The 68,726-nt window shown below is 35.2% G+C and overlaps 4 protein-coding genes, 2 long non-coding RNA genes and 2 pseudogenes across 8 annotated transcripts; 4 read left to right on the top strand and 4 right to left on the bottom strand.

Annotated features, from left to right (window-relative positions):
- The first annotated feature begins 1,122 nt into the window (after positions 1-1,122).
- On the top strand, positions 1,123-1,796 carry LOC146929401 (uncharacterized). The gene is made up of 2 exons (XR_015008265.1): positions 1,123-1,345; positions 1,444-1,796. It is a non-coding gene; the product is annotated as an uncharacterized LOC146929401 (long non-coding RNA).
- Positions 1,797-9,195: 7,399 nt separating this feature from the next.
- Positions 9,196-10,232, top strand: LOC146929400 (uncharacterized). Its single transcript, XR_015008264.1, has 2 exons — positions 9,196-9,910; positions 10,009-10,232. It is a non-coding gene; the product is annotated as an uncharacterized LOC146929400 (long non-coding RNA).
- A 17,091-nt stretch (positions 10,233-27,323) lies between these two features.
- Positions 27,324-29,774, top strand: LOC146929399 (Major facilitator superfamily protein). The gene is made up of 2 exons (XM_085701355.1): positions 27,324-27,733; positions 27,963-29,774. Exons 1-2 carry the CDS (start codon positions 27,520-27,522, stop codon positions 29,339-29,341), a joined length of 1,593 nt encoding a protein of 530 aa, XP_085557481.1. The 5' UTR covers positions 27,324-27,519; the 3' UTR covers positions 29,342-29,774.
- A 5,038-nt stretch (positions 29,775-34,812) lies between these two features.
- Positions 34,813-35,835, bottom strand: LOC146929398 (uncharacterized). Its single transcript, XM_085701354.1, has 2 exons — positions 35,663-35,835; positions 34,813-35,574 (listed from the first exon to the last, which is right to left on the bottom strand). The coding sequence occupies exons 1-2, from the start codon at positions 35,772-35,774 to the stop codon at positions 34,955-34,957; spliced, it is 732 nt and encodes a 243-aa protein (XP_085557480.1). The 5' UTR covers positions 35,775-35,835; the 3' UTR covers positions 34,813-34,954.
- A 2,998-nt stretch (positions 35,836-38,833) lies between these two features.
- Positions 38,834-40,475, top strand: LOC146929397 (two-component response regulator ARR9-like; annotated as a pseudogene). Its single transcript, XR_015006032.1, has 5 exons — positions 38,834-39,069; positions 39,267-39,343; positions 39,440-39,517; positions 39,876-39,946; positions 40,088-40,475. The product of XR_015006032.1 is annotated as a two-component response regulator ARR9-like (transcript).
- LOC146929396 (lanC-like protein GCL2) lies at positions 40,349-44,223 on the bottom strand. Its single transcript, XM_085701352.1, has 6 exons — positions 43,929-44,223; positions 43,656-43,834; positions 43,028-43,139; positions 41,788-41,904; positions 41,355-41,672; positions 40,349-40,846 (listed from the first exon to the last, which is right to left on the bottom strand). Exons 1-6 carry the CDS (start codon positions 44,205-44,207, stop codon positions 40,508-40,510), a joined length of 1,344 nt encoding a protein of 447 aa, XP_085557478.1. The 5' UTR covers positions 44,208-44,223; the 3' UTR covers positions 40,349-40,507.
- A 2,958-nt stretch (positions 44,224-47,181) lies between these two features.
- Positions 47,182-48,866, bottom strand: LOC146929395 (expansin-A20-like). The gene is made up of 3 exons (XM_085701353.1): positions 48,593-48,866; positions 48,077-48,395; positions 47,182-47,674 (listed from the first exon to the last, which is right to left on the bottom strand). The coding sequence occupies exons 1-3, from the start codon at positions 48,723-48,725 to the stop codon at positions 47,371-47,373; spliced, it is 756 nt and encodes a 251-aa protein (XP_085557479.1). The 5' UTR covers positions 48,726-48,866; the 3' UTR covers positions 47,182-47,370.
- A 2,692-nt stretch (positions 48,867-51,558) lies between these two features.
- On the bottom strand, positions 51,559-56,631 carry LOC146929394 (uncharacterized; annotated as a pseudogene). Its single transcript, XR_015006031.1, has 7 exons — positions 56,495-56,631; positions 56,269-56,384; positions 55,131-55,212; positions 54,578-54,637; positions 54,387-54,494; positions 53,375-53,420; positions 51,559-51,938 (listed from the first exon to the last, which is right to left on the bottom strand). The product of XR_015006031.1 is annotated as an uncharacterized LOC146929394 (transcript).
- Positions 56,632-68,726: the final 12,095 nt, after the last annotated feature.

Here is a 68,726-nt window from a genome sequence, read left to right as displayed (position 1 = left end):
ACTTTCCTTGACATTTATTTTTGTCACGTGTGCCTTGCATACCTTGATCAATGTTCTTGAGATTATGGGCTTGTGTAAGAACAACCTTCTGATCTCTGCTTGAACATTCTCATCTCTGAACAACATTCTGATCTAACTTTCTGACCTCAGTATTAGATTATGAATTCAAATGTCCTTTGATTTCTTGATTCTTGGTATGATTTAAACCTTGTTCCTGTCTTAGTAAAACACTCAAGAGCACAAGTTAAATACCAAGGAATAAATCAAAGTCCATTAATTATTTAATCATAATGGTTTATTATCTTTAAAATTAATTAGGGATTTTGCCTCAACACATACAAGAGTATTTGTTTTAGCAACAACGAGGCCAATACTCAAATACCCAACAACACAAATTTATGGCAAGTATAACATACTACCACAACTTGCATAACTGTAATAAGTCGATAGAATAGAAAATTCATGAGGATCGTGGTAAATTAATAAACTAATAACCCTACAATTGTTTTTCTCATGGGTTAGAGGTTCTTTCCTCTCACATTTACCGAGAAGGTAGTGGTTGCGCGGATAAACTTGTTAGTCTCGGTCACACTCTCTCAGACACGGTTTGGTGGGATATTATGCCCCTTTTTTTTCGGGAGGATTTTTTTAGGGACCGTTTTGGGTTACCTAATTTTTTTTTCCGTAATTTCTTATTGTTGTTTTCTTTTGAAGGTCTGGTTTGGCCCCCCTCTTGTACATATTTTTTTCCGTTTTTCTATATATATAATATATGGGTGAGTGGCAGAGGATTGGAGTCCCCTGAGGGTGCCGACCTAGTCGGGATGTCCAACGGTTCCTTGATGTCTTCCTCACTCTTGATTCAGTAAAAAACATAAATGATATCTTGAGGAATTATTGATGAATATTAAACATAACATATACATTAGTGATAGCTTGGTGATAGTCTAGCGTTCACAAAACCCGATGCTATTATTCCTATTTTTTTTTTATTTCTTTTCTCTCATGAAAAATTATAAAATAATGGATTATTTGTAAAACAAAATGAATTATTTTGATTCAATAGGTTTTTTATGTGACCGGTTTACCAAGGGTGCTAAAGGGACAAAATTAACACTTTGTTGTACTTAAGAGATATTTAACAATGATTCTAATTTTAGGAAGGTTTTTTTTACCAATCGGTAGCGCTAAAAACTATATAATATATGTAAATTGTAACGTGAGTAAACCATATAATATTTCTTACATGCAATGCAAAGGGTTGAAAATATGGCTGAAGTTATTAAATTTGTTAATGTTATGATTATCTTTATTTCCCTATTTCCTTTTGCAATGACCGTTGACGGTAACCAATTTTTATCCTTTTCTATTTTCCATAGTTACTAACTATGTTTTATTTTATCTCATTCAAGTAAAGTCTTCTATTCTCTTTTTTCATTTCAGCGAATATTATTAACTGTACTCAAGATTTTGATTGTCAAACAAAGATATGCCCATTTCATCTTCAACCGAAGTGTATTGTGTTGGAAATTCTTCCCCATTCCTTATCAGGGGGTATATGTGGGTGTGATTGAGATGATCCCCTAAGATTATTTTAGAAAATTCAACGAGTTGTCATCTAGTTATAGTGTTTTTTTTTTTAAGAAAATTATGTTATTATATTTGCACCCGTAAGTTTAAATTTTTACTTTATCTATTTTCACAATCCTTGTAGTTGTGGATTTTGTAATCTAGTCTAAAATGATTGTAAAAAAATTATATAAGACAATAAATGATATTATTTAGATTTTCTTCTATCTTTATGGAGAGATAAGTCTAGGAATCGGTAAATAATGTACGAAAATATGAAGTGTTTGCATGCTTTATGGAGAGATAAGTCTAGGAATCTAAATTTGCAACTGCATCAAATTGTATCAAGTAATATAGTAGTAAGTTAATCGTCTCCACATGGATTATCGTTCAACTTGGTAATTAGCATAACTTATTTAGAAAAATCAAATAAAATAAAAGATCGAGTGGTTTTAGGGTTGATTCAGATGTTTAACGACGATTAGGGAATGCTAGAATCCCCCCTTCGTATTTGTTGGAAATTAAATTAAGAAATCATTCATTTATAAAATTCCTTATATTGAAATTAAGAAAGTAGAACATAACCCCGTTAAAGTTATGAACCCACTTGGGTTGGCCTGGTGGTATTGGTTTGGGTCTTGGGAGTGTGCTCCTCCGCAAGGTCTCATGTTTGATTCTCTCTGGTGCCAATTTGGGTGGGCTATTTAGCTTCTTCAAAAAAAAAAAACTCGTTAAAGTTATGTGGAAATAACTTTCCCCGCAATTCATCCTTGCAAATTACGAGGGTCCTGAAAGATGAGTTATAGCCCTAAATTCATACTTAGATTCAATTATATTAGAAACTAAGTGAGGGTTGTTAGCCCTAATATTTCTCCATCAAGGATTTTGATAAAAGCGGACATATAAGAATTAAATCAGACTTTAGATTATAAACTGAATAAAAACATTATTAATCGAATCTAAAAAATAAGAAGGGTTTCATCGTGAAACCCTAATCAAAGAAGTTTAGTTTCTCATTGAAACTGTTCTGGACCGATCAGACGACCAACAACACGTTGACACGTGGCATAAACTTACACCTCCTCAAGGCTCCGCAGCTGAAGGAACACGTCAGCCCAAGTGCACCACGCCACACAAAAGTGTGCCCCCGCTTGACGATCACCCTACATGTAACGCCCTATTTCTATTAAAGCGATAAAACACGCGAATATAACAAATATTCAATAAATAGACGCTACGTCTCAACAAAACAACATCTAGCATGCATATATAATTCTCAATAGTAGCAGCGGATACAACATAAATCTCCAGGTATAAATACATGCCATGGTCAAATAACATCATCAGGTAATAATCCTCCAAGTCCCGACAAATGGGAAAAATATCAACAACATAACAACAGAGTCCAACAAAACAGAAAGACGCTACAGCCTAATCAGAGCCTGTTCTACTCTAAGACACGACAGCGGAGAAAGCTCCCGCTATCCAAACATCCAACAAGCAACTCACCAAGCGACTAATCCTGCACAACGTTTACCCATCCATACAGACAGGTAGGCGGTCGAAACCATTGGAGGTTAGCATTACATTAATCATAATCAATGCAATCAACTAAACATTTATATATAACAGTTCAATTCTTCACTTAATAACATGAATAATTAACCTCCACATATTCATTCGCATAAGATTTTCGAATAATACAAACATATGTATTCATCACACATACATCAACTACACCTTCATCACATTCATCATTAATTGCAACATTCAAGACTCATGCTATAATGATATGCGCCTAACTCGACACATATATGCATGTGGTACCAAATCTCCTCAAGGTCGTCACCCATGATGCAACAAAAACATCATTATCAACGGCTATAGTCAACGGCTATATGGATATAACATCCGACACGACATATGATGCATGAACTTATGACTCAATCCACTATGACTATGTTCACAACAATTCAACAGCTATATTCAACGGCTATATTCAACGGCTATCATCAACATTCAACTTTTTCATAAAGTTCAACAACTCCATTCAATACAACATATGATAACAAACACCATATTCTTCACCTAACAATCATTCAAACATCTTCTTACAATCATAACAAACTATCCATAGAGGATTCATAAAGCATTCGACTCATAAAACCATTTTCATCAAATTTCGTCTCTAAATTCACCATTTTAAAATAATTGAAGCTTTTGAACTAACACCAAGTAAACAAGATTCAATGCCTCAACTAAGTATACCTCTAGACCACATATAAGTTCAGTAGGGCATACAATTGCATTTCACTAGTTAAACACGACGAAATCATGAAATTCCCAAAGCTCGTCTCTATTATTCATTTTTCCAAAAGAATGCCATTTTCAAAGCAAAACATGTTAAGACTTGATGAAACCAATCACAACCATTTTTAGAAATCTTATAAACATTATACAACTCTGATCCTACTTCAATTTTCGGAGAAAAACCAGTTTTCGAAAAAATCGACGTTTGAACCATTTTTCAAAGTTTAAGTTCAATTCACAAAACCAAGTCCAATTCGTTCCAAACGATGTTCCAGTAGGATTAGGTGTATAAACAGAGGTTAAACAAGTCCAAAGAAACATTTTAGAAAGCCCGGATTGGTCCCCAAGTGCACGAAGCGATGAAATAAAAATGGCTGAACTAGAAGCTGCACGCTTAAGCGTCCTCTGCACGCTTAAGCGTCCAAGTTCCAGTAGCTTCTGGAATTAGCACGCTCGGAGCATGCTTGGAGAACGCTTAAGCGTCATAACTCCAGAAGCTGCTTGCTTAGAGCACGCTGCAGCACGCTTAAGCGTGCTGTATCAGTTTCTGTCAAAAATTGTTACGGGTTCCAACCTCTTTCACCCCAAAATCCCCATTTTGATCTTTCCAATCCCCAAAACTTAATCCCAAAGATGTTTACATGTCATATACACTTCAAAACACTTAAACATATACAAGTTTTGAGATTAAAACATCAATTTGACAAAATTCACCATTTCACCAACATTTTCTCAACAACCACAATTTCATCACCAATTCACCAAATTCATGATACCCAATGCATCAATTCAACAACAACATATCTAACAACAACAACAACAACATTTGAACATGAAATCATTCACAATTCAACAACCACAACATCATTCATCATAAATTTTCCACAAGAACATGGCATATGCATATCAACCCATTTCAACATACAAATTCAACAACAACAACACAATTAACATTCAATTCATGCGCATAATCATGTCATCACAATTAACCACGAATTTCTACATCTAAAATCAAATTAACCACTTAATGAAAGAATTAGGGTAGAATCTACAACTTATTAATTATGATTAAAGTCTAACCCCCTCACCTTAATTCTTCACAATCAACACTAAGGCTTCACTTTAGATCCAACCCTAGCTCCAATCCTTGAAGCTTGACCTACCTCTAGCCTTCTCTAGATCTCCTCTTCAAACCTTTGTCTTCTCTCTATCTCTATCTCTTCTTAATTGAAAATGTTGGTAAAAACCCTATTTTCTCTACTAACAAGAGTTTATATAGGTTCTATCTAATTGGGCTCAACTCACAATGCCTTAATGGGCCTAACCTATTTCTATTCTAACCCAAAATGTTACTACACACTTAACTTAACGGTAAAATGCAATACTAACGGTCACTTACCGGTAATAAAACAATTCACTACAACTCCCTAGCACTTAGTAAAATAACCACTCTCACTAAGCACTAAAAATAATCCTCATCAAAATTACAAAATTACCCCTACTCTTAAAATGACCAAAATACCCCTAAGTCCAAAATGACTAAAATACCCTTCTAACACCGAATTCTACAAGTCCCAACCAAAAATATTCACAGAGGCAAATAATCACGTAAGAGCACATACAAACACACATAAAAGCAATTAAATAAATAAAAAAATAAATATAGCGAAAAATCGGGCTGTTACAACTCTCCCCCACTAAAAGAATTTTCGCCCTCGAAAATTACCTGAAGGAAACAACTCTGGATACGAAACCCTCATCCTACTCTCCGATTCCCAAGTGGCACTCTCACCAGTTGGTCCAACCCAAATCACTTTAACCAAAACGATCTCCTTGCCACGCAAACGCTTCACTTCACGATTCTCAATCCTAACTGGCCAAGTCTCAACGGTCAAATTATCTCTTACTTCCAAATCATCCACTTGAATCACATGAGACGCATCATACACATACTTCTGCAACTGTGACACATGAAACACATCATGAAGATTCGACAAAGATGGTGGTAACGCAATCCGATACGCTACAACCCCAACCTTCTCAATAATCTCAAACGGTCCAACAAAACGAGGAGTCCGCTTCCGACACTTCAAAGCACGACCAACACCGGTTACAAGATTCACTCTCAAACACACATGATCACCCACCTGAAACTCAATGTCCTTCCTCCTCTTATCATGATAACTCTTCTGCCTACTCTGAGATGCTCTCATCTTCTCTTGAATCATCTTAACCTTTTCCGTAGTTTCTTGCACAACTCCCGGTCCTAACATAGCACTTTCACTTGACTCATACCAACACAACGGCGTCCTACACCTCCGACCATACAAAGCCTCAAACGGTGCCATCCCGATGCTAGAATGAAAACTGTTGTTGTAAGTAAACTCAATCAATGGTAAACATTCGGCCCAACTGACACCTTGCTCCAAAACACAAGCTTTCAACAAATCTTCCAAACTTTGAATAGTCCTCTCCGTCTGACCATCAGTCTGGGGATGATAAGCAGAACTCAACCTCAACTTAGTTCCCAAAGCAACTTGTAAACTCACCCAAAACTTAGAAGTAAACCTCGTATCCCGATCGGACACAATACTAGAAGGAATACCATGCAATCTAACAATCTGCTCAATGTAGATCTCAGCCAACTTTGCCACAGACATACCGGTCTTGATAGGAACAAAATGTGCCGACTTCGTCAACCGATCCACAATTACCCAAATCGAATCAAAACCCTTCACAGTCTTCGGCAAGGCTCCAACAAAATCCATAGAGATATTATCCCACTTCCATTCTAGCACAAACAACGGTTGCATTAAACCCGACGGTCTCTGATGTTCAATCTTAGACTTCTGACATACCAAACAAGCAGACACAAACTCTGCACTCTCCTTCTTCATTCCAGACCACCAAAACAACTTCTTCAAATCCTGATATATCTTAGTCGCTCATGGATGAATACTCAAACTACTTCTGTGTCCTTCTTCCAAAATCCGTCTCTTAAGCTCAGGAACACCTGGTACACAAACACGATCATGAAACATCAAAACACCGTTCTCACCCAATCTGAAGTCTCCACCCTTACCTTGGTTAACCAACACCGCACGATCAACAAGTTCCAAATCTTCCTTCTGACCATTCTTAATCTCGTCCAAAATATTACACGTTAGCTTCAACATTCCCAACCTCACACCCTCCGGTGTCAACTCACTAACCAAACTCAAATCTCGAAACTGCTCAATCAATTCCAACTCTATAACCATCAAAGCAGACATATGCAACGACTTCCTACTCAAAGCATCAGCAACAACATTCGCCTTCCCAGGGTGATAACTTAACTGAAAATTGAAATCCTTAAGATACTCCAACCATCTCCTCTGCCTCATATTCAACTCTTTCTGGTCAAACAAGTACTTCAAACTCTTGTGGTCACTGAACACTTCAAACTTAGAACCATACAAATAATGCCTCCAAATATTCAACACATACACCACTGCCGCCAATTCCAAATCATGAGTTGGATAATTCTTCTCATGCACTTTCAACTGCCTCGAAGTATAAGCCACAACCTGACGATTCTGCATAAGCACACCACCAAGACCCATCTTAGAAGCATCACAATACACAACAAACGATTCCTTCGGATTCTGCAAAATCAACACTGGGGCTGAAGTCAACCTCTTCTTCAACTCTTGGAAACTCTTCTCACACTTGGCATCCCAAACATAAGCTTGTCCTTTCCGAGTCAACTACGTCAATGGCAACGCCAACTTAGAGAATCCCTCAATGAATATCTGATAATAACCTGCCAAACCAAGAAAGCTTCTAACTTCAAAAACAGACTTAGGTGATTCCCACTGCAACACTGCATCAACCTTCGACGGATCCACGACAATACCACCTTTAGAAATCACATGACCAAGCAAAATCACTTCACGCAACCAAAACTCACACTTCGACAACTTAGCAAACAACTTCTTCTCCTTCAAGACTCCTAACACAATCCTCAAATGCTCGGCATGCTCTTCTTCTGACTTCGAATACACAAAAATATCATCGATAAACACCACCACAAAACGGTCCAGAAAAGGATGAAATATTCTATTCATATATTCCATGAAAACACCTGGCGCATTAGACACTCCAAATGGCATCACAGAATAGTCATAGTGTCCATACCTTGTTCGGAACGCAGTTTTGGATATATCTTCCGCCTTTACTCTAATCTGATGATATCCTGACCTCATATGCGTTTCATATGAATTTCTGGGCAATATCCAAGAGTAGTGGCTTTTCCACATACATCAGAAAGTTGCTTTCCAAGATTTGCCTAGGGACTGGTGCAGGAGAGATAAAGTGGATTATGCATCTTCATGCCCATGCTTTGAGGGATTTTGTGGTCTATGTACTGTACCAACTCCCACGCATGTCTGTCTCTGATTGAGCAGGACAGATTTGCTTTGCTTTTGCTTTTTGCTTTTTAACCTATTGTAATGTTCATAAAGTAAGCATGTGCAGAGCTGAACATTCTGATCATCAGAATGTTCCTTTTGTTTCACTTAGGATGATATTCCCTTTTCGAATATTCTTAGTACTTCATTGTTCATAGTCTTAAATGAACATTGAGTATCCTTTTTGACATAATCCTTGTATATGCCTTTATTGCTTGATTGATCCATGCAAATGTACTTTCCTTGACATTTATTTTTGTCACGTGTGCCTTGCATACCTTGATCAATGATCTTGAGATTATGGGCTTGTGTAAGAACAACCTTCTGATCTCTGCTTGAACATTCTCATCTCTGAGCAGCATTCTGATCTAACTTTCTGACCTCAGTATTAGATTATGAATTCAAATGTCCTTTGATTTCTTGATTCTTGGTATGATTTAAACCTTGTTCCTGTCTTAGTAAAACACTCAAGAGCACAAGTTAAATACCAAGGAATAAATCAAAGTCCATTAATTATTTAATCATAATGGTTTATTATCTTTAAAATTAAATAAGGATTTTGCCTCAACACATGCAAGAGTATTTGTTTTAGCAACAACGAGGCCAATACTCAAATACCCAACAACACAAATTTATGGCAAGTATAACATACTACCACAACTTGCATAACTGTAATAAGTTGATAGAATAGAAAATTCATGAGGATCGTGATAAATTAATAAACTAATAACCCTACAATTGTTTTTCTCATGGGTTAGAGGTTCTTTCCTCTCACATTTACCGAGAAGGTAGTGGTTGCGCGGATAAACTTGTTAGTCTCGGTCACACTCTCTCAGACACGGTTTGGTGGGATATTATGCCCGTTTTTTTCAGGAGGATTTTTTTAGGGACCGTTTTGGGTTACCTAATTTTTTTTTCCCGTAATTTCTTATTGTTGTTTTCTTTTGAAGGTCTGGTTTGGCCCCCCTCTTGTACATATTTTTTTTCCGTTTTTCTATATATATAATATATGGGTGAGTGGCAGAGGATTGGAGTCCCCTGAGGGTGCCGACCTAGTCGGGATGTCCAATGGTTCCTTGATGTCTTCCTCACTCTTGATTCAGTAAAAAACATAAATGATATCTTGAGGAATTATTGATGAATATTAAACATAACATATACATTAGTGATAGCTTGGTTATAGTCTAGGGTTCATAAAACCCGATGCTATTATTCCTATTTTTTTTGTTATTTCTTTTCTCTCATGAAAAATTATAAAATAATGGATTATTTGTAAAACAAAATGAATTATTTTGATTCAATAGGTTTTTTATGTGACCGGTTTACCAAGGGTGCTAAAGGGACAAAAATAACACTTTGTTGTACTTAAGAGATATTTAACAATGATTCTAATTTTAGGAAGGTTTTTTTTACCAATCGGTAGCGCTAAAAACTATATAATATATGTAAATTGTAACGTGAGTAAACCATATAATATTTCTTACATGCAATGCAAAGGGTTGAAAATATGGCTGAAGTTATTAAATTTGTTAATGTTATGATTATCTTTATTTCCCTGTTTCCTTTTGCAATGACCGTTGACGGTAACCAATTTTTATCCTTTTCTATTTTCCATAGTTACTAACTATGTTTTATTTTATCTCATTCAAGTAAAGTCTTCTATTCTCTTTTTTCATTTCAGCGAATATTATTAACTGTACTCAAGATTTTGATTGTCAAACAAAGATATGCCCATTTCATCTTCAACCGAAGTGTATTGTGTTGGAAATTCTTCCCCATTCCTTATCAGGGGGTATATGTGGGTGTGATTGAGATGATCCCCTAAGATTATTTTAGAAAATTCAACGAGTTGTCATCTAGTTATAGTGTTTTTTTTTTTAAGAAAATTATGTTATTATATTTGCACCCATAAGTTTAAATTTTTACTTTATCTATTTTCACAATCCTTGTGGTTGTGGATTTTGTAATCTAGTCTAAAATGATTGTAAAAAAATTAAATAAGACAATAAATGGTATTATTTAGATTTTCTTCTATCTTTTATTTTAATTTTTTAGATTGCTGAAATGTTAAGAATTAATGAGTAGAATAAAAATTAAGACAAAAATAATATTTTGATGAATGAATAAAAAATATGGCTTGAATGAGACTTACAAATTGTTGGAAATTGCAAAAATATATATTCTTACGATTGAAATTGCTTACTTAAGCTTTGAGACGATGAGATCGGTAAATAATGTACGAAAATATGAAGTGTTTGCATGCTTTATGGAGAGATAAGTCTAGGAATCTAAATTTGCAACTGCATCAAATTGTATCAAGTAATATAGTAGTAAGTTAATCGTCTCCACATGGATTATCGTTCAACTTGGTAATTAGCATAACTTATTTAGAAAAATCAAATAAAATAAAAGATCGAGTGGTTTTACGGTTTTAATTTTCCTACCCAATGTGAGATTATGTATGGTTGATTCAGATGTTTAACGACGATTAGGGAATGCTAGAATCCCCCCTTCGTATTTGTTGGAAATTAAATTAAGAAATCATTCATTTATAAAATTCCTTATATTGAAATTAAGAAAGTAGAACATAACCCCGTTAAAGTTATGAACCCACTTGGGTTGGCCTGGTGGTATTGGTTTGGGTCTTGGGAGTGTGCTCCTCGGCAAGGTCTCATGTTTGATTCTCTCTGGTGCCAATTTGGGTGGGCTATTTAGCTTTTTCAAAAAAAAAAAACCCCGTTAAAGTTATGTGGAATTAACTTTCCCCGCAATTCATCCTTGCAAATTACGAGGGTCCTGAAAGATGAGTTATAGCCCTAAATTCATACTTAGATTCAATTATATTAGAAACTAAGCGAGGGTTGTTAGTCCTAATATTTCTCCATCAAGGATTTTGATAAAAGCGGACATATAAGAATTAAATCAGACTTTAGATTATAAACTGAATAAAAACATTATTAATCGAATCTAAAAAATAAGAAGGGTTTCATCGTGAAACCCTAATCAAAGAAGTATAGTTTCTCATTGAAACTATTCTGGACCGATCAGACGACCAACAACACGTTGACACGTGGCATAAACTTACACCTCCTCAAGGCTCTGCAGCTGAAGGAACACGTCAGCCCAAGTGCACCACGCCACACAAAAGTGTGCCCCCGCCTGACGATCACCCTACATGTAACGCCTTATTTCTATTAAAGCGATAAAACACGCGAATATAACAAATATTCAATAAATAGACGCTACGTCTCAACAAAACAACGTCTAGCATGCATATATAATTCTCAACAGTAGCAGCGGATACAACATAAATCTCCAGGTATAAATACATGCCATGGTCAAATAACATCATCAGGTAATAATCCTCCAAGTCCCGACAAATGGGAAAAATATCAACAACATAACAACAGAGTCCAACAAAATAGAAAGACACTACAGCCTAATCAGAGCCTGTCCTACTCTAAGACACGATAGCGGAGAAAGCTCCCGTTATCCAAACATCCAACAAGCAACTCACCAAGCGACTAATCCTGCACAACGTCTACCCATCCATACAGACAGGTAGGCGGTCGAAACCACTGGAGGTTAGCATTACATTAATCATAATCAATGCAATCAACTAAACATTTATATATAACAGTTCAATTCTTCACTTAATAACATGAATAATTAACCTCCACATATTCATTCGCATAACATTTCCGAATAATACAAACATATGTATTCATCACACATACATCAACTACACCTTCATCACATTCATCATTAATTGCAACATTCAAGACTCATGCTATAATGATATGCGCCTAACTCGACACATATATGCATGTGGTACCAAATCTCCTCAAGGTCGCCACCCATGATGCAACAAAAACATCATTATCAACGGCTATAGTCAACGGCTATATGGATATAACATCCGACACGACATATGATGCATGAACTTATGACTCAATCCACTATGCATATGTTCACAACAATTCAACAGCTATATTCAACGGCTATATTCAACGGCTATCGTCAACATTCAACTTTTTCATAAAGTTCAACAACTCCATTCAATACAACACATGATAACAAATACCATATTCTTCACTTAACAATCATTAAAACATCTTCTTACAATCATAACAAACTATCCATAGAGGATTCATAAAGCATTCGACTCATAAAACCATTTTCATCAAATTTCGTCTCTAAATTCACCATTTTGAAATAATTGAAGCTTTTGAACTAACACCAAGTAAACAAGATTCAATGCCTCAACTAAGTATACCTCTAGACCACATATAAGTTCAGTAGCGCATACAATTGCATTTCACTGGTTAAACACGACGAAATCATGAAATTCCCAAAGTTCGTCTCTATTATTCATTTTTCCAAAAGAATGCCATTTTCAAAGCAAAACATGTTAAGACTTGATGAAACCAATCACAACCATTTTTAGAAATCTTATAAACATTATACAACTCTGATCCTACTTCAATTTTCGGAGAAAAACGAGTTTTCGGAAAAATCGACGTTTGAACCATTTTTCAAAGTTTAAGTTCAATTCACAAAACCAAGTCCAATTCGTTCCAAACGATGTTCCAGTAGGATTAGGTGTATAAACAGAGGTTAAACAAGTCCAAAGAAACATTTTAGAAAGCCCGGATTGGTCCCCAAGTGCACGAAGCGATGAAATAAAAATGGCTGAACTAGAAGTTGCACGCTTAAGCGTCCTCTGCACGCTTAAGCGTCCAAGTTCCAGTAGCTTCTGGAATTAGCACGCTCGGAGCATGCTTGGAGAACGCTTAAGCGTCATAACTCCAGAATCTGCTCGCTTAGAGCACGCTGCAGCACGCTTAAGCGTGCTGTATCAGTTTCTGTCAAAAATTGTTACGGGTTCCAACCCCTTTCACCCCAAAATCCCCATTTTGATCTTTCCAATCCCCAAAACTTAATCTCAAAGATGTTTACATGTCATATACACTTCAAAACACTTAAACATATACAAGTTTTGAGATTAAAACATCAATTTGACAAAATTCACCATTTCACCAACATTTTCTCAACAACCACAATTTCATCACCAATTCACCAAATTCATGATACCCAATGCATCAATTCAACAACAACATATCTAACAACAACAACAACAACAACATTTGAACATGAAATCATTCACAATTCAACAACCACAACATCATTCATCATAAATTTTCCACAAGAACATGTCATATGCATATCAACCCATTTCAACATACAAATTCAACAACAACAACACAATTAACATTTAATTCATGCGCATAATCATGTCATCACAACCACGAATTTCTACATCTAAAATCAAATTAACCACTTAATGAAAGAATTAGGGTAGAATCTACAACTTATTAATTATGATTAAATTCTAACCCCCTTACCTTATTTCTTCACAATCAACACTAAGGCTTCACTTTATCTCCAACCCTAGCTCCAATCCTTGAAGCTTGACCTCCCTCTAGCCTTCTCTAGATCTCCTCTTCAAACCTTTGTCTTCTCTCTATCTCTATCTCTTCTCAATTGAAAATGCTGGTAAAAACCCTATTTTCTCTACTAACAAGAGTTTATATAGGTTCTATCTAATAGGGCTCAACTCACAATGCCTTAATGGGCCTAACCTATTTCTATTCTAACCCAAAATGTTACTACACACTTAACTTAACGGTAAAATGCAATACTAACGGTCACTTACCGGTAATAAAACAATTCACTACAACTCCCTAGCACTTAGTAAAATAACCACTCTCACTAAGCACTAAAAATAATCCTCATCAAAATTACAAAATTACCCCTACTCTTAAAATGACCAAAATACCCCTAAGTCCAAAATGACTAAAATACCCTTCTAACACCGAATTCTACAAGTCCCAACCAAAAATATTCACAGAGGCAAATAATCACGTAAGAGCACATACAAACACACATAAAAGCAATTAAATAAATAAAAAAATAAATATAGCGAAAAATCGGGTTGTTACAACTCTCCCCCACTAAAAGAATTTTCGCCCTCGAAAATTACCTGAAGGAAACAACTCTGGATACGAAACCCTCATCCTACTCTCCGATTCCCAAGTGGCACTCTCACCAGTTGGTCCAACCCAAATCACTTTAACCAAAACGATCTCCTTGCCACGCAAACGCTTCACTTCACGATTCTCAATCCTAACTGGCCAAGTCTCAACGGTCAAATTATCTCTTACTTCCAAATCATCCACTTGAATCACATGAGACGCATCATACACATACTTCTGCAACTGAGACACATGAAACACATCATGAAGATTCGACAAAGATGGTGGTAACGCAATCCGATACGCTACAACCCCAACCTTCTCAATAATCTCAAACGGTCCAACAAAACGAGGAGTCAGCTTCCGACACTTCAAAGCACAACCAACACCAGTTACAGGATTCACTCTCAAACACACATGATCACCCACCTGAAACTCAATGTCCTTCCTCCTCTTATCATGATGACTCTTCTGCCTACTCTGAGATGCTCTCATCTTCTCTTGAATCATCTTAACCTTTTCCGTAGTTTCTTGCACAACTCATGGTCCTAACAAAACACTTTCACCTGACTCATACCAACACAACGGCGTCCTACACCTCTGACCATACAAAGCCTCAAACGGTGCCATCCCAATGCTAGAATAAAAACTGTTGTTGTAAGTAAACTCTATCAACGGTAAACATTCGACCCAACTGACACCTTGCTCCAAAACACAAGCTCTCAACAAATCTTCCAAACTCTGAATAGTCCTCTCCGTCTGACCATCAGTCTGGGGATGATAAGCAGAACTCAACCTCAACTTAGTTCCCAAAGCAACTTGTAAACTCACACAAAACTTAGAAATAAACCTCGGATCCCGATCCGACACAATACTAGAAGGAATACCATGCAATCTAACAATCTGCTCAATGTAGATCTCAGCCAACTTTGCCACAGACATACCGGTCTTAATAGGAACAAAATGTGCCGACTTCGTCAACCGATCCACAATTACCCAAATCGAATCAAAACCCTTCACAGTCTTCGGCAAGGCTCCAACAAAATCCATAGAGATACTATCCCACTTCCATTCTAGCACAAACAATGGTTGCATCAAACCCGACGGTCTCTGAAGTTCAATCTTAGACTTCTGACATACCAAACAAGCATACACAAACTCTGCACTCTCCTTCTTCATTCCAGGCCACCAAAACAACTTCTTCAAATCCTGATACATCTTATTCGCTCCTGGATGAATACTCAAACTACTTCTGTGTCCTTCTTCCAAAATCCGTCTCTTAAGCTCAGGAACACCTGGTACACAAACACGATCACGAAACATCAAAACACCATTCTCACCCAATCTGAAGTCTCCACCCTTACCTTGGTTAACCAACACTGCACGATCAACAAGTTCCAAATCTTCCTTCTGACCATTCTTAATCTCGTCCAAAATATTACTCGTTAGCTTCAACATTCCCAACCTCACACCCTCCGATGTCAACTCACTAACCAAACTCAAATCTCGAAACTGCTCAATCAATTCCAACTCTTTAACCATCAAAGTAGACATGTGCAACGACTTCCTACTCAAAGCATCAACAACAACATTCGCATTCCCAGGGTGATAACTTAACTGAAAATCGAAATCCTTAAGATACTCCAACCATCTCCTCTGCCCCATATTCAACTCTTTCTGGTCAAACAAGTACTTCAAACTCTTTGTGGTCACGGAACACTTCAAACTTAGAACCATACAAATAATGCCTCCAAATCTTCAACACATACACCACTGCCGCCGATTCCAAATCATGAGTTGGATAATTCTTCTCATGCACTTTCAACTGCCTCGAAGTATAAGCCACAACCTGACGATTCTGCATAAGCACACCACCAAGACCCATCTTAGAAGCATCACAATACACAACAAACGATTCCTTCGGATTCTGCAAAATCAACACTGGGGCTGAAGTCAACCTCTTCTTCAACTCTTGGAAACTCTTCTCACACTTGGCATCCCAAACATAAGCTTGTCCTTTCCGAGTCAACTACGTCAATGGCAACGCCAACTTAGAGAATCCCTCAATGAATCTCCGATAATAACCTGCCAAACCAAGAAAGCTTCTAACTTCAGAAACAGACTTAGGTGATTCCCACTGCAACACTACTTCAACCTTCGACGAATCCACGATAATACCACCTTTAGAAACCACATGACCAAGGAAACTCATTTCACGCAACCAAAACTCACACTTCGACAACTTAGCAAACAACTTCTTCTCCTTTAAGACTCCCAACACAATCCTCAAATGCTCTGCATGCTCTTCTTCTGACTTCGAATACACCAAAATATCATCGATAAACACCACCATAAAACGGTCCAGAAAAGGATGAAACATTCTATTCATATATTCCATGAAAACACCTGGCGTATTAGACACTCCAAATGGCATCACAGAACAGTCATAGTGTCCATACCTTGTTCGGAACGCAGTTTTGGATATATCTTCCGCCTTTACTCTAATCTGATGATATCCTGACCTCAAATCAATCTTGTTGAACACTTCCGCACCAACCAACTAATCCATCAAATCATCAATCCTCAGAAGCAGATACCGATTCTTAATCGTCACCTTATTCAACTGTCGATAATCCACACACAACCTCATGCTTCCATCTTTCTTCTTAACCAACAACACATAAGCACCCCACGAAGAAACACTCGGCCTGATAAACTACTTCTCGAGCAACTCTTCCAACTGATTCTTTAACTCACCCAACTCTGATGCAGACATCCGATACGGCGCAATCGAAATAGGACTTGTTCCTGATACCAAATCAATTGCAAACTCAACTTCTCTCTGGCGGTAACTCGGTAATGTCGTCCGGAAAAACTTCTAGAAACTCTTGCACTACCGGCAAATCACCAACTCCTTTCTCACTACTCTTCTTCAAGGAAGCAAACATCATGAACACACTGCTTCACCATCCAAGGACTTCTTCACTTGCTCCGCGGTCAAGAACTTCCCACCTTCCTCAGCTATCGGCTTAGAAAACGTTATACTCTTGGTCAAACAATTGATGTTAACACCAAAAGTCAACATCCAATCCATACCAAAAATCACGTCCATATGCTTCAACGGAGGACACACAAGATCCAACTCAAAATCAACGTTACCAAAACTAACAGGACACTTAGTACACGCTAAGGAAGTAGTCACCGAACCACTAGCTGGTGTGTCGATAACCATCCCTCGAGAGAACGGAGTCACAACCAAACCCAAACGCTTAACACAACTAGCTGCGATAAAAGAATGAGTAGCACCTGTAACATTCCAGACTGCTTTTTAGGATTGCCGACTAACCCCACAAACCAACACGAGTCTTTTCAGCGTGTTTTGTCCTCACTCGCACGCTTATCGGGAAACTTCCCGGTAGGTCACCCATCCTAGTACTACTCCAAGCCAAGCACGCTTAACTGTGGAGTTCTTATGGATTGGGCTACCGAAAAGAAGATGCATCTTGTTGATATGGGTAGTACCTAACAATTCTTATAAGCCTTCCTTCAACCATGTAGTCCCATACCTACACGGCCTCAGGATCCCTCTCATTCCGATGTGATTCGGTTCCTCTTATTATCGTGGGGTCATCCTTACGGATAGTGCCCGTTCCAACTGGCGGGAACCTTTCGTATCCAACTGGCGGGATATCGAAAGCCACGTTGTGGGTATTACATGCACCAGTATCAATAATTGCAATCAAAGGAGTACTATTGATAAAAACACATACCTCGGATGAGATTATCCGGATGCTCCACCTCTTCCGCATTCAGCGCAAACACCTTCCTCGCCGCCCTCTTCGGCTTGGTACACTTGGTACTAAGATGACCCTCTTCACCACAGTTGAAACAAGTAATATCCTTCTTGGTCTCAAACGCCTTATGACCCTTCTGTCCACACTTGTAGCAACTCTCTCCCTTCTTGCAATCATTAGAGTAATGACCCAAGATTCCACACTTGTAGCATCTCACCTTAGCAACATTCGGCTTAGAGCCTCCACCAGATTCCTTCTTCTTTCCTTTGTCCTTGTTGTACGGTTTCCCAAATCCGTGACTCTTTCCCTTCTTCTCATTCATGGCCTTATAATGGTTCACCTTGACCTTTCCAGCTTCATCAAACATACGACACTTATGCACCAAAGTATCAAAGTCTCGGATCTTCTGAATACACATATACTGATAGATGTCGGGCCTCAAACCGCTCTCAAACTTCACACACTTGGAAACCATCGCATCATCAGCATTGATGTACGGACAAAACCTTGAAAGCTCCTCAAACTTTGCAGCATACTCAGCCACTGAACGGTTCTCTTGCTTCAAGTTCAAGAATTCCACTTCTTTCTTAGTCCTGAAATCCTCAGGAAAGTACTTCCCCAAAAACTTAGTCTTGAACCTAGCCCAAGTCACAGCTCCACCACCGGCCTCAAGCCTTCCCTTATCATTGGTCCACCAATACTCAACCTCCTCATCAAGCATATGAGTAGCCAATCTGACCTTCTGATCTTCACTGGTCACCATAGCACGAAAGATCCTCTCCATGGCCTGCATCCATGTCTGAGCTCCATCCGGGTCATACCTACCCTTGAACGTCGGCGGACTGTTTCGCAAGAAACGATCAAGCCTCCGCTTCTCAGCCTCTCCAGGATCACGATGACCAACTGTCGCCTGCTCATTAGCATGAGCCAACACCTATGCCATTGCAGTCAAAGCCTCCGCAATCACTCCATCATCTCTACCACCAGCCATCTCAAGACTACACAAAACCAACCAACAAATAAGAACAACAGCACAACAAACAAGTATCGAAGGTAGCTCATTACCATTCGCATACTAACAGGAAAATTCAACGAATGTTAGTCCATACAAGACTAACCAGGCTCTGATACCAACTTGTAACGCCCTATTTCTATTAAAGCGATAAAACACGCGAATATAACAAATATTCAAGAAATAGATGCTACGTCTCAACAAAACAACGTCTAGCATGCATATATATTTCTCAACAGTAGCAGCGGATACAACATAAATCTCCAGGTATAAATACATGCCATGGTCAAATAACATCATCAGGTAATAATCCTCCAAGTCCCGACAAATGGGAAAAATGTAACGCCCCGTTTTTCAGCACCAAAAATTGTGTCTGTTTTTTTTTTTTAACGAAAGAAAATATATTAAATGTTCCTTTTTAAAATGAACGTCAGAGTTATATAGCGCTTTGTATGACGACTAAATAATTTACATAAACACGATTACATCCCTACGCAGAGGGTGGATTTCCTTTCAAAAGTACTATCCAAAATTAAAAGACTACTAAGCTGATCTCTAACTCTATAACAAAAAGTTGGGTATTGGATCCACCAATTCTATCAAGCCTAAGTCTTTCTACCTGTTGGTGTAAGCCCTAGAGGCCAATAATTTACGTTAAACATTATTTTATGTATCATGACTTTTATTATTGAATAATATATGGCACTCTTTATTATATTTGTGTAATGATAATAAAGTCCTTAGAATAGATGGTTCGTGTAATAATATATTAAGTGTGACTTAATCATGAGATTACATTATAATAAAGAACGCTATTCTTAAATGTATCCGTAGTCAAAGCTTTAATATGAATAAAGGATAATAATAAAGCGTCAAGACTATTATGTATGTAGACTGATGACTGCATCTCATTGGTCATAAATATGAGATATTAAGTCTATACATAGGTATAAATATTAGGAGTAATATTTATACTGGATTGACCCACCGTGAGAATACTACATAGTAAGTTATGCAATTGTCATAAGATATTCTCACAATGATAATAGTGTATATCGCTCTTAGACCTGAAACCACTATGATCCCTAGATGTGGACTCAAGTGCTTTGTTGCCATTCTAACGTTGTCTATAAAAGGATAACCATAACGTTGGTTGATGGGTGCTTGATGAAGCATGCTGAGGGACATGAGTGTCCTAGATGGGATTTGTCCCTCCTCATAAACGGGAGATATATCTTTAGGCCTCTTGATGAAATATAACTGTAAAACTGCATGGCCATGCCGAACTAAGTCAATATAAGATATTGGACTTGTTAGTTATTCAGTATATTTCGGAATCAAGAAATATAAATATTGATCTATACAAGGGTGACAATATCTATGCCTTGGGATCAATAAATATATCGAGACAAAGGAGTAATTGTACACATGAGTATTATCATGGAAAGGTTTCGTCAGATCACTTGACATTCTTGTCACTTGGGTAGCAATGATGTGTTGCTAGATACCGCTCATTGTTTATAATATTAAATATTAGATTTAATATTATTGCCAACGTGACTAGAACCTATAGGGTCACACACAAAGAAGAGTCAAAAGAGAAATATATAAGTATGACTTATATAAGGGGTGCGTTTAGTAAATAACGCTAATTAGTTAGCAAAATACTAAACTTGTTGTTGGGCTTACTGAATCCCAATAGTGACTTCTGACTTGCAGAGCACACTAAAAGTTCTATAAATAGAACTCTAGTGCTGAAGTTTTTGGTTACACGTTTTGGAGCAACCCTTCTTCTCTGAACTTCCGATTCATTGGCTAGCACCGAGTTTTGGAGGAGCACTGTTCATGTGGACTTGCTAGAGGCTTTGCTGCTTGCTGCTTGCTTGGCTGTGATCGAGATTCCAGTTTCCAGTTTCCAATGTTCAGATTCCAAACTTCGAGGTAACAATCGAATCACTGATTCATGTTTGAATTTCCTAATGATCCAAGGAAAGAAAATCGAAATTATTCCGCTGCTTCTACTCCTTTCTTCTATTCGATTTTCCTTCAGTGGTATCAAAGCCTGGTTACGAAACCTTGAATCGGATTGCTTTGTTACCTCTTTATGTTTTAATTTGATTAAACATATTGAACGAAATTAAATAATAAAGAGAATTCAAAGTGGCATCGTATTATATTATGTTTTATGTGCATGGCTTTTCGATTTGATTCGATGTTTTAGAAACCGTTTCTGGTGAAACATCAACTTTTCGATTATACATATCGACAGGAACATAATTGATCGATCATAAAACGCAGTTAATAATAATAACAATCACGTCTATGTGCATGGCTTTTCGATTTGCTTTGATGTTTCAGAAACCGTTCCTGGTGAAACATCAAACCTTTCGATTATACATATCGACAGAAGCATGATTGGTAAATTCTGTATAACAACAGTGTATGTGATATACTGGATTTGATCATAGTTTAAATAAGTCAGATGATATTTGTTTATATTAATTGATCTGATGTATGGAGCTTCGTAACCGATTCTATGTACTCTGGTGAAGCATCCTAGACTCGATCATGATATATGAATAAACAATCAGAGTACTTGTTTAATAAGATCAGATTGTTATGCGGGATTAGGGTAATCAGAACCACCGTCCGCTGACCGGGCAGCGGAACCCCCAGCTAATCTGCGTAGGGTGATCATATGTCGAATTTTAATTTAATTTATTTAATTATAAGGTATAATTAATAATAATAAAAGTGTGTTTGTTATTATTGTCATGTGAATGATTATGGCCTTAGTCCTTTTATTTTATTTCTTTTGGATATTGAAATACGGCCTGCGTGTCGTGCCTCTCTCTTATATCTCTATTGTACATTCTCTTCTCATCCACTCCCTCGCATGTAAAACGAGTTTCTTTCATATGTAATGTAAATAGAATACAAGGAGGTGATAGGGCTCAAGTTAGGATAGTCCTGGAAGTCAAGCTTGGAGAAGCAAGGTCGTTTCTAGGATTAGTTTAGATTCTCTCATTGGCTTGAGAGAGTCATAGCGTTAGGATGGCCATAATCATGTCACTTTATTATTGTATAATTGTTATGCATGTTATGATTGGAGTGCGAATATATGTGATATATAAGCCGTGGTGAGGTGAGATCAAACTTAATAAAAAATCCTTCAAATATGCTTTCCAAAAGTTTAACACCCTTCAAGACTAATATCGAATATGTGGGTTTTGCCTCCGTGAAGCGCATATTTTATACTAGTAAGTTGCGGTGCGGTAATCCAATTTACCATAGTGTTATTCTTTTGGGTCTAACTTAACTAAATTAATTTTAATTTGATTAGAATAAATTTAGAAGCTATAATTGGGTAACATCTATATGATAGATTTGAATAAGAGTTATTCACCTAATTGATTTGAAAGTTGTATAGGATACAATTGGAAATGTTCCTACCTAAATAGCTGAGTTTTAAGTACAGCCCCCGTTGACTTAAAGCAAGGTGAAATAAGGATTTCAATCCACTAGAAAATCTTCCAACGGGATTTTCCGAGTCAAATGTTTGAAGGTCATTTGATTTGAGTAAAATAGTGGGAGCGTATTTAATTAAAGGCCAAGTTAAATATGTTATTTTCATGATACTTATTTTGTATATTTTAAAATTGTAGATGGCCAATAACGCTTCAAACAACATTTTGCGATCACTCATTGAAAAGGAAAAGTTGACTGAATCACAATTAACAAAATCTCTAAAATACAGTATGTTGGGGTGTATTAACTAAATCACAATTAACAAAATCTCTAAAATACTTGCAATGAATCTCCAAAATTAACTCTTCATTTAATTAAAGGGTATACTAGTAATTTTGGGGTGTAATTTGGATTATTTGGGGTGTGGGTAGTATTTGTCAACAGATAATAGCTAAGAGCATGCAAGAATAAAATTTACGTCGAGCTTGTAAACTCGAGCCGAAACAGCTGTTAGTTTAATAAACTCAGCCAAGGTAGACCAAGCGCCCGTTTGGATTAGCTTCTTTTAGAGCTTATATAAAACAGCTTACGCAAATAAATAAGTTTTTATGTATTATTTTTAAGTTTTTAAGGTAGTTTATGAAAAAACTGTTTATCAAGATACAATTTTCGTTAGTGTGAGCTTATAAATTAAAATAAAAGCTTATTTATTTACATAAGCTATCTTTCATAAGCTCGAAATAAGGTCAAACCAAACGGGGTCCAAAGAGTGAACAAATGCCGAAAAGATATAGGGTATGATATTACTAGTTGCTCAACATAGGATGTATTTGGAATATTCCCTTGGTTTCTTCTGCATATGTGCGCATGCTGTCTTATGTGTCTATGTAGGTTGTTAGTTATCATTTATATCACCAAAATATATTATATATACACATAACTCTTATTTTAGAACTCACCTTCGTCTCATCTTTCTCGGTCTTCGTCTTGCTACTGTACATAAATATTGTCTAAAGTAGAATGTTACACAATTATTTCAAATAATCAACAACAACAATAGTAATAAATAATTCAGCAAGATTTATAGAGAGGCGGAGTAGTGATCATCTTTTAACTGTTCTCTTGTAACTCGTCTTATGATTCAATTGTGGTAATAATATTCAACAAAAACTAGTGTCTCTACTAAGTAATGTAAAAATGGGATGATAGAGTTTCAGAAAAGATACCAACCATGTTGTACCGCACATAGTTTTGATGTCTATAACCTTAGCCGCTAAAATAAAAAAGCAAAATTTGCACCAAGTCTAACCTTATTTGTTCTTTCATCTTTGGTGTGTTAAAGCACAAAATCAACGATGCATTGAAGCACATTAATGCTGCACAACTCAATATTAGTATTTCATATATCAGAAGAATTACCTCTGATTGAAGGGAGTCTGAAACCCTGTTGGGAAATTGCACTTGTAGAAGGAAAAAATAAATATACCAATTTATTGAGTAACGTTAGAGGATCATTACTAATAGTGAAAAAGTGTTTCCTTAACATCATAATATCTCAATAAATTGATAAAAACCTAACATGCACCAAAACATGTTATACCAAAAAACACCTCATCCTAATACTGATAAGATCAAACTCCAAAAGACCAAGCCAAAGCCAAAATTTCAAACCTGCATCTAGCATCACATACCAACACCAATCATTACTCATCTAAGTGTAGCAAAAGTCGCTCAACAGCAGTAACTAATCATCTAAGTAGAATTAAGGAAAAGGACAAAACTAAATTAACTCCTTTTCATTATTTATTTTTTTTAAGCAAAAAAGGAATTAAATTAAATAAAAAGAAAGAGGAACAAAGACTGGGGGCATGGACCTGACCCAGGAATAATCCAAACGGGAATACATCGTGAGAAAATCAGTCTAAGTTGATCAACTCGAGTCTATCCTAACAAGATTCACTAATCACAGACATAACCCAGCGAACCCGCGTACGGGCGCAAAACCAAGTTAAAAAAAAAAGTATGAAAAGTGAACCGTTGCAGAGAACAATTAGAGTTTAAATATGACGAATGGATTGACTGCCAACACGGTAACAAAATCCAAGTGCCAACAGCTCCCTGATCAACAGCAAGCATAAAAAGCTCTTTCGAGCAGTGCCAGAGTGAAGGTAGACATGACCCTTCGAAACCTGCAGATCTCAACAAATCTGGAATATCAATGAATCAAAAATATCACACTACCAAACACAACAGCAAACACGCGTAAGAACTCAGATCGAGGGATGAGTCCAATAGGTCAGTAACCAGACCCTTTCTCGTTAAAAGAACCAGACCCTTTTCGGGTTTTTGAGTCACACCGACCCTTTCGGGTTTCTGAAACCAACCACCATCGAAAAGGTCACAAATCTGTAGCCACACCCAATCTAATAAACAACAACATAACAACAAAAAAAACACAAAACACAAAACCAACAAACCCGCATGCACAAAACTGAGTTGGCCGAAGAGAAACCCACAAACGGGAGATTGCAACCAAGTTCGCTAAAGGCCGCGGGAAAACACCGCAGCTTTAACAAACCACAAAAAGGGACCTCCAAACAAAACAAAACCCACAACCTTGCACATGCAAACTCGCGAGCAACAACAACCAACAAAGCAGCAGCAAGATCGCAAGCAACAACAAACAAACAAAGCAGCAACATAAAAACGAAACCAGATCCGGATCAGATCAAACCATCGAACAATGACGGTCAACCAGAGAAGATTGTCGACGAAACAGCAACCAAAACAGCAACTGTCGACGACGGCGCGGTTCCCCACCAAGATCAAATCGATGGTGAGAGATCCGGAACAAACTCCCTAATGCAAATTGCCAACCAGCGCATATTTATTGTGTATTCACAATCCCATCATCATCTTCAAAGCACTTTTTTACTTGCTGACATGATAAAACCTGCAAAGCACAACATGAATGCTATTGTCGACCAATTCAAAATTCAGAACAACAATCAGAAAGCCTTAATTAAAATTATCGACATAAACTTCTAGGTTTTCGAACCTAACTTGGCATCGCAAGTTAACTTTGCAGAGTCTTCTTAATCCCTAAATACTTTGAAAAACTTACCTTACGCTTCAGTTCTATTTCATGAAGAAAATAAAAATAAATAAATAAATACAGACGTAAATAAATAATCAACGAACGCAGAACCTAATTGGAAAATTCGATCTGATTTCATCGTTGGCTTCGACGAAACCGTTGGTACTGAATCTTTCATTCGTCAGTTGCCTCGATGAAACTTAAGCAGTTTGTTGGTGATTGCCTCCTAGAAAAACTAAAACGGAAGCCGTATTGTTATTCGTCGGCCGCCATCTTTGAGATAGCCGGTAGGTTTTTAGGTTTATGAGTGTAGCGTAGGTTAGTTTTACCGAGGCCCCACGGTGGCACCAAATGTACTTGCAGTGGGTACTATTTATCAGAGGGTTAATATGTTTAGGTCATGTCATGAGAGTGCTCTCAAGGTTAGTATTTATAGTAATATTTTGTGTTTGTTTAACCTGTTAACTTAGGCGATAAGTTACTTGGGAAGGGGATAAGTATTGAGGTTTCTGGTTGCTTCTAGAAGGCTCTGAAGGCGGCGTCTTATAATAACCGCGTAAGGCTGTTTCAGCCCTTGTGATGGGCGTGCAGGCCTTTATGAAGGGCTTGGTGTCCCTCATCCGGTTTATCCTGGTCCACAAGCCCCCCAAGCACAAGCCTTGGGACAAGGCGAAGTGATTTATGATACAAAGTGTAGCTTGCTGGGTACCTTTCCTTTAGGAGCGTATTTTTGTCTGTATCGTCCTTTCAGAGTGCACTATGTCCCTTATCCGGGTTATCCCGGTCCACATGCCCCCAAAGCACGAGCCTTGGGACAAGGCGAAGTGATTTATGATACGAAGTGTAGCTTGCTGGGTACCTTTCCTTTAGAAGCATATTTTTGTCTGTACCGTCCTTTCAGAGGGCACAGTGTCTCTTATCCGGGTTATCCCGATCCATAACGGTAGTTATGTAATGCATAAAGATAGGTAGATACCATTAATGTATCCACTCATTTGTACCACTCTGAAAAATTTCAGTTAACCAAATATATGGTTTGTGTTACCACATTTTTTCAGTCGGGTGACCACTATTTTTCCAGCATTTAAGAGCTGAAAAATGTGGTCACGCAACTAAAATGCACGTGACCACATTTTTCAGCTTTTAAATGCTGGAAAAATAGTGGTCACGCAACTGAAAAAATGTGGTCACACATACCATATATTTGATTAACTTAAATTTTTCAAAGTGGTACAAAGGGGTGTACACATTAGGGGTGTCTATATATCATTGTTGTTATGTAATAATACGAATGCATTAGAAAATTACTTTTTTTTTTTTAGAACAACATTAGAAAATTACTTGCTTACTTTTTTTTTTTTTTTTAAGGAAAATTACTTGATTACTATGTTTCGTGGAAAGCGCCATTTAATCTAAATTAAAGTTTAGGGTCAAATCTTTAAAACCATGTGATGCATCCATTCTCCAATGACAAATCGAATATTAAAAAATCTAATTTCAAAAAAATAATAGTCAAGTTGGGTTGCTTCCTTCTGTAGTTCTAAACCATTGCTTGCGTGACAAAAAGAGGGTTGGCCCTCTATTGTTGCCAAGTCATGTTCTTTAATTTCAACGTATCATTCTTTCAATTTCAGATCTAAAACATCAATCCAACATTCCATGTTTTTGGTAGTCTAAGATATGTTATAGCTTAGTCCAACCAAACACAAAAATAAACAACCTTGTTCAGACACAAAGGTTTGCAACTTCATACAACAAAAAACAAGTCTTTCTTCAAATTAAAAAGATGATGTTCCAAGAAAATGGTAATGGGGAAATGGGTTTATCTGGAATTCCCTTAGGAACAAAGAACAAGTACAAGAGGATGAATTCACAGCTTGTTGATGATAATGATGATGTTTTGCACCAACAACAATTGGAAGATAAGAGGAACAGTACTAGGAAATATGTTATTGCTTGTGCTATATTTGCTTCTCTCAACAATGTTCTTCTTGGCTATGGTATGCTTTCTTTGAAAAGTCTTTGACTTTGTGGATTTTTTGCGTTGACTTTGATTCTATTTAGATTGTTCTTGATGATCTACAATGATTTTGATTCATTTTTGCATTTCTAGTAGCTAAGATAATGACAGATCTAAAATAATAATTCATCAATTCTGTATGTGTTATTAATTATGGGATTTTTATTGAGATGATTTTTACGGGATTTTTGTTTTGTGAATTTTTGCAGATGTGGGTGTGATGAGTGGTGCAGTTATATTTATCAAAGAAGATCTAAAGATAACTGAGGTTCAGGTAGAAATTTTGATTGGTATTTTGAGTATTGTATCTCTATTGGGTAGTTTGGGTGGTGGAAGAACATCAGATATTATTGGTAGAAAATGGACAATGGCATTGGCTGCAGTTGTATTCCAAATGGGTGGAATTACAATGACTCTTGCCCCTTCATATCAAGTACTAATGATTGGAAGATTGTTAGCTGGAATTGGAATAGGTTTTGGAGTTATGATTTCACCTATATATATTGCTGAGATATCACCAAATCTCACTAGAGGCTCACTTACTACTTTTCCAGAGATTTTTATAAATGTAGGAATTATGCTTGGTTATGTATCCAATTACGCGTTTTCCGGCCTTTCGGTACACATAAGTTGGAGAGTAATGCTTGCTGTTGGTATTTTGCCTTCAGTGTTCATTGGTTTTGCTCTTTTCATTATTCCTGAGTCGCCGAGATGGTTGGTAATGCAGAACCGAATTGACGAAGCAAGATCGGTGCTGTTGAAAACAAACGAAGACGAGAAAGAAGTGGAAGAGAGGCTAGCAGAAATACAACAGGCTGCTGGTTTTGCCAATTCTGGTAAATACGAGGACAAACCCGTGTGGCGTGAATTGCTCTCTCCGCCACCGGCACTTCGCCGGATGCTGATTACTGGTCTTGGAATTCAGTGTTTTCAACAAATCTCTGGAATTGATGCAACTGTGTATTACAGTCCAGAAATTTTAATGGCCGCTGGAATTGAAGATAAATCAAAACTTCTAGCTGCTACTGTTGCCGTAGGTATAACAAAGACCGTCTTTATTTTGGTGGCCATTGTCCTTATTGATAAAGTAGGTAGAAAACCCCTTCTCATTACTAGCACAATTGGGATGACTGCTTGTTTGTTCTGTATGGGGGTTACTCTTTCATTATTTGAAAAAGGGCCCTTAGTGATTGCATTAGGTATTCTTTTTGTCTGTGGAAATGTAGCATTTTTTTCGGTTGGACTCGGCCCTGTGTGCTGGGTTTTGACATCTGAAATCTTCCCTTTACGAGTGCGTGCTCAGGCATCTGCACTCGGAGCTGTAGCGAATAGGGTTTGCAGCGGCCTTGTAGCCATGTCTTTCCTGTCTGTATCCAACGCAATTTCTTTCGGCGGGACATTCTTTCTGTTTTCTGCTATTTCTGCTCTTGCCATTGTCTTTGTTTTCACACTAGTACCTGAAACAAAAGGGAAGTCATTGGAACAGATTGAGATGATGTTTGAGAATGAACATGGGAGTCAGGGAAAAGAGATGGAGCTAGGTGATGTTGAACAACTTGTGCAGAACAAAACTGGTTTAACAAATTAGTTAAATATACCACACCTTTAAACGACCCTAATGGATTTTGTCATTCCAGAGCTACATATATTTCAATTTCTCTTGTTTTGTCCGTGGCTTTAATCACTCACATGGATATGATCTTCGGCGACACGAGAATTTGATATCTGATATGGGACATGAGAAAAAACGAAGGCAAATTGCATTCTTAATGTAACTCAAACTTTTACTTGCTGTACAATTATTCTGTTTCTTTTAATTTCATGCAAGTCAATAATAGGATTGTATATGAACGGAGATTTTTGGTGGAGATGATCCTGTCTCCACATGGTCCTTTGAGATATTTGGAAACAACTTATAGTACCATCATTAGCCATTACAGTGTACTCCATGAGGGATGTAATTCATATGAAAATTCTTTTAATAGATTATATATATATTCTTTTTAATTTTAGCATCTCAATTGTGTTCTTTTTTTTGGATCTAGAATCATATATGCTTAATGTCATAATATGACCGGCAACAAATTCCTTGAAAAGATTTCAGTACATCCAGAGTGTGAAAAATGAAGCTAACAGAACTTAAGTCATTATGAAGCTAACAGTACAAGTTCCTTTTACAGGCAAGATGATGAAACTTCCTTCTGATATGGAAAGCTCTACTTATTATGAGTTGTTACATGAATTGAAATAAGGGTTAAATATCTTTTTGGTCCCTATAAATATGTCAACTTTTCGTTTTAGTCCCTCTAAAATTTTCCTTCAACTTTTAGTCCCTATAAAATTTTCAATCTTCACTTTTGGTCCCTCTTTTAAAGTAAACTCATATGTAGAATTCATATTATTTAATAAAATTTTTCAGAAAAATTCAAAATATTATAAGAATCACTCCAAAAAAAATTCAGAATTTTTTAACAAAACATGAATTTAATATGAATTTTTATATGTTTTAAGGTTAAAAATTCATATTTAATTTGTGTTTTGTTAAAAAATTCTAATTTTTTTAGGAATTTTTTTTAAAATATTTTATACATTTCTGCACAATTTCATTAAAAAATACAAAAATTAAATTAAAAATAGGGACCAAAAGTAGTGATTGAAAATTTTATAGGGACTAAAAGTTGAAGGAAAATTTTAGAGGGACTAAAACGAAAAGTTGACATATTTATAGGGACCAAAAACATATTTAACCCTTGAAATAATAGAGAACAGTTATAACACTGTTTCAGTCTTAAAGAAGGTTATAAAACTATCGTAGAATTGTCCGTAAAGCGTAGCTCAACCGCCAATGTCAAAATTGTTAGGACGCCTTCATTCGAGTTCGAACCAAAGGGACATTATAGAGTGAGAGTATCAATGATGCTTATCACGTCGTCGTAGAATTGAAGTTATCTTATATTTTTATCCTTCAATTAATTATTTTTCTACTGATGGAGTATGCAGAATCCCTTTTAAAATGTGAAAGGGAAATGAGTGCCATTACCTGCAACCCATGAATATTAGGTACACCGACGCTAAAAGAATCTCCCCGACAAAAGAAAACATGACTGCTACGAATATCGTACAGAAAGTGAAACAATTTTGCCCACAAAAAAAAAAATAGTGTAAAACAATTTTTATACAACAAAATTGTAAAATAATTATATACGTGCGTTTTTGTTTTTTTTTGTATACGTGTCTTTCACCATTTTTTTTAGAGCTCTTTCAATATTTTTTCTCAAGGGTGTCTTTTACTATTTTGTTATGTGATAATATTAATTATAAAAATACTTGTACAAATTTTTTTAGGGAAAAAAATACTTGAACAATTATTTACTGCGTGCATAGTAATTACATTTTAAACTGCATACAGTACAGTTTTTTTTTTTTTCAGAGATAGATTAGACTGTTTTAAAGAAATACAAATAATTTTCTTATTAAAAAAAGAAATAATAATTTTCGTGTAGAATTTTTGGAACACGCGTATATTTTTCTGAGAACGCCAATATGTTTGACAGAATAAAACTTGAATTAACCATTATTTTATTACATACAGTCATACAATTTTTTTTTGAGGGATTATTACATACACTATAATTCACTCTTATCTCAACAAAATACTGAATTTGTCTAACTTCTCTTCTATTTTTATTTTTATTTTATTTATCAATTAATTATGAATTTTTCCATAGTTTTTAGTGAAGTCCATAGTTTGAAGAATATGCTAATAAGTTTTTTCACAGAAACGTTATATGATATGATTAATTACTTTCTGTATAATTAATATGTGAATTAACTAATTTATGATGAGAAAATAGAAGATGCACAAAATATTTTACTAAGTCGATCTTTTTATAAGGAAACTATGTAGATATTTGCATTGGTATTTTAAAAAATAATGCTACGATATAATTGAAGGTTAAGTATGTTTTTAACCCTCCTTGAGAAAGAAACTCTAATAATACGATGTTCGATTGGGAGGTAATTAAAGTCGATCTTTTTATAAGGAAACTATGTAGATATTTGCATTGGTATTTTAAAAAATAATGCTACGATATAATTGAAGGTTAAGTATGTTTTTAACCCTCCTTGAGAAAGAAACTCTAATAATACGATGTTCGATTGGGAGGTAATTAAAGTTTCGTAAAGAATTGTTCAATTCAATAATCGAAATTAGGTTTTTCTAAACAAGTCATCCTTTAGAAGTTTACTAATCACTTGAGTCTAGTTGCTTGATTATATATAAACTTTTTTTTTTTTTTGGTCAAGTATAAACCTTTTTTAAAGTATCAATACATCGTGTTTTTTTTTTTAATTATCAATACATCGTATTTAAACTCTAGATAATTATAATTGAGCTAAAATTGTTTCATGTTCTTAACATTTTAACATATGCGATGAGTCTTTCGACAATCATAACATTCGAAGGAAAATTTTGTAGAGAGCAAAACCAAATTATGCAAATTTTGTAGTAATAAAATTTATTTAACCCAATAATAAATTAGACTAGCGTCAATGTGTCTGTTTTCTCTTTTATTTGCAATGAACAATGAAATTGAATATAATAATCAAGTGGATGGTAAAATTGAAAGAAAAACACAATATTTTCTCTTGTATAAGGTCAAAATAGGTTGTCTAGTATCCAATATTGTTCCTATTATTGAATGGTTCCTCCTAGGTACCGAAAAGTTTGGTTGGGTACCGGTACCGCAGGCAAAATTCATTTAAAAAGGGTTATATTTACCATTTCCCCTCTATCTATTTCTCGCACTCGATACTCCACAAAATTCCTATGTATGGACACATAGCAAAGTACAACATATATCTCAAATAGACGGAAATAGTATAACAAGAAAACACAGAAAACCAGAATGCCTGTATTTCGTATTATACTTTCCCTTATTGAAAGTCAGCTTTAACTAGTACTGAGCAGTCGATAAGGGAGTGAAAGAGGATGTAAGAGCCTCTGGCTCTGGTTCAGGTGAAGGACGACAAACCGCATACACTAGGACACGTATACACCTACACATATTCTAGAAAGTTAAAAAAATAAGAGTCAGTTAGCACATCCCTTGATTTGAAGGGATATTCTTAACTCTAAGAAATATTGTTAGAAGTTGGTTAGGAGAGTATCTCCATGCTTAGGGAGCATTGTGTTCTAGTAGGAGTGTTCACACTCTGGTTTATCTTTTTCTTTTCTGTTATTCCACCATTATAGAGCCTTTGAGCTCACCTTTGTCATTCAATAAAATACAGTTTCGTTATCTTGATTTTACGAGTTCCATCTTGTTTATATAAGCAACAAACAATAAGGACCTTTACCTCTACATTACCAGGTAGTAAGTAGCATTTACAACATCCATCTAGCATCATAATTTTTATATTCCTTCCAATGTGTTGATAGTAATTATCAACCCATTTCAGGATCCTGGGAGGGCTGAAGAAGATTATAGCCACTTCACTATGAAAAATCAGTGTGGTACCACTATCAGCTGATGATCAGGAAAGCATGGACTTTGTAGATCCCATTAACTCCCCATCACTATGGCTCTCCAATTAAAACCTTACAACCCATGCATCAGTATACCAAAAACAGGGTTTCGGATATGCACGGCAGGTTCCTTAGAGGTAAACAGACTCAAAATTACCCTCTTCCATATTCAAAACTAGCATTTATGCTAAATAGTTTGTAGACTAATATGTTCCACAGGACTCACAATGAGATAGTAGCTTAAGCGATACAAATAATATGCTATGTTAGGTTCAATGTTGAAAAGCTCTGAATGTATGTTGACACCAAAGAAACTATCATTTAGAGCCTAAAGAAACAAAACTTGAAGTCAAGCTAAACGACCCTTATAACTTTCAAATCTCCATTTTATTCGCTCACTATTTCTTTCATACACCCTCCTCTCAAGTCTCATCCCACCTCAGGTGAAATAATATTTATCTTTTATTTGCAATGAACGATAAACAGTCACATAAAAGGTTGGTGTAATTTCTAGGCAGCATAACATGCCAAACATTGTAAACTATCTAGCTCTAAAACTTGCAGCTAATGGGGAGAGCCATGTGAAACATTGATCATATGGCAACCTCTCAGAGGGTTCATATCAAATAAAGTCCAAAACCTCTATCTCAGTTTGATTGCAAGTACTTTATATACAACAATTTAGTGGATATATATTGAAAAAACCAAGTGCCACATATTTTAAGAATAAGGTCCCACTAGAGTTTATAAAGAGTAGACCACTCACCTTACAAGCCGATCAGCTAGGGATGAGTTAGGCCCAATATAAAAACCTAACACGGTATCAGAGCCTAATTATTCGGGCTACCCACCATTTATATCTATGCACCGATCCTAATATGATGTGTGTGTGTGGGTGTGGGGGTATTGAAAAACTAAGCCCTTCATATCTTAATGATAAGGTAGGACTAGATATTATAAAGAATGGCACCACTCACCTTACAAGCCGGATATGTATGTATGAGTTAGGCCTAATATAAAAAACTAACAATATAAGAAAGAAATGAGTAAGTTGCAAATCTAGTTACAGAAATTTTAGAGCTGGGATAATTTATCCCTAGAAATTAACTAACAGCATTTCAAAATAATCTCTAAAACTGAAAGATCCCAATCACACAAGTCTCTCTAAAACAATTTCAGAGACTAAATCGCCCGACTTAAAAATGAAGTAATGTGATCAATGATTTTCATTTCGAAGAGTGATTTTCAAGTTTTATTGATTTTAGGGGGACTGAATTGCCTAATGCCAACAATTGGTATTCACTAAAAAAAATTGTATTCATTGACCAGTTTTAGTATACAAATACTCATTCAAAATAGTCGAATTCTGCTATACACTCAACCTACCCAAAATGAACAACCATTCCTTAATTCCAATCTCAAGGCATTCTAAGGTAACAACTTATGTATTTCCTAGATTGCAGTTTAGTTAGTGTAATGAATTGATACATGATGCCTTCAGTACAGAGCAAGAAACATATGACAATGAGTAGTCGAAGCAAAAGAAACAATCAAATTAACAGTGAACTAATAGTTAACAATCCTAGCTGAGCGATAATTCACAAAAACGCCAAAGTCAATGAACAAAAGAAAAAGGGTTCAAAATTCAAACCAAGTAAAAGAAACCGTTGTGTTTTACGGATGCACAAACGAAAGACTGCATATGAGTACAATAGCATAGACAGCACAATCCATGAACACGGCATCAACCACACTCTTCACCACCAAGCCAATTTCCAATGTTTTGGCAATTTGTTGTCCATCCCACTGATCAGAAGAATCCGTACCGTTCAGTCTTGTCCTCGACCTCTCATTAAGGCCTCGTTGTTTCCCAGAAATAAGTTTCGAAACAACAAACGTTGAATTGGTAAGCAGGACCAAGTAAAGTGGTCTAAAACTTATCACAGTTTTGATCAATGAGAATCCTAGATAAGACGCAACAACCAATAAGGCGACGATTATTGAACAACAAAGACGGATAGTCTTTGATGCATCAATTGCATGACTCACGTCGCTCGGGTTTATGAAATTGAAACTTCTAGGTTCCTCGGCACGTGTTTGTTGCCGAGGAATTTCATTAAATGAATCTGGAAGTGTTTGTGGTAGTAGTTGTACATGTTCAGGCTCGGGTTCAGGTTCAGGTTGAATTTCAGAATTTGGGAAACTTAAAATCTCATCAGTTTGAGTATGTTGTTGTTCAGGAAAAGTAGGTGTATGGGTGATGTTCATTTCAGAAGCATCCTGATTTTGCAAATCTGCACAAAAAAAGTTATATGAATTAAAATTGAAGTTTCAGAATTATAGGGTTTGGAATTGAATGATTGAATGAAAGAAGAAAGGTACCGGGAGTAGGGAGGGTTTGGATGTGACCCTTAATGAAGGCAAGACGGTCAGATCCTTGTTGGAGAATTCTTCTTCGTCGTCGTTGGGCTTCTCTGCTATTTGCTTCTGCCATTTTCTTCCTTCCTTCGTTGTAGGCTTCTCTTCACGACACTTCTCTGCCAACTCAAATGACATGGACGCCATAAATTTTAAAAAAATAAATTAAATACTAACCAGACAAGTAGATTAAATTAAGTTAAATATATTATTTTCACCCCTATAAATTTATCAGTTTTTCGTCTCTAAAATTTTCTTTTAATTTTTAGTTTTCAAAATTTTCAATCACAACTTTCGGTCTTTATTTTTAAGTAAATTTTTATACTCCCTCTGATCACTATTATAAGCAAAATTTCGCTTTTTAGATACATTGAATAATTAATGTATCTAGTCTATAATAAGACTAGATACATTAATTATTCAATGTATCTAAAAAGTGAAATTTTGCTTATAGTAGTGACCAGAGGGAGTATTTTTTAATGAAATTGTGTAGAATATTGCAAAAATCACTTATAATAGAAATATAAAAATTCTAATTTAATTCATGTATTGCTAAAAAATTCTAATTTTTTTTGGGACAGATCCTTATAATATTATAAAGTTTCTTTCAAAAATATGAATTTTACATATGAGTTTACTTTAAAGGATAGACCAAAAGTGAAGATGAACATTTTTTGGAGGACTAAAAGTTGAAGGAAAATTTAGAGGGACTAAAACGAAAAATTGGCATATTTATAGGGACCAAAAACATATTTAACCCTTAAATTTGATATTTTTATTTAAAAAAAAAGAATTTTAAATATTTTTATAGGGTAAATAATCATTTTCATTATGAATTGAGTTGAAATTCTAAAATGAATTGAGTTGAAATTCTAAAATAGTTCATAATTGTGAATTATAATAGTCCAAATAGTTTTTGACGTTAAAACGCTATGATAATATTGTCATATCATTTCTTCAATACATTTACTTATTATCCACTCTCAATAGATATTTAATTATTGTCATATCAATCCATATAGAAAAAGTTAATGCTAGCATTAAAAGACTATTTTGACTAAGAGAGTACACAATCATTGACTATTGAAATTTCGATACATTAAAATACTATTGTGGCTACTCGTTACACATTTAAGGACAAAAATGGCTATTATCTCATTTTTTATATAAAAAATGTAAAATTGTAAATATATCAGAGTAATTAAATATTTTGCAGTTATATTAAATAAGATTTAATAGTCATTTTGGTCCTTTAAAATCATTGGAGAATGCGCCTCTTTATGGCGGAGGACCTTCATGGGAAGGTCCCCCAAAGTTTTGGTCCAGGGACCATTTCGTCAAGGCCACCAACACTTATGCATTTAATGAGACTGAACTTGACCTTGATGAATGGTGATTGAAGACTTGCCAAATTCGTGAAGGGATTTGAACTTGCGCAGGTGTCCAACACGAAAGACTAGGAAGTATGGTAGCAAACCCATATTTGAGATTGGGTTTCTTCAGTTGGCGGCAAACAAGGATTGGAGAAAAGCTTTTCTTGGTGAGGAGTGGTTTTGGCGTTTTGCGTTTCTATTTCGATGTTTTTTTGAATGGATGGTTATCTTTGTTAAGGAAGTGGTGTTGGCGATTGTAGGTGGAGCAGTCGAGTTTTTGGTATAAGATGCTTGTAGCTAGGTATGGGAAGGGAATGGTAAGGTTAAAGAGGGAGGGCGATCAGGTTCAAGGTGGTGAAGGAATATCATCGTCATTCGTAGAGGTGTAGGATTAGCTGTTAAGAGTTGGTTTGAAGAAGAGTTAATGTGTGTTGTTGGTGATGAGGCCAAGACTTTATTTTCGTCAGACCAGTAATTAAAGAGTAATGTGTTGAGGGACAAGTTTATACGCTTATATGACTTATTAGAAAACCAGTCAGTGACGGTGGCTGAGATGTGTACACTAGGGTCGGGGTGATGGGGAAGATGGTTTGTAGTGGCGGGGAAGGCTTTTGTCATGGGAGGAGGAGCAGATGGTGGAGTACAGTCTTTTGTTGTCTAACATTTTCTTGCAGGATGGTGTGGAAGACAAGTGGGATCTGGAGTCTTGATCCAAGCAAAGGGTACTCCGTCCGAGGAGCCTATCATTTGCTTTCTTCTGCGTTGCAAACTGGTAGGTTGGAATACTGTGACACAGTGAGGCATAAAGCGGTACCTCTGAAGGTCTCTTTGCTCACATGGTGGTTGTTACTAAATCAGCTACCAATGATGGGTAACTCGTGAAATTATTCAGCAAACTTCAGGTCTTTGTTTGAGTGGTTATGGTCAGGTTGTAAGTGCAAATAATTTGTTTGTAGGTTGTGCAATTTACGGTAGCATTTGGATGCATGTGTGACTGTGGCTTGGCATACTTATGGTGGACATGTTGCTAATTTCAGACCATTTTCATCATTTTACAAATTTAGAAGGTGACTCTAGAAAAATTTGATTTGCTCTCCATGGGATCTGGTTGTCGTCTGTATGGATTATTTTGAAGGAAATGAATAACTGTATTTTTTGGCACAAAGATCAATCTTTGCAAGGTGGACAATGTGAAGCTCTTCTCTTTTCAGTGATTACAAGCAAAAAAAAGTAACTTAGTTTTCGATTTTCAATATTGGTAGACTAATCTCATTTGGTGGTTAAGCCATTTGGGTTGGTCTGGTGCTATTGGTTTGAGACTTGAGAGTGTGCTCCTCCTCAAGACCTCAGGTTCAATACTCTCCAATGCCAAATTGGGTTGGCTAATTTAGCTTCTTCAAGAAAAAAGAAAAAAAAATCCCATTGAGTGTCTTACTTTAATTCCTAGCTTGTTATGTCCGATTATTTTAGCTAGTGTTGGTTTTGTTCCTATGTATTTGGCTGTAACTTCTTTTGAGTCCTAACTTAGCACTCTTATGCGGGTGTGAGCTCTGTTGATTTAATATATTTTGTCTTCTTAAAAAAAATCATGATGTAAAAAAAATATTTGATATTTTTTATATAAAAATTTGGTGAAACAACGCCACCGTCTTTGTTTCTTCAATTCAAAATAAGCATTGAGGATCCTTCAGATTCTGGATGAAATCTGCAGGATACCGCTTTCAAACTGTCAAATATCCTATCAGGATTATGTATCTTTTTGACCATGATAGCCTCTTATTTAAAATGGCACATTTTGATTTTGATTCATTACAATTTAATCCTTCTGCTTTCTTCTCTTATTTATTTCACATTTCTCTCATTTTGTTGGCTTGAAAAATATTATCTTTTAAGTAATGGGTATGGCTGCAGAGACTCAGTTCCATGTTTTGGCTGTTGATGATAGTATTATTGATAGAATGTTGATTGAGAGACTCCTCAAAACTTCTTCTTTTCATGGTACTTTTCTATGCTACTTTTTTAATTTTGATTTATATTTTTATTATATTGTAAAGATGTAATGTGATGGGGAAAAAAACATATGAGCATAGTTTGTATGGTCAATATACTATTTTGTTGAAGGTGTGATTTTTTTGTTACTAAGATTGACAAATGATAATTATTATTTATTTTGTGGTTTTGTATTGAAATGATAGTTACTACAATGGACTCTGCTAGTAAGGCTTTAAAATTTCTTGGTTTGGTTGAGGATGTGGCTTCAGAAGTTCATGGGGTAAAATTCTCAAACAATTTTTCTTAATATTATGATGGCTTAGACTATTTTGATGTATAAGTTTGTATTAATATTTGATTCATATTATTCATGCAGGATGTAGATGTAAATCTGATCATAACAGATTATTGTATGCCAGGGATGACTGGCTATGATCTGCTCAGAAAAATCAAGGTAGGTTCTTGAGATATTGCAATACTTTTTTAAATTGATTTTGTCACTTTTTATTTGATTTGTCTATTTTGAATTTCATTAACTTTTTCCATAATTTTGTGCTCATTTTCAAAATTTGAATGTATCAAAAAGTTTTGTGAAATTATTTTGTTTTTCTATTTAGGTAAGAATTTGAAAAATAGTATCATATTTCTTAAATAGAAGTGATTTGGATTTTCGAATCAAAATAATAAAAATCACTTCTGAATCTCTGATTAGTGATTACTGATTTGGGATATTCCCAAAATTATAAAGAAAACAAAGCTCAAACCAAAATTGTTAACTTGATGTTAAAGCTAAACAATTCTTTGATTCTAAGGAATCCAAATCTTTTAAAGACATACCGGTTGTGATTATGTCTTCAGAGAATGTTCCATCAAGGATTAGCAGGTGAGAAAATTGTATACATCATTTGTTGAAATCAAGTATCAAATGCAGTTGTGAGCACATGATATCTTATAACACATTACTAATTGTTTGTAAAATGTGAAGTCTCACATATTATGGACTAATTGTTTGTAATTGTATCAGATGTTTTGAAGAGGGAGCTGAAGAATTCTTCCTGAAACCAGTTCAACAATCAGATGTAAACAAGCTGAAGCCTCATTTGATGAAATCAAGAGTTAAGGAAGAGCAAGAACAAACAACCCATCAACAATAAAAGGAAAGGCATGGAAGAGAGCCATTCATCAAATAAATAAAACTAGGAAAAAATTTATTTTCTTCATAATACAAAATCTTCTTAATTTTGGAGAATTCAAAAAATGTATTGGAGGAAGAAAAAACATGATGTATAAACAAGCATGCACTGTGATTAAAGTACTCAATTCTCACATAATCAAATTTACAGAATTAGGTATACTTAGGTTCTCCTCTTTTTTGTTACATACTTACATTATAGTCAAATTACATTGGTTATGTAACAGCATGACTTCCAAAACTTGTATATTCTCATAGTTCATAAGCAGGGAATTTAGACTGTGAAGGATTAACCATGTCCAAAAAGAGATAAGCCATGCCTCCTACTCCTTCAAACAGTGAATGGGGTCTATCACCTCCATGCATTTCACCTCCAGATATCAGATTATGAGCTCTATGAAGTAAGAAGCATGCAAAAGCTTTGGCTCTGTATAAATACTTCGTGTTCCCGGTAAGTTGGTAAAGTGACAGGAAGACATATGCATTCCCACTGATACCATGGCAAATACCAACTCGCTTGAGCAAACCGCGACTCCAAACTACCTCTCCTGCTTCCATAGCTGCATCCAAGAATTCTTTATCTCCAAAAACCTGAGGATTGTTTTTCCTAAAGTTACAAACAAGTAAGTGGTAAATGAAAGGGAAGAAACAAAGATGATTCCTATATAGGTTTTTTAAAAAAGGTTTTGGGCCTTGGCCTCAAGATTATTTTACTACACTGCCACGATTGAGAGCACAATTTAGACCAAATAAGCCACATTTGACCGTGGTTATGCGCAATATCAAGAATTGGTACACAACCATGATTTAAAAACCTTGTTCCTTGATGCTATTTGTATGACAATTCTCAATACTAGAAATGGATGAGATGGAAAACTCAGTACTTATACTAGCATATGCATGAGAAAAAAATGTTTAGAGGAGTACTCGTAGCCTAATAAATCATCAATAATGAAACGGTAATGAGCGTTCAATCCACCTAAACAACAAATGCAATGAAGTGATTCTTTCACAAATCATGTTGCAACTCGCCAGATTATGTGGAGATTTTATCTTAAAAAAACATGTTATCAATGGAATTTATTGAACAAGTTATGACCTTAGCTGCTTTGACAAGTGTGAGAGCCATTCCAGGAGCTCCATGGCACCAGTGCACAAGAACATCGCTCTTCTTATCTTTTTCACTCGAGGGATAGTTTCCACTAGGAAAGCGGTTATGTATCATGTATTTAAGAGTACCCCTAACATCCTCAAGCTCATCAGGCTTCAATTCCATATCCATAAGAACATTCATAATCCCAGCCAAACCATGTGCAGCACCCCAATACTTCTCTCCGTACCACTCAAACATCAAAGGACATTTTCTCTTTTGACCCAATGCCCTACCATTCTTTATAATCTCATCCACTATTGTGGCCTGAAAACAAATTCAGAAACACGATCTCATCATATTTATAGACTCTTTGTCCCAATTCAATGCAAAACGTACAATTTGACAAAGGGAAAAATAAAGAGTTGGAGAACAGACTCACAGTATAACTGGAAGGAACTGTTCCCTGACCAAGGTGCTTGTTTAAGAACAAACATGCCCATAAAAAACCACCTCTCCCGTATAGCAACTCATCAGGAAGATCCTTCGGTAGCTTAATCTACATCCCACGACAATAAGGCTTAGTCAAGCTAGTTGAGCGGTGGTTTGTTAAGTCAATAAATAGAAATGATTAGTTGGTAAACTACCGTTATGATTTGTTATGATTTGGTTCCTGGGGTGATTTCAATTTCATATTTTCCAATTCCCATAATTAAATGTAGAGTAATGATATTTTGACATCCATTTGATGACAACTTTGTTGACAACCTTGTTTTTCTCACTTCTTATTGGCCAAAAACAATGGAGAGAGAAAAATGAAGAGAGAGGATAACAACATCATGTGAGTATGAGAGAGAAAGTTGTCCAAAAGTTGTCAAAAAGTGGTTGTCAAAATATCATTTCTCTTAAATGTAACCAAAAAAAAAAATTCCCATAATTAAATTTCAACCCATAAACCTTGAATCAAAATTCCGTGTAATATTTGAATCAAAAAAATAATCTCAACCCATAAACCACTAGAGTTATAGATATTGAACAAGGTCACGCATTAAGGCGATCCATAACCATGCGATCGAGATCAGACGGTCCATTACAGAAACATATTTCAATTTTTTAAAAACTGAAATTACCAACTTTGAACTCTGGACCGTCTGATCGGAATCGGACGTCACGTGACAAATCAATGACGCCTGGCTGCATCAATTCTGCAACTGCATGCAGTCTGCATGGAAACCCAATCTTAATAGTATGAAGCACAGACACTAACGCCCGGACAAGATATTGAAAGCAGATACAAACAATAATTTAAGATAATGTAAGTATCAAGTAATTGAATGTAATCGTGTCGGAAACCAAACACGTGTCAGATAGAAAACACCATGTGACTCTCAATCTACATAGCTAGCAAGACAAACTACAAACAAATAAGACTAAAAAGTAAAAACCCATTTTGATCCTTCATAATTTCCTTGCAGCCCAATTCAATCCGGGACAATAAATAACATCAAATTAGTCCCTTATATTTTCATACAGGGACAAATTAGTCAATTGAATTGAGCCCCTTGTAAAAATTTCAAAGACTAATTTGTGTATTATTTTTCATTAAAGACTGTATTGATCTGCAAGGAAATTGCAAAGGATTTGATATTTATTCTAAAAGTAATATAGTCACATTGCAATACCTGTTGGAACTGAGCCAAGTAGTATCTCAAGGACTCGTCATCACCAACATGTTTTGCAGCCACAGCACCAAGAGCACAAACACCAGCACGTCCACAAATAAAAGTCACATCCCTGCAAACAAATAATTCAAAGTTCAAAACTACTTTACGGGTCTTGTTTGGCAAGAGCCATTTTTTAGTTTAGTGCTTATGTCTTATAAGCACATTTGACTAAAAAAGACTCGTTTGGTAACCGTCACTTTCTGATGACCATATAACTTATTTTGACTAGCTTAGTACAGTTTTGAACAAGTAGCTTCAATTTTAGCACCATGATCTTAATTGGAAAAAATTAAATATTAATTAAATATATCATTTTCATTACTAATTCAACCGCTAATTTTATGGAACACTACAAATCTAATCAGCTGACAGCTAGTTTATCCGTTATAAGCTAGCTTTTTTTGTTTTGAAGGACCGTTATAAGCTAGCTTATCAACGATAAACTATAAACTAACTTGTCACATATCCGATATAAACTGTTTATCGATTATTCACTATTTATTTTTTTTTACCAAATAGAGGCTAATAAAATATAACCACCAAATAGAGACACAACACGGTATAATACAAAACACGGTGAATGAACCTGGAAGAAAGAGAAGCAGCATCACAAGACTTGACAATCTGAGAGCAAAGTGTTAAATCATTGGTATTGCAAGTGACGTGGTAAGACTTGAAGAGTAGAAAAGCAGTGCCAAGAAGACCACAATAAAGAGTGAAGTCAACAACATGTTGTCCAGTTAAGCCCCATGTTTCCATCACTATCTGAAACAAACAAACAAACAAACAAACACAAAGACTTGTTAGACGTGTGTGGAATGATTGAAAAACAGAGAAGATGATATGATGAATAGGGTACAGTTTCTTTGAGGTCTAATGCAGCGCGTTTGAGACGCTCAAAGAGTGGAGCATGAGGCATAGCGAGGAGCTTGAGGAGTGAGTCACCGCCCGTTGTGACGGTGACTGCTTCTTGGAGTTCCTGTTGGGTTGAAGGAGTTGATTCGGGTATGAATTCGGGCATGGGATTGGGAAAGAATCGATTTGACATGGCTTTCGGGTGGGTGTGAGTGAGGAGTGCAGACGGAGATCGTAGTACTGTTGCTGTTTTGATTTTGAGTCTCATGACATGTGTAACCATTTTCTTCAACTGTGTGTTTAACGTGTCACTCGAAGACCATTTTAATTATATTTTTCGAGATAACAATTTTTGAAAAAATTTACAAATTATTTTTGAACTTTTAAAAACATTTACAAAAGAATTTCAATAAAAAAAGACATTTACAGGAGAGAAATTCATTTTTGAATTTTAATATTGGTACACATCATTTATTTACAATTTTTTAATAGAAGTATCTAATAAACATGAGAAGTGGAGGAAATGGATATCAGAATGCTTAAAGTAATCAACAATTTCAGTTTTAGTAAATAGTAATCAATAAAAGAATTTGGAATGGGTTGAGGTTTGAGACTAAGAGATCTTTTGTTTTTCCTAATACAGTTAAAACTCTATAAATTAATAATGTCAGGACCGAAGAAATTTATTAATTTAGAGAGTTATTAATTTATCGATAAATTAATAATTATTAATTTAAAGAGTTTTTAAGTAATTATACTGTACATATCAAACAAAAAGGAAAATTAGTCTATGCCTCTTAGAATTACGTTGCAGCGAACCTTGAGACTCAACGTAAATTAGTAACTACTGTGTTCATATGCATTGGAAATCAATAATGACTTTTGAAGTACAGTAAATTAGTAATATATTTTTTTTTTCAGTTTCTATGAATTATTAATTTATGATTTTCTTGGGACCGAAAATTATAAAGGGATCTCCCGAAAAATTATCTTATTATTTTATCGAGTTTTTCAATTTTTTACATTGGCCCAAATCGGGACCGGACAAATTTATTATTTTAGAGAGTTTATTAATTTACCGAGTATTAATTTAAAGCGTTTCTACTGTAGTTGTATAAGGTTTTAATATGTGGTCGAGGAAGGCAGTGGAAGAGGGTCAATTCACAGGATTCAAATTCGATAGCTGTTAAGTCCCTTACAATATGCCAACGACACATTTATTATCAGTGAAAAGAAGTGGTCGAATATCATAATCATTAAGGTCAATCTGCTATTATTTGAAGTAATGTTGAGCTTAAAAGTCAATCTTCATAAAACTTTATTGGTCGGAGTCGATATTTCTAAGAATTGGTTGGAAGAGGTAGCTCTTATGCTAAACTATAATACATGTGAAATGTCAAAAACGACTTATAATTTGAGACAGATGAAGTATTATTTTATATGGAAATTAGCGGATCAAGAGTTTAAAAAGATGAAAACGTATTTATGGCATAGGAGAGAAGAAGAAAATGGATTTCCTATATTTATAATAAGAGAGAATAAACCGTTTTTCTCATTTAATAGTAAATTAACCATAAAGTTCATGAAATTAGTGACATTAAGGCTTTCTTTGGGAGTTTGGAGGGGAGGGAAGGGAAGGGTTTTGGAAAAAAGGAAGGAGCAAGTGGAAGAAATAGAAGACATTGGGAGGAGAGGGCTTTGGAGGTTAATTTTTTACTCATAATAAAAAAAACCCCTCATTTGGGGGAACTCAAAAATTGTATTGGGGGAGGGTTTTGGGGGGTTATGGAGGGTTTATATGAATTTTTCAAATCCAATCTATGTTGTTATTATATTCTTAAAATTAAAAGTATATTAATCATAAGTATTAGTTTATCATTATCTAAAAAACTGTTCTTTCAAAAAATGTGAATTTTTTGTCCATTTTTCTATATATTTCCAACCCCCCAAATCCTTCCCCTCCCTTCCCCTTCAAACTCCCAAACAAAGCCTTAGGCTTTGTTTGGGAGTTTGGAGGGAATGGAAGGGGAGGGTTTTGGAAAAAAGGAAGGAGCAAGTGGAAGAAATAGAAGACATTGGGAGGAGAGGGCTTTGGAGGTTAATTTTTTACTCATAATAAAAAAAACCCCTCATTTGGGGGAACTCAAAAATTGTATTGGGGGAGGGTTTTGGGGGGTTATGGAGGGTTTATATGAATTTTTCAAATCCAATCTATGTTGTTATTATATTCTTAAAATTAAAAGTATATTAATCATAAGTATTAGTTTATCATTATCTAAAAAACTGTTCTTTCAAAAAATGTGAATTTTTTGTCCATTTTTCTATATATTTCCAACCCCCCAAATCCTTCCCCTCCCTTCCCCTTCAAACTCCCAAACAAAGCCTTAGGCTTTGTTTGGGAGTTTGGAGGGAATGGAAGGGGAGGGTTTTGGAAAAAAGGAAGGAGCAAGTGGAAGAAATAGAAGACATTGGGAGGAGAAAGCTTTGGAGGTTAATTTTTTACTCATAATAAAAAATCCCCCTCATTTGGGGGAACTCAAAAATTGCATTGGAGGAGGGTTTTGGACGGTTATGGAGGGTTTATATGAATTTTTCAAATTCAATTTATGTTGTTATAATATTCTTAAAAGTAAAAGTATATTAATTATAAGTATTAGTTTATCATTCTCTAAAAAACTGTTCTTTTAAAAAATGTGAATTTTTTGTCCATTTTTCTATATATTTCCAACCCCCCAAAGCTCTCCCCTCCTTTCCCCTCCAAACTCCCAAACAAAGCCTGAGAGTTTAACAGAAGACACTATGCATTTTGGTGGACATAAATTTTAATATATTACGGTAATATATACGAAATAAGATACGATCATGATTAATGGCCAATGAAAATTAACCACATATATAACTTTGTAAATAGAGTAAAAATTACACCGGGTAAAAAATACTTTATATTTTTGTGAACTATACGTATAACTAATTTTCATCGGTATTGGATACGTTTATCCACAATTATTCAAAGGGCAGCATATCCTCAGTTCAGTTCGGGTATAAGGGACTAAATAGTTTTAAAAAAATAAAGGTCTAAATTAAAACTAAAATTAAAATGTAAAATCTATCAAACAGAAAAATTTAATCTACCATAAAAAGCAAAGGCAAAAGAGTAATTAAATTTGCATGATGGAGAATAAAATGAGTTGCTCTTCTTGGTTAATAGACTTCGTCAATGACTGCTTTTTTGGTCAATGGAATTGTATGACTTTGTGTTGTGTATACCATTGGCTCAATTTTATATAACAAAATGTTCTTTAATCATCATTTTCAACCACACTTGCACAATTCTTTGATCATGAAACATGAGCAAATATACCGTTTTTGGTCTACCATGATTCCATGAATCATAATTTGTATAAGTTTATCCCTGTTTACATATATGAATGACACCATGTTGAAGCCTAAAATTGTTTTCCTTCAAATGTTTGTCCAAATTGCCAGTTTGGAGGTGCTACATTGTAAGATGCGAGTGTTTTTCCAGTGCTGCTAGTTACCTCAAAGGACAAAGGCTGATGTTGAAGGTTGACATTGCAATGCCAATTCATTCCCCAATTCCTTGCCATTGGTATCCATCCTGTTCTAGATCCCTTCACTTTCACAGCAAAAACTTCACCATCTAACCCCACATTAGTTATCAGAACTTGATAGAAATGAGAACTTCCACTCATTGTGAATTTCAACCCTCCACTTCTTTCACACTTCACTCTGCATCACATTTGCACAAACAAAACAAAAATTTGGAAGAGTTTATAAGAAAACTTATAACATGTTTATAAATTATTTTCTGACTTATTTTAATAAGCTCTATAACATAGCTAATAAAAAGAGGCAAAAAAGATTAGGTTAAATTAAATTACAATTTAAGATTAGTCTCTTAAATTACAACCAAAATGAAACTAAAAAACACAAGGAACTAAAATGAAAGTTAAAAACCAAATGTGTAATTGAGCAAAACGTTTATATAAAAACAGTTCAAGGACAGTATTCTATGATTATAAAAATTGTTTATACATAAGCGCTTATATAAACATCATTAACCAAATAAGAGATTAATTAAGTTGTTTATCCAAAAACATCCCAAAAACACTTATAAAAAAATCTATCTACCTTCTATATTGAACGGGAATAATATCAGCTTTCCCCTTAGCAATTTCAGCAAATGCAGCCAGTGACAACTCAAAATGTTCTCTTGGAAAGTTACACCAACCACCATAATCAACTGAGAGACCAAAATTAGGAGGACAGAAATCAGTGGCAGTAACAATAACAGAAGGACTTCCAAGCATACACCACAAGATATGGTCAACACATCTGATCTCATAGCAAGCCCCACATGTACTCCCTCTGTTGAACAAAATTGTGCTTAATCCAACACTATGTTTTCCATAGCTAGCTTTGTGAAGATCTCCATAACCACAAGCTCCTTCTGCATCACATGCACACAAAAATCATGTACATTTTTTTTTTTTTGGTGGTGGTCGGGGTTTGAACCCTGGATCTTGCATATATTATGCATTGTCCATACCAACTGAGCTAAGCTCACGAGGACAAAATCATGTACATTTGACAAAACAAGACTATTAATGTTGCTGTTATGAACCAAAGGAGGAGCAAGAAAAGTACCAGTAATTAGAGATCCTTCTGTGTCTTTGGCATAAGTTGCAGTGGCTTTCTTCCATTCTTGATCTTTGTAAGCAACAATGTTGAATGAATGTAATAAAATCAAGTAGAGAAGTGTGGACTGAAGAACACCCATCTTAGATAACAGCGTTTAGAAATTGATTATCATCATTACTTTAAAATGAAATAATTTACTTTTAGGTGTTGTGTTTTTCTCATATGTGAGGCAATGATGCTAGGAAAAGGGTTTTAATTTTCTACCTACTACATATCAGGATACCTCCTAGCTTAAAGATCCACATATGAACACTTGACAAATTTTACCGGTGGATTATTAGGTTTACTTTTGTTCTAAAAATATATATTTTATTTATTAATAATATTAAGAAAAAACTATTTCATCTTGGTAGTGGAGTCAGGACCAACTCAACCTAATAAAAACGTCTTGTAACGTGAGAACAACCCCCACTTATAAACTCATATTCATGTTATATCTCTTCTAATGTGATTTTTACAACACATCCCTCATGCCTAGATTTGAACATCTGATAACGGAAACCTAATAGAATGTAGTATATCAAATCATATATAGGTTTTTGTTGAGTATAACTCAACTTTACAAAATCAGCATATAAGTTGAGGACATCAAATCAGCATATAAGTTGAGGACATCATCACACTTATAAGCCACATATTGAGGTCATATTATTACAATAAGAACCACATAAAGTTCTTTATGAAACAAAATATAAGTATTTTTTTTTAATGTAGTTTAGCAATGACTAGTCTTTGTTGAAGAATCGGTTGAGAGCATAAGAAGGTGGATTATTTTCTCTCAGCTAAATTTTCTTCAAATACAAGAGTTAGAGATCAAACTTCCAAATTTCTTATCATTTAATAACTAAGGAAATGCTAACGAGTGTCTTTATTACACTTTTTAAACACTTTAAATGGTAAATTTTACCTTTTTAATAAATAATTTCTTGATTTTCAATAAAAATATATTTTAGCAATCCATAGATACCTTGATTTTCAATGGTTTGTGGGGGCATTGAGCTAAGGCGGGATATATGGTAATTTGTTGGTTATTCCAAGGAGCGTGTCCTTGTTTTGTTTGGTTTGACTCTTATATTTGTCTCTTCTTTTTAGGAGAGAAAAGGAGACTTCAAAAGAGGTGCAGTATGGTTATACTACGTATTATGTATACTTTTGGAAGAGAAGGGTTTGAGGCTTTGTGGGTGTGGCAGGCACACAAAGCGGAAAGCTCTATAACACTTCAATGTGGAACATTGACTGCCAAAGACAAAGGGACACTTTATTAATCATTTTGTTCCCAAAGTACATATGAACACTCCTTTAGAGGGATATATGAGATAAGGGGCTTGAATCAATTATCAAATATCAATTACTAGAATAAAAAGATATTGTTATGATGTACTAGTATATTTAATCAATAATGCCTATTTTGTTAAGAAATTAACCTAGTCCCTCAACTGTAAGTTATTTAACTACTGGTAAGAGTGTTGGTTGAGGTGAACAAATTTGAACATAATGTAAAAATACAATTTGCTATTGAAGATAAATTGCAGAAAATTAGAGTTGTATTGGTTGGTGTATCTAAAATGACTTGTGCAATTGGTTTTTATACAGAAAACCAGCCAATGTCCCTATTCAACCTACTTGCAAGAATGGCTCTAGTTATCAATTATTTGACCGTTGTATAGACGTGCAAGAGCTCTAATAGCACAACGTTGCTCTCACCCTTCTCTCCTGCAATCATCATGCTGAAAAAGAAGCGTCTAGAGTGCTCTAATAGCACATTTTTTTCGGTACACTCAATTATTATTATTATTATTATTATTATTATTATTATTATTATTATTATTATTATTATTATTATTATTATTATTAAAGTACAAATTCGTATGTAATGAGATATAATTAGAGTTAAATATATTTTTGGTCCCTATAAATAAAGCAATTTTTCGTTTTAGTCCCTCTAAAATTTTTCTTCAACTTTTAGTCTCTAAAATTTTCAATCACTATTTTTGTCCCTATTTTAAAGTTAATTTTTGTATTTTTTTTAATGAAATTGTGCAGAAATGTGTAGAAATATTGTAAAAATATTTCCCAAAAAAAATGAGAATTTTTTAACAAAACATAAATTTAATATGAATTTTTAACCATAAAAAATATAAAAATTCATATTAAATTCATGTTTTGTTAAAAAATTCTAAATTTTGTTGGGAGAGATTCTTATAATATTATGAATTTTTCTGCAAAACTTTATTCAAAAATATGAATTTTACATATGAGTTTACTTTAAAACATGAACCAAAAGTAGTGATTGAAAATTTTATAGGGACTAAAAGTTGAAGGAAAATTTTAGAGAGGCTAAAATGAAAAGTTGGTATATTTATAGGGACCAAAAACATATTTAACCCTATAAATAAAATTAGGGTTAATTATGTTTCTAGTCCCTATAAAATAGCGACCTTGTAAGTTTAGTCCCTACTTAATTTTAATAGCATTTTTAGTCCCTAATTTTGTTTTTCTGCACCGAGTATTAGTCCCTACTCAATTCAAATTTGTTTAATTTATGCTTAAACTCTTAAATTTTTGAACAATTTTTTGCAGACATGTTTAGAACATTACTAAAAGTTCGTCCGCAAAAAATTATTCCAAAATTTGATTTCTACATCCAGATTTTATTACTTTTTATCTTTAACTTTTGTCGTTTTAAAAAATTCATATTTAATTCATTTCATGTCAGAAAATTCTAAATTTTAGTAAACGAACCTTTCATAGTGTTCTAATCTTGTCACAAAAAAATCGTTCAAAAATTTAAGAGTTTAAGGATAATTAATCAAACTTTGTTTTAGCAGGGAGTAAAATTATAAGTAAATTTTTTTTATAGGGACTAAAAATGCTATTAAAATTAAGTAAGGACTAAATTTACAAGGTCGCTATTTTATAGGGACTAGAAACATAATTAACCCATAAAATTATTAACATCTCCTGTATCTAATTTTTCACATTTTCCTCTAAAGGAATTTCATCAGCCATTAGAAATGCTTACTCCGACAAATCACAATTGTTTTCATGCAAAAACTAAGTGTATTTCCTAAAGTAATCTTAATAATCTTGGGTGAGTAACCGCTTCTCTTCCTCCTCTAACCTTGCAAGCCATTTGAATCCAAGATCACATCCTGCTTTTGCAGCTATCTGAAATTTTCTTTTGCCATCTCTACTGGATCAATTGCAATACTTTCTTTGTTCTTACCTCGCATTTGAGCAGCCGAACCTCTCTTCAAACTGAACTTTATTAATGATTCTGGAATTTTGACACCTGAGGCACAATATATTTTTTCATTAGTATCAGACTTTAAACAGTACATCCTAGAGATGCAAGCAACCCACCAGAATCAGCCAGAAAACATAAAAGTACAGTGAAGCAAGCCATATAAAGCCAACAAAGATTGTTTGTTTTAAGGCCTGTTGGCATTAATGTGTCTTGTTTCCTGTTTATAATTCCCAAACATGGTTTTAGTTAGAAGTTATAAGAGCAATCCATAGTTTGAGACTGTTGAAGTTATGGGTTTTAAAGGATGAGAAAAATAACAAGAGCTTGAATATCATTGATAGTAACTTGATATTGACCTCATAAGAACTTGATTTGAAAGACTAAACACTAATTCTTAGTGGGTACATAGACTCAATCCTAAATAAATAAATTAATTATGAAACAAATAATAATAATAATAATAATAATAATAATAATAATAATAATAATAATAATAATAATAATAAAATTAATCCCAAGGGATAATCTAAAATACTCTAAGATTATAAATTGATTCTAAGATACCTATATATAGTATCAAAGATATTATAAGATATTTTCTTAATTCCAAGCGAAAATGCTGCCGCCGGCAGCAGTGAAGCACAGAAAAAAGGTCACAGAATCAGAACCTACTCTGGTACCATGTCAAATATGTAAATTCTGTATTTATGCCTGTTTAACTCCATTTTTGGTTGTCACTTGCTTAATCTGATCAGGAATTGTTTCAACTTTGCTACATCTTAACCTATTTGAAATTACTTTGCTTTATAGTACAAATAAGCCAGCATCTAAGCTATTGACGTCTATTACATGTTCTTTAGGTGAATGTGTATCTGAGAACACGATATTTCTGCCTCTGAGCAAGCTCGTGCGAGGCAAAAATTGAAAATGGTATGGTCATAGAAGAGTCGCCGATAAAGCCGTAAAATCGGCTGGATTGTACAATTATAGCGATTCAATGAAAAAGATGCGTGTGCTCGGGAACGCGACCTGGTTCTAGAAAAAACGCAGAGTTAGGTTAAAAAAACCCTAAAAATGTGTTTGCTAATAAAAATAAGGCATACATTTGATAATCTAACTTTTTCCTATTAAAAACGTGTAAACTTCTAACTTGTGAAATTAGTAGGATCTTACAATCCGTGCTAAGACCTAGTGCCCCCTTCCCGGTCCTGGGTAGGATCTTGATTCTGATTCAATCAATAAAAGACATCTTTTGTAGAAAACTACTTTTTAATTGGTGTACTGGTAGGCATTATAGAGAGCTAAGTGCCTATAGTTTCTGAGTATGTACTTGTTATGAAAATATGGTCTTAGCATCAGTAATATACTCCATAACCAAGTGCAGCATGAAAGGAAGTGGGGATGGGATCGGATGCATGGTTAAATTTTCTACACAAACAGTGCATACCAAGTTCTAAAGTGAATGCAGAACATGAGCTGACCTTTAAGAAGAAGAGATCCATATGCAATAGCTGCCCCAGCATGGCCCTACAAACACATAAATATATTCCATTAAACTCGGGTAGATTAAGATAAGTTTTATAATAATCGAACATTTTCATGTGAAAAGTAAATAAATGTGTTGTCTTTAGCTAGGTAAAACCTGATCATGAGAAATATATATTTATACAATCAACACATTTAACAAAATACTTCCTCCTTTAATTATGGCTCGGCTAAAGGGTCATCAAGATTCAGTATTACCTCCTCCCTGATTATATGCTATAAATCACAAGTATAAACCATGCTTAAAAGCTCCTGGTTCCTGACCAAATGTTACCTTTCAAAATAGCCCAGGTAACCAAAATTCCCCATCCCTGTGTGTGTCTATTTGAGTATGTGTTGACCACTAGGCCAACAGCAAAAAATAAAAATAAAAATGTTACCTTTCAAGGTCTCCATGCATACTGAATCTTAAATGAAATTCTCATACTAGGGCTAGGGCCAGTAATTTTAGAATACAATTCTTTGTTGAGTCGCAACAAACATCAAACATATAGTTCAAACAAAATCACACTTAATTCAAGTCACATTAGCTTTCAGTAAACCAGTATAAGTTTTAAAAGAAAAATTGGACTAAAAGTGCAACTTTGAAAAACTTTAACTACTGGGAATCAGCGTATGAGTGATCAATGAAACTCTAGAGGTTCATATCTCATGTAACACTTGAACTTCTTCTAAGCTTTTCATGAAGTTATAAAACTATAAATACTCCATCCCATGCCAAAACTGTCAGGTGTGATAATGTATTCACTTTAAGAGGGAGTGCAAACAAGAATTCATAACAGCATAAACAAATGACACAATATATGCTGAACTCACTCTAACTCACCACACGTGAAAAAGCACGAAAAGACATTTTGTCCATAAATACTAAGGAAAAAAAATGCTTAATACACAGTGCAAGGTTTTAAAGAAAATTAGTTCTTTAAATTTGATTAATTGATATATTACCTTCTCTGATGCCCTATGGAAACACCACAATGCCGAAGCAATATCTTTCTTAACACAGTCACCAGTCAAATATACAGCACCCAAAAGGTAAAGAGCATCTGGATGCAACTGGAACAAATAACATACATCAATAAGGTTTTGTGATGCATTTTGAAATTGTGACAAGATCCAACTTACATAAGGTAACATACCTGATCCACAGCTTTCTCCAAATAATAAAAAGCTTGTTGATCTGAATGGATATCCTCATTCTGTCTCCAAAAATATATATATTAAAACATTTCAGTAAAAAAAACTAACAAAAACTGAGGATCTTCGTACTTTCTAATGTATTCAGTTATGAAACATGAAAAAATTGAAAAAAGGGAGAACAAGATTACATAGCAGAAGTATTCTACTCAAGTAAACCATAGAAATCAAATATAATTGCAAAAATATAATCGGGCAAGACATAAGAACCAAGGAACCACTAGTAATTCAGCATTAAGAACACATGATATCCCACCCAGGCCATTTTGTATGCAGATAGCCAACCATCCTCCTCACCAAGGTCATATACCTCATTCGTTAACCAAAAAAAAGTTAAAATACAACCTAAATCTACAATAAATAAATCTGCACATAGTAATTTGAGGAGGCATGGATGAATGAATAATGGTTCAAGTGATTGACTCAAACTCTTCATGTTTGGCTGCAATATACTTAAACGAATTTCTAACAATATAAGGTGTAGATTAGCCTCACCTCAACTCTTAAATGACAACCCAATGCATACTGTGCATCAGGATCACCCATATCTGCTGCTTCTACTAATAATGCTGCCGCTCTGTTGCCAAGGGAAAAGGGGAAAAAATCAAACCACAAAACTAATATAAATGTCATTGGTGACAAAAAGAAAAATAAATTGTGTTTTAAACAATTACTTCGTCAGTCTTCAAAAAAATGAGACTTATAATGTATTGAATGTAACTTCAGTAAAAGGAGAAGTGGGTCTACCTTAGAGGTGAAAGTTGGAGATCATATCATACCCCAAGTTACACGGTTTAGATATCTTGGGTCCGTAGTACAAAATGACGGAGAAATAGAAGCTGATGTACATCATCGTATTCAAGCTGGGTGGTTGAAATGGAGAAGAGCCTCAGGTGTTTTGTGCGATAAGAAAGTACCACTTAAGCTGAAAGGAAAGTTCTATCGGACAGCAGTCAGACCGGCAATGTTGTATGGTACGGAGTGTTGGGCGATTAAGAGCCAACACGAGAGTAAAGTAAGCGTAGCGGAGATGAGGATGTTGCGTTGGATGAGTGGTAAGACTAGACATGATAGGATTAGGAATGACATCATTAGAGAGAGAGTGGGGGTAGCACCTATAGTAGAAAAGTTGGTAGAAAATAGGCTTAGATGGTTTGGACATGTAGAGAGAAGGCCCGTAGACGCCGTGGTAAGAAGAGTAGATCAAATGGCGGAGAGTCAGGTTAAAAGAGGTAGAGGAAGACCTAAGAAAACTATTAGAGAAACCATTAGAAAAGATTTAGAGGTCAATGAGTTGGATCCAAATATGGTCTTTGATAGAACATTATGGCGGCATTTGATCCATGTAGCCGACCCCACTTAGTGGGATAAGGCGTTGTTGTTGTTGTTGTTGTTGTATAATGTATTGAAACATTTCATTCCATTTATAGTCTAATGTTTACTTTGCCATTCTTGTGGATAGCTACTCAGCCGAGTTCACATCAGAAAGAAGACCAACACAAACAATATCATAGCAAAGCAGAAACACATGTAATGATCTGTTCTTGGCATAGTATAGATACATTTCTTTGATTGAAAATAGGTAAAGCCGGAACAAACAAAGACAAAATGGAGGACAAAAAAGTTGACTTACACAGCCTTATTTGCTCCAGGAACATGGTATTTCATATGCAATTTGGACAACCAATACCTAGCATGAGTATTGGTGTTGTCAGCCTCCAAAGCAAGCTCAAAATTCTCCTTTGCTGTCTATTTATGAACCTCAAATAAGCAAAGGTCTATCTATGTATTGTTCTGTCATATAAGATCTTAAAATAAAGAAGCAAATGGTAGTAACTATTTGAGAAAGCGGCGATTACTTTAAGAAGAGGGATGAGACGCCTATCATTGAGCTCACAATAATCAATAACTCTATCAACCTCCTTCAAAGCATTCCATCCTTTGGCAATAAACTCCATGGCTTTCTTGTTCCGGCTATGCAATCCTCTCTGCATATAATTATCAACAAAGATAAGCAAATCTGTTCAAAAACGAAAATAATCTAATTGTCCGGAGCACCTCCATTTTAGATTAACAAAGTGTTGGTGTTCCACACGACATGGAGACATGCAATTATATTATATTATATTATATTAGATTAATTATATTTCTTTTAAATTGGTGTTAATATGTCAAATAGCCCTTGTAATTTGGGCGAGGTCTGAAAATAGCCTCTGTAAGAATAACCCTTGTAATTTTGGATTCTTCATATTTTACTGTCACCGTGTTAAAAAATTTGGGCGAAGTCTATAATGTTTGAAAATAGCCCCTATAAATTTGTTTGGTAAGGCCTACTTTTGAGCTTATAGTTTGTAGCTTATGTCTTATTAGCTCATTTGACTAAAAAAGACCTGTTTGGTAACGGTCACTTTCTCACGAGCTTATAGCTTATTTTTAAGAGCATATAGCGGTTTGTGATAAGCTAATTCAAGTAGCTTATAGCTTATCACTTTTTATCTCAATTTTACCCTTACAATCTTAACTGAAAAAAAATAAATATTAATTAAAAGCACATTTTTTATGTCATTTCATATTTATCAACTAAGTCAACTGCTAATTTTACCAAATACTACAAATTCTATCAGCTAGTTTATCCGCTATCAGCTATAATCTAACTTATAACTAATCCGCCATAAGCTAACTTAACCGCTATTTTTTACCAAACATAGCCTTAAAATATGAAGAAGTCAAAATTGCAACGGCGGAATCTATGTTGTTTATTTTTACTTTTTATGCATAAACTGTTTAAGGTATTAACCCAGTAAAACCTATCAGTATCGTATCCTATCTAGTGTCTGCATAATGTTTAATAGCAATGTAAACGTAAAAGTGTAGTTACATGCCTGTTGATTGAATTGGAAAAGAGAAACATTGGAGGGCTTGGGAATAAACTTGGCCAACTACAATGCCTTAGGCAACATCTTCATAGAAACAGTTAGATATAAACTGAGCTTTCCTGTAACATAGAAAAACAAAGGGTTATAAAAATCCATCAATACAGAAAAGAAGACATCTTGGAGAAAATGAAAGAAAAATTACTATAAACCTAAAAAGCTCACAGCGTATGGGAAAATTAAGGAAACGAAAAGGGTTGGAAATCCCTAGTAGAATGCATCGAAACCACAATGGAAGCCGGGAAAACGATGGTGTGTGTGAGTAAATTACTTCTATTTTGAATGAAAAATTAGATTGTTGTCTTTGCTAACACAGATAAACTGGCTTGTAGCTTATTGAAATAGATTTTGAGCGTCAGCGTGAGTTTAGTTCGGTTAGTGGTAAGAAAAATGCATTAATATATGTAGGCTAAAATATGGTATTGGTCCAGCAAAATAGGTCAGTTTTGGTTTTAGTCCTTGCAAATTTTTTTTATAGTTTTTTATCCCTGCAAAAATAGGCCAGTTTTGGTTTTAGTCCCTGCAATTTTTTTTTATAGTTTTCGGTCCCTGCAAAAAAATTTGTTTTTGGAAATAGTCCCTGACCCCAGTTATGTGATGATTTGTCACTTTTATAAATTAAAAAATAATTATTGTATCTGTTTTATTATTATTTTTTAATTAAATAATAATTATTGTTATATAAATTATAAAAAATAATATTCTTTTTATTAAGTAAACACATATGCCACATATGCACAAAAGTGACAAATCATCACATAATTGGGGTCAGGGACTATTTCCAAAAACAAAATTTTTTGCAGGGACCAAAAACTATAAAAAAAAATTTGCAGGGACTAAAACCAAAACTGGCCTATTTTTGCAGGGACCAAAAACTATAAAAAAAAAATTGCAGGGACTAAAACCAAAACTGACCTATTTTTGCAGGAACCAAAAACTATAAAAAAAATTTGCAGGGACTAAAACCAAAACTGACCCATTTTGCAGGGACCAATACCATATTTTAGCCATATATGTAAGATAGGGTTCGAACCCCAAACAACACCACAATGACAAATAGATTATGAGTTTATTGAATCAAAATATGATATGTTTCAAGTTTATAGTTGTTTACATTGCAATTTTAACCTTATTATTATATTTTAGGTTTAATTACATTTTTGACCCCCTAAGTATCAGAAAGTAGCGATTTTGGTCCCCGCAAAAATAATAACAACCGAGCCCCCTATGTTAAGTCCTTTTTGCAATTTTGGCCCCCTAGACCAATTTTAACTCATTCAACACACACGTGAACGTCACATGTGTAATTTTTAATTTAAAAATAAATAAAAATATCACGTGTAATGCTTTAATTAAAAAAAATTAAAAAACTCCTGAGTTCTTACTGTCAAAATGTTCCTTCTGCGAGATTCTTTGTAGAAGTTGGGTGGAGCGCCTAGGATAAGATTTGGATTGATGAAAACTCATATTCTTCTTTCTTCTAAGATGAATTCCTCAATGACCTCTTTACAATATAGCTTGGAGATGATTGGAAAATCTTTGTTGACGATAGGATTTATGTTTTTGATGCAGAAATCCTTATCACAAACTACTACTTCATTTATGACCTTCATTTTTAACACATTCTGAGCAATAAAGGCTTGTCCAGATGTAATTCCAAGGATGTCAATTATTTCAACAAATTCTATCATATGAATGATTTGACATTGATAGAACAGGTTTGTTAGAAGCCTTCCTTAAGGAATTAATTTTATGTGTTCTTTGATGCTATGGCAGAGATGATTGAAGATGTACTTGATCATATTTACTAGTAATCTGATCAAGATTAGGGTTGCTAAAAGCCTATCATCCCAGCTGATTGATTTACATCTCTTATATTTCCTGGGTAGAATACATCCATAGATTAATCTAATAACGACTTTAGCTAAGTCATTCATGTGTTTGCTAAATCCAAGTTAGCAGGTGGCGATCACTCTTTCTGTGTTGTAAAGAGACTTCTTCATGATTTTTGAGTGGACTGTATTTTTATTTGTATCTTTGCAATACATTCCATCTTCTTTCACCTTAAGAAGCTTCGCAATTGTGTCTTTGGTAATGATCACTTATGCTCCAGACACAAATGATCTTATTTCTATTTCAGAAGACTTATTAAGTCCAAGCTCCTCCATTGTCTTCCTTGCATTTCTAGGAACTTTTGCCCTCGCCTTTCTGAGTTCCTCTTTTGTAGCTTCTCTGTCATACACTTATGCTCTAACCCAAAAATTATTCACGACTTTAGTATAGGTTGGGCCATTTAGCATATCATTGCAGTATCCACAATGATGATCGAGAACCACGTCTAGCAAGTCGAATCCATTTGCTTTTAGTCCATGTAGATTGAAAATATCTTCACATAGTACTGACAAATCCTTCTCTAGAGTGCTTATGGTTTTTGGCTTGTTAGAGAAGTTGATTTCAGTCTCAACGACTTCAAATGTAGGGGATGAATGAGTAGACATTAAAGATATTGATGAATTTGAACTTTCTTGGGTTATTTTTGAAACTAAATTGAACATCAGATAGAAAAACATATAAAAGGGGTGGAAGTTCCAAACACAGCTGTTTACCGGTGTTTTTGGTAAACAAGAAGATTTTGATTATTACAAGTGTAACAGTCCGATTTTTTGCTAGATTAATTTTATTAATTATTATGTGTGTTTATATATGCTTGCGTGTGATTATTTGTCTCTATGTGTATTTTGGTTGGGATTAGTGGATTTTGGCTTACGGAGGGTATTTTAGTCATTTTAGACGCAGGGGCATTTTGATCATTTGGTGAGCAAGGATAAAATAGTCTTTTAGTTACGAGAATTACTCTTAGTGTTTTAAGAGGGAATCACTATTTTACTAAGTTACTAGTCGAGCGGGATAATAAATTAAGAGCCGGTAACTATTCGTTATTTTGTCAGTTAAGTGAGTAGAAACTTTGTGAATTAGTTGATGAGAATTTTGAGCCCATTAAGACATTTAAGAGTTGATCCCATTTGTGTAGAGCCTATATAAACTCTATTCTTTAGAGAAATTAGGTCACATAGACTCATTCACTCATTTTCACAAAACTTTTGAGAAAGGTAGAGAGAGAAAGAGCAAGAACAAGGGTTATAGAGAAGAACTTGAAGAGCAAGAGGAGGGTAGAGATTCAAGGAGCAAAAGTGAAGTCTAAGCTAAGATTGTGCTCATTTGAGGTAAGGGGGATAATGTTCATCCATAATTTAAGCTAAAAGTTCTTTTTCCACTTAATTCCATAAGTGCTTATTATGTGAATTGAGATTTTTGTGGATTCAAAGTATGAATTTCGTGTACCCACTTTGATACTAAGTTTATGTATGTGAAATTGATGCTAAACATGTTGCTGTTGTTGAATTTGCATGTTTAAATTGTGGTTATATGAAACTTTGTTGATTTTTGCTCAAATATGTGTAAAATGAAGTTGTGGTTGTAATAGTTGATGAATTCATGGTTAAATGATGTTGTTGTTGTTGTTGTTTGATGTTGTTGTTGTTGATTTATGCCATGGGAATTCATAATTATGAAGTTGTGGTGTGAATTGAATAGTTGTTGAGAGTTTTTGTGAAAATTGGTTGAATTTATAAATTATGTTGGAATGGTGTTTGATTTCAAGTTTGATATGGTTTTGATTGCTTTTTTAAGTACATAAACGTATAAACAAACTTTGGGGACGAATTTGGGTGTTGGAGAATCAAAGTTGGGGATTTTGGGTGAAAAATGGTATGAACCCGTAAGAGTTCATTCAGAACTGGGGACTGTTCTCTTGATCGAGCATGCAAGCGAGCTCCAAACAGTGCTCTCTGGAATAACTTCTCTTGAGCGAGCTCTAAGCGAGTTCTCTCTGGAGTACAGTCGCTTGAAGCGAACAGCTTCGCTTGAAGCAAACTGCACTCTGACAACATTCCTTGTTTTGATGTTCCGGGCATCCGGGGTCGATCCGGGTGGTTCCAAACTGATTCTTTTAATGTAATTAAATGTATTTAAGCTTTCTAAACCTTTTGTAACATCAATTTAGTTAGATTGGACTTGGATTTGTGAATCGTATCATAACGTTTTGAAAATAGTTCAAGAAAAGCGGTAAAATGATACGAACTTTTCAAAACTTTGGAATTTAAGTGATTTGGCCTATGAGACGTTGATGTATACACTACTGCACTCATATGTGATTTGTGTATACACTTAGTTGAGGTTTCCAAATGTGTTTGATTTGTTTTGTCGGATAACTTGGAAAACGAATGAAATGAGACAACTTGTCGTAATTTGTGATTTCTTAGAATTGGCCTAGAATACTCATATGTCTAAGCTACTATGAACATATGTGAGTAGTGCATGTGTTTTGTTGAGGCAATTGTATATGTTTGCTTAGTTTTGGTTAAATTCTGTATATGTTGACTTTCCTTGGAAATGTTGTCTCTTGATGATGATTTGATGTTGTCGATGTGAATATGCTAAATGTTGATTGTTGATGGTGAACTTTGTACATGCTTAATTGGGTGCGATTGGTGATGAATGCATGTATGTATGTATGTATGTATGTATGTATGTATATAGCTGTTGATTTATAGCCATTGATTATAGCCGTTGAATTGTTGTGAACATATGCATGGTTGATTGAGTCATATGTTCATTCATCATATGTCATGTCGGATGTTTACATCCATATAACCGTTGATTATAGTCGTTGACAATGATGTTTTTGTTGCATCATGAGATGACAACCTTGGTGACGAATGATACCGCATGCATGTAGGAGTCGTGTCTAGGCGCATAGCATGATTTATCATGGGTCTTAATTGCTTATGTGCTTTGTGATTGGAACTCAATTGTGATTGATGAATTGTATACTTGTGATGATTGTAACTTATTTGTGTTGATGAATAACGTTGAAATTGAATGCTCTTTTGCTTAATCATTGGAAGTTAATTTGATGAAAACCTTTTCAATTGTTTATGCTTAATTATGATGATGTGAAGCTAACTCCCCGTGGTCTTTGGTTGACCGCCTACCTATTTGTATGAATGGGTAGACGGCGTGCAGGAGTAGTTTTTGTTGCTTGCTTGGTGAGTGTTTGAGGATAGCGGGAGCTTGCCTGGTGTTTGCCTGTGTTTTTGGCAAACTACGGGCTAGTTCTGATTATCACAAGCAAGACTGAACTAGATATCTCAGGAGCATGTTGTGCAAAGGTTTTGATCGAAAAAAGGTTTGAAAAGGGCCATGAGATACACTCATGTTACTTAGAGAGCAGGATGGATTTAGAAACAAAAGGGCACTGTCTCTCGACAGGTTTGAGATTGCAAGCAAAAGCAATATAAATATTGACTTGTCCGAGTCTGATTTGAAGCCACACAATGTAGTTCTTTGCAACTACGATGGAAAATATGGAAATTCTTTTGGTGCCGTTGAAGTTGATCTAGTGGTGAGAACTGTGAAAAGGTTGACTTTATTCTTGGTGGTGGAATCAAAGGCTAATTACAATATACTACTTGGTAGAGAATGCAATATAAATATTGGCTTGTCAGAGTCTGATTTGAAGCCACATAATGTAGTTCTTTGCAACTACGAAGGAAAATCTGGAAATTACTTTGGTGCTATTGAAGTTGATCTGGTGGTGAGAACTGTGAAAAGGCCGACTTTATTCTTGATAGTGGAATCAAAGGCTAATTACAATCTACTACTTGGCAGAGAATGGATACATGGTGTTGGAGTTGTTCCTTCAACAATGCATCAAAGACTGTCTCTCTGGAAGGAAAATGGTGTGTTGGAAAATATTGAAGCAGACCAAAGTTACTTTGTGGCTGAGGTTGCAAATATCACAAAGAAAACCTTCGACAAACAATTGGCAAGAATTGGGCCATATGCCCTTTTTCTACAATTGGTTATGAGAACCATGGAAATTTCCAATGGTCAATGAAATTACATCCAAAAGATGGTTTCATATGGAAGAAGGAATGTGTTGAAGATAAGTTGATGAGGAATGAAGCCTCTATGTATCGAAGGATACCAGCCTGGGGGCATCCTGAAATTGGAGTCTCACCATTTGGGTGGGAAGATGTCAGCGTTGATGATGACTGAACCCAATGTTTGGGACAAGATTACAGCCTATGTAGCCGAAAATGGTGAAAAAGCGGCTTTGGAAGCCGAAATCGAACAAGAAAAATCAATCAAAGATGCTAATGATGATTTTCAATTCAGTTCGATTGAAAGCCAAAGGTTGGATTGTATTTATGATGATGAACCTTTGGGTTTCGAGAAAGATCCAACAGCTGAGAAAATGAAGGCTCAGGATCCTTTGGCGGAAGTCGATTTGGGTGATGGTTCAGTAAAATGACCAACTTACATTAGCACCAAAATTGACAAAGACATCAAGGTTCAAATTATTGAATTGTTGAAGAAATACAAAGACTGTTTCGCTTGGGACTACAATGAGATGCCAAGTTTGAGTAGAGATGTGGTAGAACTCAAATTACCAATTCGACCTGACAAAAAGCCAGTGAAACAGACTCCAAGAAGATTTGCGCCACAGATCCATTCGAAGGTCAAAGAAGAAATCGAGAGATTGCTGAAATGCGGCTTCATCAGAACTGCAAGGTATGTAGATTGGTTAGCTAATATCGTTCCTGTTGTTAAGAAAAATGGGACTCTTATAGTTTGTATAGATTTTAGGGACTTGAATTTGGCTACTCCAAAAGATGAATACCTTATGCCAGTGGCAGAGATACTTGTTGATTCGGCAGCAGGTTATGAATATTTAAGCATGCTAGATGGTTATTCTGGGTATAATCAAATATACAGTGCTGAAGAAGACGTATCTAAGACTGCTTTTAGATGCCTTAGGGGCTTTAGGTTGCTATGAATGGATAGTAATGCCTTTTGGTCTAAAAAATGCTGGTGTTTGTTAACAAAGAGCAATGAATTCTATGTTTCATGATTTTATAGGAAAATTTATTCAAATTTACATAGATGACATTATTGTCAAATCTTCTGCTGAGAAGGATCATTTGGATCACCTTCAAAGATCATTCGAAAGGATGAGAAAATATGGATTGAAAATGAATCCATTGAAATGTGCCTTTGGTGTGCATGCAGGTGATTTCTTAGGCTTTGTTGTGCACAAAAAAGGCATTGAAATCAATCAAAACAAAACAAAGGCAATTTTGGTGACAAAACCGCCTTCGACAAAGAAAGAGCTTTAATCTTTTTGGGAAAAATCAACTTTCTCAGAAGATTTATTTCGAATCTAAGTGGCAGAACTGAAGTTTTCTCACCACTATTTCGGCTGAAGAAAAAAGATGTTTTCAAATGGGAACCAGAACATCAAAAAGCATTCGATCACATCAAGGCTTATAAATGTGTTAAAGAAAATTTGATTATTTACTTTGCCACTGCTACTGCTTTATTGAAATGTTTAGATCGGGCAAACAATCAACATGTGCCTAGGATTGAAAATCAAGAAGCAAATGACTTATCATAAATTGCTTCAGGATACAGAATCACTGAGATAAAGTTCGAATAACTTATCAAAATTAGGGAAAAACTTGCCTCAAAAGAATCTGATTCAGATAAATTATCAACGCCAAAACTTGGGGGGGCAAGGGAATCAGACAATGGTTCAAATGGTGAAATTTTTGCCATTGACAATTTAAATGGGAAATATTCAAAGAAATATAGACCATTATCCCAAAAAATCAAAACAATTTCGAGTTAATTCGAAGAGAAAATAAAAACATGGCATTAAGAAATTAAAGCCAGCTAATGGCCAATTTACAAAAATGTCGAATGATTACATTTTTTAGCGTGAAGTCTTCAAACATTCATTCGACATGTGTGCTGCAAAAAGTAAAACAAGCCCTAAATTAATCTAATGGGTCTAAAAGACTGGCCTGAAGTTAAACATCCTTCGAAAGGAATGAAGTTCAACGTCGAAACGGCACAGGATGCAGACTTCAGATTGAGAATATTCATGATCCTTCCCGAGGTCAGGCCAATAGTAGCCAGGAATCCTCCCATCTCCTATGCATGTGTCTTTCAATTGACAAAGAGATCTGACAACCAAGCCATCGAGCATTGGTAAGGTTTCGCAATAGCGACGGGCACGAGCGGCAGCCCAATAAGGGGTTCCCCAGCCAGTTATGTGACCCCGAAGCAATTCAAGTGTTTGGGCTTTGAAGAATTTGGTGAATGTGGAAACCGCTTGTTCGATTTCTTCGCCTCATGCAGAAGAAGCGTCCAACATCATCAAGAAATAGGCCGCAACCTTAGACCCAGCAGTAGATGCAAGTTTCAAAACACGTGTGGCTTCTGCTACATCAGGTTCAACATCATACATGATGTTAAGTGCCTAAACAATGTAGAAATCCCCGTGCCCATTCTCAATCATCCTATGAAGAAAATTGAATTGGGTGATAGATATTTCGTCATCATGAATTGCATTTACATGTTCTAAAGGCAGAGACCTGAGAACAGCGGGAAACCTACAAATTCCTAAGTGGGTTTTTGAAGTCCGCATGAAACTGAAGAGAGGTTGAGTGCCGTGTTCCGCGACTTTCTTTGCAATAAGGATGATGGTATCTTCAGTAAGGTAATCCATGATTTCGAGAATACGAAAATTGGGTTTCAGAAGAAGGTGATTTCTGAGTAAAAAGTTAAAAGGTTCAGGAATGGTTTGGTGAAGAAGAGGAACTGGTTTATATAACCATAGAAAATGAAAGTAGTGGTAAATAACCATCCAAATTGTGCAAATCAATGAAGGCCACGTGGCCACTATTTTTAATCCAACTTCTCGGAGAAGGATGAAAGGGTTAAGTCTTTTATTATGAAGAAAAAGACAGTTCAGTTCCAAATTCACTTCTTATCCTTTTATCATAAAAGATTTTCTTTGACTCTTTTTGACCGGTCCCTAAGTATTCATTTTGGATTTGAACTAATTGATAACATTTTATTTTCCTAAGAGATCCTCAAGGATTTCGAATCACATACAATTTGGAAAGGAAATAAAATAACAATTTAGAAGTTCAAACGGTGAAAACCGTTAAAGATCTGAAATATTACAGAAACATTAAATCTCAAATTCATCCTTTAGGATGTTGAGATATGCTTTTGAGCAAGCAAATTTGCTGCCGAAATAGTGAGACTCAATGGTTAATCTAGCAATTTCAGCATTCTTTTTCTAGAGTTCATTAGCTTTCTCGATGGCAAGGTTTGCTTCCTTTCTAAGTACATCATCATAATTCAATAGCATTTGTTTCTCCACCTCTAAGTCCTGGATGGCTCTATTATGAATTGGTGATGGCTTGATCATACTTCTCAATACCGTCTTAAACATCTAGGGTCTTCCTTTTAAAACTGTCAACTTTTGCTTTATGTGGTCTGCAAGAATGTTTAGATCATCTCTATGTCTTTGGAGATTGACAACAACTTGATCGAGGAGAGGTTATAGTTCAGTAGCAAATTTGATGAACTTACGATCAAGAGAAGAAGTAGTAATCCTGTGCAGCAAATCTTTGATTTTAGGAACATTATTTTCATCTTGTTCAATTACATGACACAAGTTTGGTTCCAGGATCTCAGTACGAAGTTCATTGAGTAAGTTGGCTTTAGAACTCTCTGAAAGTTGATCAGATTTCTCAATTGAAACTTCCGCACCAGCCTTTAATGAAAGGATATCCATGCCCCAAATGACGTCTAGGGCTCCATATGGATCTTGTTCCTTCAACTTTAGGAGTTCCTCGTAGCTCATCGCAGCGCTAGTCGATATCTTCAATGGGCGCGGGAGTTTCTGTATCAGGAGAATCATGTTGTGATTCATTTTTAGTTGTTTTGACAACCTCAAAAGTTCCGAAATCATTGGAAGGATTTGACTTCGTTTTCTCTAGATCATCATTTTCTTCTTGGAAAGCACAGTTGGCTGGTGTTTGATCTTCAGAAATAGACTAGATAGGTCGCTTGAGGGTGGAGCAAGGCGTTGATTGTTTGTTTCTTTCAACCTTGTTAGTTTCAATATCCTGAAACATAATGATCAAAGTCAGTATGAAAGTAATGGAAAAATTTGAGGGTAAAAGAAATAAAATACCTTTGATGTGGAGTCTCCAACATGAGAATGGGCACTAAGAGAGTTGGCTTTCTTACGATTTCGATTTTGGTCATAGCCGTGTTCTTTTATGGCAAGGACGTCAAGGGAACTTTGCTCGATATTCGGATTTTCATGAGAATGATCAAGAGATCTGCACTCACTTTCAATCGAGACCTTCTCACAAGCATGTTTTCCCTTCTGTTTACTCTCGATCTGGACTCCAGTATCAATTCTAGTCTCAGTAGCTTCGGTTGATTCAAGTAAGGTCTCAGACTGTGAAGATAAGAAAAGAATTTGGCTAATATTTTTTTGAAGGGATAAAGGAAACACTTGTGTGCAAAAATAGAGAAATCTTACATGGTCAGCAGTCTGCTTCGTCTTCTTCGAAGAGAGTTCCAGAATGGCAACACCTTTCCTTTTTCGATCCTCTCTGATCCTTGCAGAAGATCTGGTTCTTTATGACTCTTCGGCTTTGTTTTTTCGTCTTGGAAATGAAGATAGTTGGAAAGACATGTACAGGGAAAAAACAAAATTTGTATTGAAGAGTCAAAAGAGGAACAACGTACCTTTGATTTTCCTACATTTTTCTTGCAAGGAGGTAAAAACAGAAACCAATTTAGAGAGCAGGTTGTCTAGATTCACTTCTTTACTACCATCATAAAAGTGCTTTTGCAACCACACGAAAAATGACTGAGTACATTTGTACGAAATTTCAAAGTGGAAAGGTTTAAAGTTTGGAAAATCTTTGTTGAACTTTGACAAAATGGTTTGCCATTGAGCTTCGGTCTTTGGTTTCCTCATATCTTGTTCAGAATCATAGAATGGACAAGGACGAACCAGAACCAAACCAAACTGCCTATCTACAAGATTAGGCTGATAATCACACACTCCGAAGAAATTTGTCGAAGCGTTGGAAGTAGTCCTACTAGAAAGCAACCTAGGAGTCAAGTAAGCTTTCCAGATGGCGTTTGTCTCGTCTTCGAATCTAGCATCTTTTGCAGGGAATTCTTTGATGTACCAAGATGGCCCACATGTTCTTGT

This window comes from Medicago sativa, chromosome 4 (genome assembly GCF_051527215.1).
Source record: "Medicago sativa cultivar Bolivia chromosome 4, Bolivia_mono, whole genome shotgun sequence".
Taxonomy (NCBI): Eukaryota; Viridiplantae; Streptophyta; class Magnoliopsida; order Fabales; family Fabaceae; genus Medicago; species Medicago sativa.
Note: the sequence above shows the minus strand (reverse complement) of the source record. Positions and strands in the feature narration are given on the sequence as shown.

Excerpts from the sequence above, each read along its gene's own strand:
- LOC146929396 (XM_085701352.1), bottom strand. The coding sequence starts at position 44,207 with ATGGTTACACATGTCATGAGACTCAAAATCAAAACAGCAACAGTACTA. Across the intron at positions 43,140-43,655 it reads GCTGCTTCTCTTTCTTCCAG|GGATGTGACTTTTATTTGTG; the intron begins GTTCATTCACCG and ends ATTTGTTTGCAG. Across the intron at positions 41,673-41,787 it reads CAGTTCCTTCCAGTTATACT|GCCACAATAGTGGATGAGAT; the intron begins GTGAGTCTGTTC and ends ATTTGTTTTCAG.
- LOC146929398 (XM_085701354.1), bottom strand. The coding sequence starts at position 35,774 with ATGGCAGAAGCAAATAGCAGAGAAGCCCAACGACGACGAAGAAGAATT. Across the intron at positions 35,575-35,662 it reads CCAAACCCTCCCTACTCCCG|ATTTGCAAAATCAGGATGCT; the intron begins GTACCTTTCTTC and ends TTTTTTGTGCAG.
- LOC146929395 (XM_085701353.1), bottom strand. The coding sequence starts at position 48,725 with ATGGGTGTTCTTCAGTCCACACTTCTCTACTTGATTTTATTACATTCA. Across the intron at positions 48,396-48,592 it reads AGAAGGATCTCTAATTACTG|AAGGAGCTTGTGGTTATGGA; the intron begins GTACTTTTCTTG and ends CATGTGATGCAG. Across the intron at positions 47,675-48,076 it reads ATTCCCGTTCAATATAGAAG|AGTGAAGTGTGAAAGAAGTG; the intron begins GTAGATAGATTT and ends AATGTGATGCAG.
- LOC146929399 (XM_085701355.1), top strand. The coding sequence starts at position 27,520 with ATGATGTTCCAAGAAAATGGTAATGGGGAAATGGGTTTATCTGGAATT. Across the intron at positions 27,734-27,962 it reads CAATGTTCTTCTTGGCTATG|ATGTGGGTGTGATGAGTGGT; the intron begins GTATGCTTTCTT and ends GAATTTTTGCAG.